The sequence below is a fragment of the Acartia tonsa genome, chromosome 5 (assembly GCF_053477335.1).
Source record: "Acartia tonsa isolate MP-2025a chromosome 5, ASM5347733v1, whole genome shotgun sequence".
In the NCBI taxonomy this organism is placed as follows: Eukaryota; Metazoa; Arthropoda; class Copepoda; order Calanoida; family Acartiidae; genus Acartia; species Acartia tonsa.
The window spans coordinates 46,837,434-46,909,522 of NC_137264.1; the positions used below are offsets into that span (position 1 = coordinate 46,837,434).

Here is a 72,089-nt window from a genome sequence, read left to right on the forward strand (position 1 = left end):
TAAATACCCTAAACTGTAAATATAAATCAACCAACTAACTGAATTATAATTATAAGGAACTTGAATGTACCATCATTTTTTTTAAGCAAAGCTTTTTTTACCATTAGGGTCAGTCTGACCGTCCATCTGAAAATTGTATCTCTTTCGTTTATACATTTAATAGCGGCTTCGCCCCTAGCCTCTAGGGGCTTTGCCCCAAGAGGTGATAAAAAAAATTATGGCGAAAATCGTAAAGGACCATGGAAATCTCCTTCAAAAAAAAAAAAAATTGGGGGGGGATTTTTTGGTTTTTGGGGGGGTTGGGGGTGTCCCACCCCCCAAGAAAATAGCTTAAAACCACCACAGGACCAATAGGTAGATACCCTGAAGAGTAGAATCCGATCGGTTCAGTGGTTACAGAGATCTTAAGGGACAGACAGACAGACGGACAGACAGACATCGTTCTACTTTGTATTATAGATATTCTCCTTATTCCGTTTCACCACTCTACATTCGTTAATGTTTGGCCTACCCTTTTATAAAAGTTGTCATCCTTGTTATAGTTTAAAATTAACCGAAGCTTCAGACTGTATCTTTTTTAATTTATCATTTGATTTGTCCAAATGTTGAATGTTGAGTTCTCCATTTTGCAGGGAGAGGAAGGCCAACATAAAAGTATCTAGTATGACGTCATAAAATACGTTTATTATCCATCTCATCCTTCCTCTGTATCGTATTCTTATGGCGTCACACTAGACACTATGCGCATTTCCAAGGTCAACAACTTTACGATACGTGCCTCCAAAACATAGCCATCTATCACATTGTATTATAAACAGCTTTCTCAGATATTAGAATGACAATTTATCAGATTAAAAAAAGCTTTTTTAGCCCCGAGGGAAAGACATGTGCCAACATAATTTGTATTAACTTTATGATTTGAAAATAGTCTATACTTCGATACCATACATGATTTTTCAGTATGACTGAGTACCGGTTATAATCCAGCGGATAACAATCGGGTTCAAAGACATACTGGAACACTTTTTCTCGTATTCATTCGAATCCGGTGGATAGGAACCGGTTTTCATCCATACGAAAAAACTATGTCTAGCATCGTATTATATCCAGCTTTCTACGAATATAAAAATGTAAAATCATAAGATTAAAACCTGTTTTTTTAGCCCGTGCCTTCGGCATCTTGGGGCTTAAAACTGGTTTTAATCTTATAATTGTACATTTTATATCCGCGGAAAGCCGTTTATAATACGATGCGAGAAATAACTGTTATTTTTCTCAGCGTCTTTGAAAAATGAAGATAAATGTAGTTTATTTCTGTAAATTACAAATTAATATATTTCTGTAAATTACAAATTAATATATTTCTGTAAATTACAGATTTTTTTATAAAGAGGATATAGCAAGGATCTAAAAGGATAAATCAATGGCCGATAAATTGATGCACATTCAAAATGATAATACACAAAATTACCTCTATAGTGGTTGTAACGTTGGGACACGCAACTTAATGAACCAACCAATAAAAAATCAACAAAAAGTTCCCAAAGATGTTAAGCCAACAATAAGAAAACGTTATTAAAAACGTTAGGGACTAGTGTAATAAACAGACCAATGTCCCCTCCCTCCCTGTACAGAAAGAGTGTGTGAGAGAGTGAGGGAGAGAGAGAGATGAACTTGCCAGTATTGTGAACCACTTTTAAACATCAACAACATGAAATTTTCACTCCAACTTGGGGTAAGTTTTATTTATGTATAAAAAAGTATTTTGCTTTTTATATCAATTCTAGCTTATTAAGTGCAGTGCTACGGATACGCACATAGAGGCCTCTAGATATACTTAGGGGGGGGGGGAAGGGTCCAATATCCCTCCATTTTTAATCTTAGTTAAAAAAAAATAAACAAAATTTCAAATCAGTTCAGCGGTTAGCGAGATTCTTTGGTATGACAGATTTTATTATTAGAGCTGGATCTTTAAATCTTTTTAGTGGTGAGCCAGATCGGGGTGAGCCGAATTTCAGCCAATCACAGCGCGGCATTTCATAAAATGCTGTGCTCTCATTGAAAAGTTGGCTCATCCCGATCTGGCTCACCGCTAAAATGATTTAAAGATCAAGCTTAGGATTAAAGCTTAATAAATAAAATTGATAATTGGTATTTATATCGCATCGCATTATAGACATATTTCAGTGGATATTAAAATGAAAAATTGAAACCCTTTGAGACTAACAAAACTCTTTTTAATCTTATGATTTCTATTGTATTATTCGTGGAAAAGAGTCTGTAAAATGATGCTTTACATGATTTTTCAGTATATCTTAGAACCGGTTCTAATCCAGCGGGTATTAGTCGGTTTTGAAGCCATACTGGAATGTTTATCAACTTACAGACGGAAAAGCGCGCTCTACTACGTGCGCGGAACTATATTAAACTGTAAATTACATAACAATTTTAACGTATTTATGTAAAATTTGAAATCCTTGCTTTCAAAAATGTTATCTAAGATTTTAATCTCCATAACATGTATAAAAAATGGATATATTCGTTTTCCAGTATGGCTTCTAAACCGATTAATATCTGCTGGATAAGAACCGGTTATTAAATATGTGTAGGATGCTACTATATCCAGTTTTCCACGAATATAGATTTGTACATTTTTATATCCGCGGAAAGCTGATATAAAGTGATTTGATAAAAACCTGATTATGGCTTCGAAACGGCTGGATATCCGCTGGATTAGAACTGGTTTTCAGCCATACTGAAAAATTATGCATAGCATTGTATTACAGACAATTTCGCAAAAATATTAAAATGCAAAGCGCAAAACTAACACGAACTGACGCATATGAACACTAAACACATAAGTGTTAGTCTTATATTTTTTAATTGTTCAATGTTCATGCATTATTTTTGTTTTTAGATGTTTTCATTCTTGTATTTGCAAATGATTTTACTTAAAATACATGTCGAAATTTAATAAATATAACTAAATTATAATAAGGGAAAGCATAAAAATAAGAAATAAGAAAGGAAAATAAATGCTCAATTTGTTTTTTGAAAAAATATTAATTTGATAGATATTCTTTTTTGTTGATAATTTGAAAAGAATCTGTATATTTACTAAAATCAAAACTTGGCCCTGAAAGTACACAATCCACATTTTTATAATAAGGTTGAGGAGGGGGAGGGAGTGGTTAGGAGAAAAGAAAATTAACCAGAATAAAAAGGACCATCGCCCCTTTAATTAAACAATTTTCAAAAAGTAATGTTTTCTATTCAATTTCAGATTGTGTTTATGCAGTTGGCAGCTCTTGTGAATGCGGGAACTCTGCAACTTGTAGAGCAGCGTCACTCCACTCAAAAGAGAGAACCCCAAAGGTAGATAGATAGATAGACATTCAACAACCATGACAACTTTCAAAAGTAGATAAGGACTACAAAATTTTTGGAAAAACAAACTGATATATTTATATGACAGACAGGCGGACTAAGTAAAATTTAAACTGGATGTTCATTGGTATAAGGTATCATTATAAAAGCAGTTGATTGATTATCTTTTCCCCTTAATGGATTCTTACGGATGGACAAACAGACATTTTAAATTAGAGAGTAGCTTTTTTCAAAAATATAGAAAATGTGTCCATTATCCTTATACTAAAGTAACAGGATGTCTTTTTGTCTGTGTGTTTGTACCAAAGGATCTCGCTAACTACTGAACCGATTGGGTTCTCCTTAACAGGGTGGCTAATAGGTCCGGGAAGGTTTATAACTATTTCGGGGAGGATACCACCACCCTCCAAAGAGAAATCCCCCCCCCAAAATTTTTTTTTAAAACTTTTTTAAACTAAAATAAAAAATGGGGAGGGGGACAACCTCCTTCCCCCTCAGAAAAAAATATTCCCCCCCCCAAAATAAATTTGTTTTTACTTTTTCTTTTAAAATCTACAATAATAAATTGGGTTATAAAATTCGACTCTCCTCCTATAGACGTAGCCACAAGTCCTATAATAAAGTAAATAATGTTTGTTTGTTTGTCTGTCTGTCTGTTTGTACTGAAGGATCTCGCTAACCGGTGAACTAATGGGGTCCTCCTTAACAGGGTGGCTTCTCATAGGTCCCAGGAAGGTTTATAACGTTTTTGGAAAAGGATACCACCAACCTCCCAAGAGAAATCACCCCTAAAAAAATTACGCCTCCCTCAATTTTTTTAACTAAAATAAAAAAAAAACGGAGATTGGTCAACTCACCCCCCCCCCCCAAAAAAAAAACAACTTTTGTTTACTTTTTTTTATAAAAATCTTAATTTAAAAAAATGGATTTTGGTAATCAAATCCCCCCTCCACAAATTCCCCTAGGCGCGTAGCAGCTAGCTAAATATATAGTGATTCATGCATATAATATGTAGATTGAACCTCACCACTGCCCCCGATCCGCCCACCAACCTCAGCATTACTATGGATAATTGGGACATGGCGGCCACTGTTAACTGGGACCCACCTCCAATAGGTCAACACACTGCATTTAGACTGAAGCTTAATTCATTAAGTGAAACTGGTAAAACTGTCTGGAATATTGTTATCAAAGATACCTCAAGCATCCTCCGTGACCTGACACCTGGAGCTACATATGAAGTACAGCTCTACAGTATTTTTGAGAACAAAGAATCACAGACATATATATCTACTAACTTTACAACAAAACCGAACCCTCCTGGAATGATTATCATTTGGTTCAGAAATGAGACAACTCTGTTACCGTTTTGGCAGCCTCCTTTTCCTGCAGGTGTCTACACAGATTATAAGGTATCTATTGACCCTGAAGATGCCAAACAGTCCTGTATGTATGTCAAGAGTGAGGATAACCCCGATAGCCCCTCTCAGGCCTTGTTCAATGGCCTTGTTCCTGGCAAAGCATATAATATCAGCGTTCAAACCATATCTGAGGACCGTGTATCTGAGCCAAGAACAAGCCAATACCGGACAGTACCGCTACGTCCACACAACGTAACCTTCAACCCAAACAAGATTGGTCCATACAGCTTTGAGGTTGAGTGGGAGGGTCCAGACGGTGAGTCTGAATTTGATAGGTATACAGTGGCTATTGGCACCAGAAGAAAAACCCCACAGACTATAGATCGCGGACAGCCTTTGGTAGCTCATTTTACTAAAAATCTACACCCTGGTCAAACATATAAGGTTGTAGTAAAGTCTCACATTAAAGACGTTGCCTCATGGCCTGCATCAGGGAATGTAACAACAAGACCTCTACCTGTTACAAATATCCAAAAGTCAACAGATAACAACACAGGTGATATTACACTGACTTGGAAGCCAAGTCCTGATTCTTTACAAGATACATATAAGGTTGAATATCAAGAGATGGAAACTCTTAATGGAGATTCTGGTAGTGTTATAGTTGATATGCCAGCTTACACAATGTCAAACCTGCAATCTGGTAGGAACTACAGCTTCACTATCAAGGCAATCAGTAATGGCTTGGAGTCTCTGGGCATGACAGTATCCCAGGATACAAGACCATCCTTGCCATTTATTAGAGATTTTAGACCAACAACAAAGAGCAGTGTTGCTGTGGATAGTGAGCAACTTCTTCTGGAAATTCTCAGCAGCGTTAAGGTATTTTTTTATCTTTAGCATGTTTGTTTTGGAGGATTAAATAGAAGGAGTAGATGTCAACTAGAGTTATAGTATTTATTTAAATAACTTACCTTGTGCTGATAATCAAATTAATTTCCTGGAATCGGAATTTCAATCTTCCCTATTTTTTTTAGAAAAGATACTTTTTTAGAGCTTTTAATTGGAAACCTCTAGTTGGAACAACCAATTATGGTTTAATAGGAGCCCCAAAGTGATTAATCTAGCTTGTTCATAAATTTTTGGTTGCAGGTTTAATTTACCATGCGTGGTCCTATTCCTCTGTGTTTAATGCATATTTATTTTTTTACTAAAAAACCTTTTTTTTTCAGCCTGAAGATGTGGATCATTTGCTCGCTATGCCTCCAAGACCGGTACCTGATGACTTTAGGTTTGACTCAGTACAGAAGGAACAACCAACCAGTCTGCTGCCACAGTTTAACTTTAACTATGACTATACGATTGTACAGGAAGAACTACCTGCTCATTTTCTCCCTATTGACTATAAGATTGTACAGGAAGAACTACCTGCTCATTTTCTCCCTATTGACTATAAGATTGTACAGGAAGAACTACCTGCTCATTTTCTCCCTATTGACTATAAGATTGTACAGGAAGAACTACCTGCTCATTTTCTCCCTATTGACTATAAGATTGTACAGGAAGAACTACCTGCTCATTTTCTCCCTATTGACTATAAGATTGTACAGGAAGAACTACCTGCTCATTTGCTCCCTATTGACTTTGAAATTGAACCGGAAGAGATGCTTGCTAATATGCCACCTAACAATTTTAAGTTGATTAAAGAAGAAATGCCAGTCTCTTTATTACTTAAAATCTATGGATCCCTGGAAGACATACCTGTAAGCCTTTTGCCCATGGAACACAGAAACTATATTATCCATAAGAACTTGGCCACAACTCTGCCACCTGAAGACTTTAAAATTGACCCAGTACAGGAGGAACAGTCGGCCAGTCTTCTGCCAAAGTTTGTAGCTAGTGAGGAATCTATGGCTCAAAATCCTGTAACTGAGATATTGGTATAGTAGTTAGATAGCCAGTTAAATACCAAAAAAAGTATAGATAGATAATTTTTGTTACATATATAAAAGTAATGAAAAATAATGTTTTGTTTTAATGCATTTTTGAAAAGAAAACTCTAACTTTGGCTATATTAGGGCTAGGAGATTGGTTCTAACAGTTTTTGATTCTGACCAAACCCAATAAATCTAGGGCCCTATGTAAATCTACATCCTGTCTGTTTGTAAGTCCATTCGTCTAAGTAAGTTAACAAAAGCATTACTTTTGGCCATAGATGGGCTAGAAGAAGGGTCATTCTAGTCTTCAGTGACATTAAACACCTTTTTTGGTTAGTTTGTATTAAATTTTGGCCATTGTAGAACAATAAAGCTACATATTGATGTTTTAGAATATAAATTCAATATGTTAATGGTTTGAATGTATTTACATCAAAGAACAGTAGTCTTCTTTCAAATGCGCCAGTTTTCTTAAAAACTAATCTTGTTCAGTTTGTGTTGGATGCCAAGAACATCACCTTGAAATGGCCCAGACCTGAGGGAAGAATAGGTTAGTAAAGTTCATTAATCTTTCATTGGTTGACACTTTCTTATTATTTCATTAAAACAGCAAAAACAATTAAACCCTTTTGTAAAACTAAATAATGAATATTTACTTAAACCTAATATTTTTTTTTGCAATTACAATCCAAGGTATTAACTAATTGGGTGATGGCTCATAAATAGATATTATGAATATTTAATCACACCAAATATCACGTATATGAAATGAAATGTTTTTATGAAGGTTGTCAGATAATTAAGTTTGTTTAGAATTTTACTACGTGACCTGGTACCCGCTAACCTATCCCAAGGAGTTGCGACACAAAGAAATACAGGCAAATACTGATACTCAGGGGGTCATGGAGGCTGTCCATATTGATAAACTAAGGTATTCCAAGACTGGGCTATTATCATAATTGGTAGTTGGGTTTGTTTAACTTGGGGTTGGGGTTTAATAAAAACTATCAAACTGTCCAGTGTCCACATTTGAAAAAACTGACTTTGTTACTTTTAGTTTTGTAAATATATTTCCAGTATGGCTTTGAAACTGATAAATCTCCGCCTTATCAAAAAATCATGTATAACATCGTATTATAGACAATTGTCTACAAATAAAAAAATCAAAACTGATATTAATCTGAACATTTGTCAGTTTTATATCTGCGGAAAGCTGTCTATAATACGATTTGATAAAAAAACTATTATATATATATATATATACAGAGTATTTTTTTTTATGAGAACTTTTTTGAAAGCAATTTTACCCCACTTATAGTTATCAGAATTTAATGATTATTGGCTTATTTTCTTCGTTTTTTAAGGCAATTAATAGAACAACCAAAAAATATTTCAGTTTTTATTTAAAAAGTACAGTAAAATCTAAATTTCAAAACTTAGGTGTCAACATATAAAAATGGTTTTAGCGCATTTTTCTTTAAAAAATGGATTTTCTGTAGTCGACTTTGGGGGGCCAGTACTCCCTCCCTGGTTGAGATATGATCTAGTACATGTCCCTACTAGTATCTGTATACATTTTTAGCTCTATATCTCAACTTTGAAGTGTTTAGCAGCCATTCTTGCAAAAGGTTGATTATTTGAGCATAAGAAAAATGCGCTAAAACCATTTTTAGGTGTTGACACCTAAGTTTTGAATTTTAGATTTTACTGTACTTTTTAAATAAAAACGAAGAAAATAAGCCATTAATCATTAAATTCTGATAACTATAAGTGGGGTAAAATTGCTTTCAAAAAGTTCTCATAAAAAAAAACACACTGTATATATATTTAGACCTGGAGTAGAGTACCAGTTTAGCCTAAGAACACAGTCCAATAATTTGTTGAGTAAAGCAAAACAAATCAACATAAGAACTCAGCCACTATGTACCAGTGAACTTATAATTATTAATAAACAAGAGGTATTTATCTATTTGGTTTTTGTTATTTTTTTATTAAATGTAGAATAGAACACTATGATGGCAATACATATTAGACAATTTGAATGATATACTAATAATCAACATGACTTTTATCAAAACTGAAAAGAAACTGTCTATGCTCAGTTATTGGAAACTCTTTAATTTTTCCAATAATATTTTTTTCTCTTAATTTCGTGATTTTCAACCTTTTTTTCTTATTCTAAACTTTGCCCTAGTAATCTCAAAACGTGTAAGTAAGCAATTAACATTTTTTTTGGCTTACTTAAATGTGCCATTGTGCCATTTTTGTGGTAAATTACTGATAAGCCATAAAGAATACTAATTGCTTACTTATATCAGCATTCTACAACAATTTGGTCTTACTTGTGAGATAAAAGAGGGTGAAGTAAATAAATACTCAGTCATTTACAGTAAAAGTGGCTTATATAAGTTGAAGTGAAGAAAAAGAAGGAGGAGTAATAATTAATCCCTTCCTTCCTGTAAGCAGTTTATGAAAAAAAGAGAAGATTTGGCTGATATAAGCAAAATAAGCAACAAATGTGATTGATTGCTTATAAGTAATTTATCCAAAAATTGCATGATTTGGTATATAAGGCAAATAAGCATTTATTGTGATTGATTGCTTGTAAGTAATTTATCAACAAATTGGATGATTTAGTATATAAGCCAAATAAGCATTTATTGTGATTGATTGCTTATAAGTAATCTATCAAAAAATTGTATGATTTGGTATATAAGCCAAATAAGCAATAAATGTGATTGATTGCTTATAAGTAATCTATCAAAAAATTGCATGATTTGGTATATAAGCCAAATAAGCATTTATTGTGATTGATTGCTTATAAGTAATCTATCAAAAAATTGCATGATTTGGTATATAAGCCAAATAAGCATTTATTGTGATTGATTGCTTATAAGTAATCTATCAAAAAATTGCATGATTTGGTATATAAGCCAAATAAGCATTTATTGTGATTGATTACTTATAAGTAATTTGCATTTTCATTGATTGCTTTTAAGTAATATATCAAAAAATTGTATGATTTGGTATATAAGCCAAATAAGCATTTATTGTGATTGATTGCTTGTAAGTGATTTATGAAAAAATAGCATGATTTGGTATATAAGCCAATAAGCATTTATTGTAATTGATTGCTTGTAAGTAATTTTTCAAAAAATTGCATGATTAGGTATATAAGCCAAATAAGCACTAAATGTGATTGATTGCTTATAAGTAATCTATCAAAAAATTGCATAATTTGGTATACAAGCCAAATAAAGATTTATTGTGATTGATTGCTTATAAGTAATCTATCAATAAATTGCATGATTTGGTATACAAGCCAAATAAGCATTTATTGTGAATAATTACTTATAAGTAATTTATCAAAAAATTGGATGATTTTGTATATAAGCAAAATAAGCATTTATTGTCATTGACTGCTTGTAAGTAATTTATGAAAAAATAGCATGATTTGGTATATAAGCCAAATAAGCAATCATTTTCATTGATTGCTTATAAGTGATTTATGAAAAAATAGCATGATTTGGTATATAAGCCAAATAAGCAATCATTTTCATTGATTGCTTATAAGTAATTTATGAAAAAATAGCATGATTTGGTATATAAGCCAAATAAGCAATGATTTTCATTGATTGCTTGTAAGTAATTTATGAAAAAATAGCATGATTTGGTATATAAGCCAAATAAGCATTTATTGTGATTGATTGCTTATAAGATATTTATAAAGAAATTGGATGATTTGGTATATAAGCCAAATAAGCATTTATTGTGATTGATTGCTTATAAGATATTTATAAAGAAATTTGATGATTTGGTATATAAGCCAAATAAGCAATAAATGTAATAAATTACTTTTAAGTAATTAATCAAATAAATGCTTATTTAGCTTATATACCAAATCTTGCATTTTTAAAATGAATAACCTATAAGCAATCAACTACAATAAATGCTTATTTGGTTATGTATCAAATCATCCAAATTTTTGATAAATTACTTATAAGTAATCAATGAAAATTATTGCTTATTTGGCTTATGTACCAAATCATGCTATTTTTTCATATATCACTTACAAGCAATCAATCACAATAAATGCTTATTTGGCTTATATACCAAAGCATGCAATTTTTTGATAAATTACTTACAAGCAATCAATCACATTTATTGCTTATTTGGCTCATATACCAAATCATGCAATTTTGTTATAAATTACTTATAAGTAATCAATGAAAATTATTGCTTATTTGGCTTACATACCAAATCCTGCATTTTTTGATAAATATCTTATAAGCTATCAATCACAATGAATACTTATTTGGCTTATAAACCAAATCATGCAATTTCTTGATAAATTACTTACAAGCAATCAATCACATTTATTGCTTATTTGGCTTATATATCAAATCATGCAATTTTTTAACAAACTACTTATAAGTAATCAATGAAATTTTTTTATTATTTGGCTTATATACCAAATCATGCATTTTTTTGATAAATTACTTATAAGCAATCAATCACATTTATTGCTTATTTGGCTTATATACCAAATCATCCAATATATTAATAAATTACTTATAAGCAATCAATCACATTTATTGCTTATTTGGCTTATATACCAAATCATGCTATTTTTCATAGATCACTTACAAGCAATCAATCACAATAAATGCTTATTTGGCTTATATACCAAATCATGCTATTTTTTGATAAACTACTTGTAAGTAATTAATGAAAATTATGGCTCATTTGGCTTATATACCAAATCATGCAATTTTTTGATTAATAACTTATAAGCAATCAATCACATTTATTGCTTATTTGGCTTATATCAGCCAAATCTTTTCTTTTTTTCATAAACTGCTTACAGGAAGGAAATAATTGACACCTTTATTTTATATAAATATCTACTACTTGACGATAATTTAGTATTTTGGAAACATAAAATTATAAATTAAAAATATTAATTTTTGGTGGATTTATGCCATTTTTAAAAAGGGTAGTGAAAAACTTCTTGTCAGTTTTCATGATTTTCCAGATTTTTTTACCCACTTTTTTTAAAGCATTAAAAAATACATTAAATGCAATAATAATATTAATATGCAACATGTATTGTGTATAAAACAGTTTTCACTATGTGCGCCCTCCCAGCTGTTTTTGAGTTAATAAGCTTTTTATTTTGCATGACTTGAACAATTTTGTTCTTATTAACTTAAAATTATCCCCATTAGAGGGGGAAGGAGTCATTTTAGAGCCCAAAGCCATCTCTGCAATATTTTTGAGGTGGATCTTTCTTTATTTCTGCATCAGTTGCCTCTGGTGAACCGTTTTGCTGTTATTTGCTGCCAATAGCGTGATTTTTAACTAATTTTGCCGCTCCTACGGTTTTAATGGACATTTAAGGAATAAAGAAGTTGTTAGATAAACATGACCTATAAATCTTTTATTTTAGCAATTAAATTTGCTAAATTTCATGTTTTCATTTTGTTCCAGCAGAAATTCAATTTGGGGGATTTTTATAATACTTGCAAAACCTAATATATGCGTGAGAGAGAGAGAGCAATATATGTTTTCAGAGAGAAAATAATATAAGTAATTATGTGTATATTCTTATACAAACTTTAAATGAACATAATTACACTTAGAAATAAGGTATTAGTACAAAATCAATAGTGTTTTGAAAATTATGTTATTGTTGGTTATATCTGTAAAAAAAAATATTTGAAAACATGCCTTACAAGTCTCCTATTTTACTTATTCTGGACCTACCTAGAAATGCCAGGACTCAAACTGGGTGCACCTGGCGCTATATTCTTGTTCACAAACATTGTTTGCATTGAAGAAATATTTACATAGACGTTGATTTTGTTAAAATATTCCTATCCTAACTTAACCCATTAGTGACGAACCGGCTTTTAACGCCTGGTTCCAGAAAATGCCGAAAAAAACCGGTTCTCAGTTTCAGGATTGCATCATTCTCAGTATGAATCCCCCCTCTACTACCCTGGTTTTCATTTCCCCCTGGAGCAGGTAGTTTTGCTTACTTCCGTTTGCCAGTATAGCTCAACAAAATTTGAAAACCAAGAAAAACGAGGTGATTTTTAAAATACCCCTCCTAACTTTTTTGTTTATGAAGTAAAGTTAGTGATTTTTTTCGTGAAATTTAAAGTTTGTTGGCAAGTACATTCATTTGTGAAATCGTTTTATTCAAATTATTATTTTTTATATGATTTTTTAATCGTTTTTTTACGTTCTATATTGGCCCAGCTCGGCCCAAGTAAAGATACCCGCCATTTTTATTGCCCGGCTCGGCGCGAGTAAAGATACCTGTCCACATATAATATCAAAATTTTAAAACTTCTAGGAAACAGGCTTTTTTAACTGAAAAGGGTGGCTCCTATAGCTAAAACACTAAATGTGATATAAATCGTTTTGTATCTTACTTGTAGCTCTATCAATTACATGAGGTTATGAAGTTTTCAATTGCGGATCGTATCGTAGTATTAGCTACTCTACAACACACTTTGGACATTCAAAAATTACATTTTTAATTTTTTGGGCCAAATAACCGGGTATTTAGGACAAAACCGGGCTTGAATGCCGGGGAAAGCACCAAAAAATGCCAAAAACGGTTACCTATGCCGAATGGTTTCTTTACTCACGCCGAACCGGGTTTTATTGCAACTTTCCTGTGCATGCCACTAGAGCAAAACAAAAAAATTTGAATTCCGTTTTTACCATAACAAAGCTTCCCTGAAATTTTCAGCTCGATCGGTCCATAAAAGTGACGCTTGGCACTTATGGGTTAATTTATGAAGGTTTATGGATTTTCTAAAAATAGGGTAGCTTCCCTTGCCCAAAACAGCCAGACATACTTACCAAATGCAAATTAAGTTAACAGGAGCAAAATTTAAGTTATTTCCAAGTTAAAGCAAAAGAAATTACATCATTACTTCAAAAACAAGCCTATTTATTGAAGTTTACTTTTGTCTACTCTTAATGTCCAAGTATTTGTCATTTGATCCCACTGTGAACTTTCATTGATTGCTCATAAGTAATATATCAAAAATAGCATGATTTGGTATATATGCCAAATAAGCAAAATCTTTCATTGATTCCTTATATTTTATCTGTTGCATATTCAAAGGTTTAATGTGATAATAAATGTAGGATGTCTAAATCCCCAATCACTTAATTTGAGGAATAGGAATAAAATGTAGACACAATCATACCACAATAAAAATTAAATTGAGAGTAATCAAATTGCCAGGTATTTTTACAATATTTCATTAATACAACTTTGAATATTGGAATTTAGCTAAAGATTAAGGTTGTTTAGGGACATTATGATGTCTAAAATCTACTTTTTATGGGATTGATTATCTAGTAGTAGTAAATCTTTTTTTGTATCAAGTTTGTATTATTCAATTATCGCACTGATTACAACAGATTTCTGCAAATATAAATGTGCAATTATAAGATTAAAGGCATGGGCTAAATCTTAATTATAGCAAACCTGGATATTAAACAATGCCTTACATAATTATTCAGGATAGCTGAGAGCTGGTTCCAATCAACAGGATATTTGTTGGTTTCAAAGCAATACTTATGTATTAAATTAATCCTCCTCTCTCTTTCTCTCTCTCTCTCTTTCAAAACACTTCTTCCTAAAGGCAAAAGTGTTATCACCAAAATATTTATATTTTTTTTGTATTAGAGATAATTATGGTAAAATTCTATGTTTTCTGTGCCTAAAAAGAATGCCTTATCCAAATGATTTGTTTTTAGAAATTGTACATTTAGGCGGGTTGATTTTCCCCGTTTTTCTTTTTCACAATTTTTTGTTGGCCAAGCTTTAAATATGTATTTCAAAAGTTCTTTCTCTTGAAAATCAGTTTTACTCAAACAGCATTTTTCACGCAGCTACTCTAAAATTTGGTGTTTTAGTATGAAAGCTTAAAATCATAACTTTATTGTTTATTTTAAACCACAATAATGGCAAACCTATCAAAATGCTCGTAAATTTAATCACAAATGTGAATATCTAAAAAAATCTAAAAAATAGAAAAATCTAAAAAGATACAATGCAACATTTTTTTCTCAACTATATGAATTTTTAGTTTTCCTTTTAAAACTTAAACTTTACTATCTATCTATTGAAGTAACTGCAATTGTGGCTCAACACATAGCACTTCTGCTTTCCACTGGGGAGGTGATAGGTTTGAATCTCAGGCCAACATAACTATAGACATTTAAAATGGTTCCTACAGCTGCTGTCAGGTGTAGAACATAAATAGTAAAAGCAGGGAGAATGCCTTGGCTCATAAACAGGTGCAACAAACTACCACGCACAGTTAGGAATTCTCAGACAACGGCGTGCAATTAAAGTGTTGGTTGTCTGATGGATGTTACTTAACCCATTAGTGCCGAACCGGGCATCAAAACCCGGTTCCGAAAAATGGAAAAAAAAACGGTTTCCGGCTTCATAATTGCATCATTCTCAGAATGAATCCCCCCTCTACTACCCTGACTTTCATTTCCCCCTGGAGCAGGCAGTTTAGCTTACTTCCGTTTGCTGGTATAGCTCAACAAAATTTGAAAATCATGAAAATTCAAAATACCCCTTCTAACTTTTTTGTTTTTATAGTAAAGTCGCTGATTTTTTTTGTGAAATCTAATGTTTATTGACAAGTACATCTATTTGTGAATTCGTTTTATTCAAATTATAATTTTTTATATGATTTTTTTATCGTTTTTTTACGCCCTATTATGACCCGGTTCGGCTTGGCCATAAATACCCGAAAATTTTAAAACCCGGCTCGGTTTCGGTTTTTATTACCCGGTTTTAACTTTTCAACCAATAAGAATAACAGTTTACGTCATTAGTAAGGGTTTGAGCCACCCTAATAACCCTAGTAATCTCTATAGGTGTCACCCAATAGTTTTATGCTCGTTTTCTGATATGTAACACCCAAATTTTATATGTTCTTTTTTTTGTAGTGTGTGTCTTTTAAAACTTCAAGCAACGGTTTTTTTTACCCGAAAACGGCGGCACCTATAGCCGAAACACTAAATTTGAAATAAATCGCTTCGTATTATACTTGTAGCTCTTTAGATTACATGAGGTTGTGTAGTTTTCAATTACGGATCGTATCAAAGTTCTAAAAAGTGTTCATCTCACTTTTGGCGTTCAAAAATTACATTTTTCGATTTTTGGTCAAAATAACCGGGTTTATACAGGTCAACCGGGTTTTAAAACTGGGGGAAAGCACCAAAAACGGGTGTTAATGCCTGGTTGGTATTTATGGCCAAGCCGAACCGGGTTTTTTTGCAACTTTCCTGTGAACGCCACTAGAGCAAAACAAAAAAATACGAATTCCGTTTTGACCATTATAAAGCTTCCCTGAAACTTACAGCTCGATCGGCCCATAAAAGTGGCGCTCGGCACTAATGGGTTAACCTAATATTCTTTAGTGTTAGAGTATCGCATCCCATAACATGTGGATGATGCTCTATTTTCTCTAAATAATCCCTCAAATTAAAGGGGAATCCCGCCCCTATGAGGTAATGGTAATGGTAATCTATATATTGAAAGTAACAATTCATATATTTGTTTCTTCTTTTTAAAAGTAACAGGATGTCTATATAAGAGTGTCAGTTTGTCTGTTAATACAAAGAAACCTCTCTAACCGCTGAAGCAATATGGTTTACCCCTTCCCCATTAAAGGTTTCTAGGGGAGTAGCTGCTAGTATAAAACAAAAAACAGGGAGGGAAAGGAACCACGGGCTTTTTAAAACTCTACTCCCCAAAGTTTTATAATAACGTTTCCTTGTTTGTTGGCATGCCAACTTTTGGGATATTTATTGTATCTTTATTGGTTGGTTCATAAAGTTAAGTGTTCAATCATTTCAACCACTTATTTCATTCTACAGATGGGTTAATTTTGTGTATCATCATTGGGGATATACAGCAACAATTTATCGGCCCTTGTCTTATCATTTTAGATCCCTGAACAAAATAGCATTATATGAAATGATCCAAGGGGATAAGACAATGACCAATAAATATATGTACATAACCAATGATGGCACACAAAATTACCACTTCTGTAGATTAAAATTAGTGGTTGAAACACTCAACCAATCTTAATATTTTAAAAGTCCCCAAAGTTGTTAAACCAATGAATGAGAAAATGTTATAATAAATCTTTGGGGCCAGTGTAATTAACAGCCCAATGTGTCGTCTGAAAAGGGTTAAACTTATAAAAAAAATCAATTGAAATATTAAAATTTATGCATTTTATGTCTAAATAATCAATTTTGTGTAATGTTAATAATATATAAAAAAATTGAGTATAAGTTAAATCTATTTTTTGTGTACAGCAAATATTAAGAAAAACCAGTTCTATTTGTAAATATTAATGCCAGTAAGGTATAAAAGTGCAAGCTGTACACATTATCTTTGCATTTTAGTGATATATAGGCAAAATTTTATCAGGTACTTTCATTTAAATCATTTTATTTCATTTATTAAGTTTTTCTTTTCTTTTCTAATTTAAGTAATTTTTTCTACAATTCAAGTTTATAGGGCTTTTTATGCAAATTATCTTTTTATTTGTTTTGTAGTAATTTTATGTATTTATTAGAATTTCCGTTGTATGATCCTGTTTTGTGTGGTGTCCACATTTGTGTCCAACCACTTTTGAAAGATAAACATCCCTGGATAAAGTTGGAAGGTCCAAGTGTTGGTCATTTTGTATCCTTTGATGAAATCTCTACTGTTCAAGTATGTATTTTTTACAGTTATTATCAATAAACATGTGAAAATGTCATTTGAGTTATTTATTTTTGGCAGTGTGATCATATGTCACGGTTTTGTACTGATCTTTTTGTAATAAAATGCCGTTAATTCCACACAATGTCCCCTCCCTCCCTGACAAAATTAAATGAGCTGGATTTTTTAATTATTTTAGTGGTGAGCCAGATTGGGGTGCGCCAAAGGTGATTGGAGGTTAGCCACTGCTAAAAAACATTGATCTTTAAAAGATTTTTGGCTCGATGTTGCCAGATTGCTGGTGACACTCAATAAAATATTGATCTTTAAATACTTTTTTTTGACTCACCCCCAAAAAAACAAAATCTCCAAATGATCAATAAACTAAACTCTGGGTACCAATAAAAAACTTTGGGTACCAGACTAAAATTTTGGGTACCAGTATAAAACTTTGGGTACCAGTATAAAACTTTTGGTACCAGTATAAAACTTTTGGTACCAGTATAAAACTTTGAGTACCAGTATAAAACTTTGGGTACCAGTATAAAACTTTGGGTACCAGTATAAAACTTTGGGTAACAGTATAAAATTTTGGTACCAGTATAAAACTTTGGGTACCAGTCTAAAACTTTAGGTACAAGAATAAAGTTTGGGTACCAGTATAAAACTTTGGGTACTAGTATAAAAATTTGGATATCAGAATAAAAATTTGGGTACCAGTATAAAACTAATTGAAAAAATATCAATTTATCAAATACGGCTCACCCTGATCCGGCTCAGTGGCTATACCAAACGAGTGTAACCGGTGCACCAGAGGTGATCCACGTGCTAAGCAAGATTGCTAACACCATTTTGATTTAAAGATCAATATTGGGTGCACCAATCTGGATCACCTCTAGTGCACCCTGATCTGGCTCACCACTAAATGATTTAAAGATCCTGCTCGGTTGAGTCATCTGCTGTCGGGGTTATCATTGTTTTAGTCCATGAGGCCAGCCTCGCTAATGTGGTTACATCAAAGTAGGGAATGGGTACCTAAAGTTTTATAACCAGAGAGAGGGGACAATGGGCTAATTATTACACTGGTCTCCAAAGTTTTATAATAACGTTGCCTCATTCATAGTTTAACAACTTTGGGGACTTTTGACTACCCTATTTTTATTTTAGATTGAAGAAAATTAAGAAAAAATTTGGGGTTGGTAATTTATCTTGGAAGAGTGGTGGTACCCTCCCCCAAAATAGTTATAAACCTTACTTGGAAAAAAAGCTACCCTGTAAAGAAGAATCATATTAGTTCAGAAATTAATCAGACTCTTAGGTACAAACAGACTGACAAACATCCTGTTACTTTATCTTAAGGATTTTAGTTTCTAAGAGATGAAATAAATTTTGGAGGGTGGGATATTTTTTTCTTGGATTGTGAAGGTAACATCTTTTAGAATATTTATAACCCTTCCTAAACCTTTGATAATATTCATTGAAAAGGATAACCACATTGGTGCAAATGCTCTGACACACAGTCACAGAAAGACACACAGACCTCCTGGTAATTTTGTTTGTTTGGCTTATATACCAAATAATATTGTTTATTGATAAATTACTAATAATCATCATTTCAAATTAATGTTTGTTTGACTTATTTACCAAATCCTATTTTTTTATAGGTATATCATATATAGACAATCTATATAAATTATTGCTTGTTTGGCTTATAAACCAAATAATACTTTTTCTTTATTTCTTCTGAAATGAGCAACTTTTACTATAAATGTCTCAGGATAGGTCAGACAATATTGTTGTAGAATGCTGACACAAGTAAGCATTTTATATTTATATGGCTGATCAGTAATTTACCTAGAAAATGGCACAATTAGGTGAACAATTTAATTTTTCATGTGTAAATCAGGGGGAGAGATTACTAGGGAAAGATTTTACATAGATTAATTTAGAAGCGCATTAATAATTTGGTTGCCTTTTACTTTAAAATATATAAATTTTCAATAAACAAAAATATTGTTCAACAGGTATATATAAATATACAATATGATCATATAGTGCTGAAATAAAGTAAATGCTCAAATAAGGTCCCAAACCAATGAATATAAATAAATCTTTTTATTTTTTATACTACATATTACATACGTTTACAAATATGATGATCATTTACTAATTCGGTGAACTAGATGCTCAAATTGACCTTCATTAGCATCTACACATAAATGAGCTCATGTTCTTGTATGGCAAGCCATTTGCTGAATACTAAAGACCACTTTTAGGGGTTGAAAAGGTACAAACTTTGTTTTTGCCGCCGAAAATCGCTGCCATTGCTGTGATGGTGCGTGCTAGGCAAATGCCACCAAAGTCAACTTTGGTCAGGCCTGGCATGTTCTACAATAAAGTATTTAATTACAAAAGCTGTAAAATGGCTCTTTCAATGAGATTTGCTACTACAACAAAATTACATACCCACTTTCAGTTTAAGAATTCTTGTAAATGTTTGATGCTAGGATAAAGGTTGCAACAACTAACCATATGGGCGGTACGGGACGGGACGGTCAGTGCGTGCGTGCGTGCGTTGCGGTCAGTCAGTTTAGTGTTGTTTGGTTTGTGTAAGGAGAAAGAGTGTATTCACTTCGTTAGTCTAAATACAAGTAAAGTTATTTATGTGAGATAATAAGTTATATATAATCTAAATGTAATCTGTGCTTTTCATTAAAGATAAATAATCAATGAAATAAATTTTAATTATTTATCTTTCTTTAGAGGCAAAGTTTATAAATGCTCATATACTTCGAAACAAAGCAAATGTATTATAGTGAAATATGAAATAGTATCCAAAAATCAGAAATTTCCCCCTTTCCAACATAACAGGATTGAATTTGTGTGAATTGAAAGGTAATTCTTATCTTATGTAAGCATGTACTTTCTATATACTTATTGTTCGTAGCGAAGCTACTCTATAATTTGCAATGTCCGTCTGTCTTAGTTTGGGGGAAACATGATTTTCTCGGCTCCTATAAAAGATAAAAGGCTGAAACTTTTTGACAACATTCCCATTATTAAGGAGCACATTTAACTATAAAACATCAACGGCGGTCGGACCGCTTTTTAGCAGGTTTTAGGCTATTTTTGCATTTTTCACATTTTTCACCATATCTTTGGTGTTTATGGTCCAATTTCCAAAATTTTTTCAGTAATAGATATCAAAATAAAATTTCCTGTCATTGCAAGAAACAACTTTGACGGTCAGACTGCCTTTAAGCAGGTTTTAGGCTATTTTTGTATTTTTACATTTTTATCCATACCTTTGGTGTTTATGGTCCGATTTCCAAAATTTTTTCAGTTATAGATATCAAAATTAAATTTCCTGTCTTTTCAAGAAAACATCAATGGCGGTCCAACTGCCTTTTTGGAGGTTTTTGGCTATTTTTCACACTTTTTATCATATCTTTAGTGTTTATGGTCCGATTTCAAATTTTTTTTTGTTAAAAATATCAAAAAAAAATTTCACTCTGTTTTGAGCATTAAGTATGTAATTTACTTTGAACGTCAGTCTGTTAGTCTTAGTACTGATATATAAGTATTAAATAATTGAAAACAAATGTTGAAAAGGTTTCGTGATTTTTCCCCCAATATACATGTTTTTGACAACTAATCTTTAAATTCTTATACATAATTTTTGTGCTTTGCTACTTATGGATGTTGTCATCCTTGTTTATATTATATTCAGGGATCTAAACGAATGAGAAAAGTATGTTATATTTATATACAAAGTACTTCCCCAATAATCTTTAACAACATTATCTCTTCTTTATATTAGGATTATTGGTTGAAAAGTGTCGACACTACTGGTTTGGTAACAACCAATCCAGACATACGGACGGACGGACATGCATCTGCTTACTCCAACTTTGCTTGCAAAACTTAAGAACCGTGTATGTTTGTTAAAGCTTTTGTTATTCAGCATTGCTTTTAAGCGAAGCTTTTCTATAATTAGGGTCGGTCCGTCCGTACGTCCATCACGGATAGCTTTTTTCGTTAATTTGGACATGTTAGAATTGTCCTATCGATTTCAAATTTTGCATGGTGATTCCTTTAGTAGTTAGGTACGAATTAGAAAGCGTAGCAACTCTATAATCATTACCAAAATGTCCGTACATTCATTTTAAACATGTTGATTTTTTTATTTTTCTAAATAGCTTTTTTCGTTAATTTGGGCATGTTAGAATTGTCCTATCGATTTCAAATTTTGCATGGTGATTCCTGTAATAGTTAGGTACGAGTTAAAAAGCGTAGCAACTCTATAATCATTACCAGAATGTCCGTACGTCCATTTTAAACATGTTGATTTTTTTTACATTTTTAACAACAAATTTGTATGTGACCTAATTATCCGATTGGTCTGATTTTTGGTATACTGATTCCTGGGACAACAAAGTACAATATTTTAAGCAAAGCAACTCTATAATCAAGTCTAAAATATGTAAGTATGTCCATAATTATTATCCTGTATCAAGCAGTTTATCAACAAATTTACTTACAATTTTGCTTTGACTCTTATACATTCGCATTCTGATTATTCAGTTCTGACATTATACAAGTGTCCGTTTGTCCTACCGTTTCAGAGCTTCGCTTTTATGGATGTTGTCATCCTTGTTAAAACATGTTTGACATCCATAAAGCTAAAGCTCTAAAAGCAAATGGTAAATCAAAAAACATATCAAAGCTTAATAAGCAGGATCTTAATTAAAAGTGTATATGAACTGTTGCAAAGTTGCATAAATACAGGATTATGTTAAAGGACTTACTTTAATTTCTAGAACTTGATCTTAAATTTGCTTTAAACAAGATGTTATGCCTTGTTATCTAAAAATCAGATTGAAAGGGTAATGTAATTAAACAAACAAAATTGTCAAAAATAAAAAATCAACATATTTTATTTTGACGTACAAACTTCCTGTTCATTGAGTTGCTACGCTTCTTAAATAATACCTTATTGTTACAGGAATCACCACCTACAGTTTGAAATTGATAGGACAATTCTAAATCAACGTAATGTACAAACAGACGGACGCACAGACCCTTATCATAAACAAACTTTGCCTTTAAAAAGATTATTGAAAGTACATCACCAGGCCGGGGTTTGACTAATTAATTATTGCATCGTATTTTAAACAACTTTCATTGTAAAGTAAAATAAACAAGGATGACAACATCCATAAAAGCGAAGCTCTGAAACGGTAGGACAAACGGACATTAACACTTGTAAAATGTCAGAACTGAATAATCAGAATGCGAATGTATAAGAGTCAAAGCAAAATTGTAAGTAAATTTGTTGCTTCGCTTATAATATTGTACTTTGTTGTCCCAGGAATCAGTATACCAAAATCAGACCAATCGGATAATTAGGTCACATACAAATTTGTTGTTAAAAATGTAAAAAAATCAACATGTTTAAAATGGACGTACGGACATTCTGGTAATGATTATAGAGTTGCTACGCTTTCTAACTCGTACCTAACTATTTCAGGAATCACCATGAAAAATTTGAAATCGGTAGGACAATTCTAACATGCCTAAATTAACGAAAAAAGATATTTAAAAAAGTAAAAAATCAACATGTTTAAAATTGACCAATCGGATAATTAGGTCACATACAAATTTGTTGTTAAAAATGTAAAAAAATCAACATGTTTAAAATGGACGTACGGACTTTCTGGTAATGATTATAGAGTTGCTACGCTTTCTAAATCGTACCTAACTACTAAAGGAATCATCATGCAAAATTTGAAATCGATAGGACAATTCTAACATGTCTAAATTAACGAAAATAGCTATCCGTGACGGACGGACGGACCGACCCTAATTATAGAAAAGCTTCGCTTTTAAAAATGTAGAAATAAAAACATAACTGGAAGGTATTAATTTTATGATTTTATTTTATTATTCATGAAAAAATGTCTGTAATTTGATGCTAAACATGATTCAGTATAGCCGATAATTTGGTGTACATCCTTAATGATGAAACACAAAATTACCCTATTGTATATTAAGATTAGTGGTTGAAACGTTTGAACACTCTACTTAGTGAATCAACCAATCAAAAGTCAATAAAGTCCCCAAAGTTGTTTAGCCAAAGAATAAGAAAAGTTATTATAAAACTTTAGGGACTATTGTAATAAACAGCCCATTGTCTTATCTCTCTGCTGAGAACTGGTCCTAATCCAGCGGTTAATCGGTTTCGAAGCCATACTGGAAAATGGATTGTAGAGTTTTAAAAGAAAACCTTTCTATAATCAGGTTCGCTCTGTCCATCTGTACGTCAGTACTGGTTAGTTTTTTTCGTTAATTTAGACATGTTAGAATTGTCCTATCAATTTTAAACACACTACATTATAACAAGTAAGTACGATTTAGAAAGTGTAGCAACTCTATAATTGTTACAAGATCTTAATCATATTTGGAATACTGATTCCTATTACAACATGGGCCAATGTTTTAAGCAAAGCATCTCTTTAATGAAGTCCCATAAATTTATATCCTTATACAGTATCATGACCGATATATTCTATTTATAATACACAAATTTTCGACTTCTGTAGATTACAATTAGTTGTTGAAAAGTTTGGACACTCATCTTAATAAACCAACCAATCAAAATTTAATAAAAGTTCCGCATGTTGTTAAGCCAACGAATAAGAAAACTTTGGGGTATGGTGACATAAACAGCCTGATCTCGCCTCCCTTCCTGGATATTTATATTGTCCTTTTCTTATCTGTCCCATTTTATTATAGGAATTTAATTCATAACATTTTCATTCATTGTTCCATCCCTGTAGCCATATGCCCAGGGAGGAAGGTAACATTGGACTCTAAATTACGATTATAAAAAAATGGATAGTTGGTTTCGAATCAATTCAATAAGTATTTTTAATCCAAAACAAGGGTAATTTTATTTATCATCATTGCCTAATCCCTGAAGATCCCTGAATTATGTCTTACCTCGTATTCTCCTTCAATTTTTAAGTGATCATCTAGAGAATCTAAAACATCATCCGCTTGTAATGAGTTGCGATACTCTTAAGTTAAGTAACAGAAAACCAATGGGGGGGGGGGGGGTTGCAATTTTTGTCTGAGAAGACCCAACAGTGCATCGTAATAAGTTTTGCCTTTTTATGGGTCACGGTATTCCCCCTTCTCTAACTATTTACGCGCGCACTTTTAACATCTTAAGTGATAACACGATGTCAGGTCGAGATTCAAACCTATCACCTCCCAGACAATGAGCGGATGCGCTACGTGTTGAGCCATGATTGCGAGTTTCCCTGAATTGTACACAATATTTAATAACTATATTATCTTATTTGTTGGCCCAGAAGCTTTCGGTACTTATATTGAAGTTTTATTATCGCAGGAACCGAAAGGGATATGACAATGGCCGTTTAATTAATTTACATCCCAAATGATGGTAAACAAAATTAATAGATTACAATTAGAAAAAAAACGTTTAGAAACTATAGTTTATAAACAAACCAATCAAAATTTAATTTAAGTGCTAAAAGTTGTTTTCCCAAAAAATAAGAGAATTATTTTTATAAACTTTGTGGACTTGTTTCACAAGGAGCCCAATGTACCACCCCTCCCTAAAAACGCTCGCTCATTGATCAGTTTTTTGATCGTCCATTGTCTTATTCCTTACGATTCTTGTTAAAAACGAAAATTAAGTTTGAAGTAAATAAGAAAAAAATCATCTATTAAAGCAATGCTTTAAAATAAAAATATTGGCGCTTTCACTTGAAGTACATTGTTGAGCACTGAAACCTTGAATTTTGGTAAGGTTGGGTTAGGTAGTATAAGAAGCAGGGAGAGGGGGGGGGGATGGCATTTTACTTAAATGTTTTATTTATATGATGCATATCTTTGAGCCGACTCTTATGTATCCTGAAAAATATGCATTATTATGTAGACAATGTCCTAGTTAAAACGAAATTTCTAGTATGGCTTTGAAACCGATTAATATCCACTGGATTGGAACCAGTTCTTAGCCACACTGAAAAATTATGTATTTGATCGTATTACAGACAGTTTTCCACGTAAATTAAAATAAAAATCATAAACCTAAAACAAATTTTCCTGGCCTGGGCCACGCGGGGTTAAGAAAACGGGTTTTAATCTTACAATTTTTCATTTTGATATCCATTAGAAATTAGATTGGATTAGTTTTTTTATTGTATCGTATTAAAGACCGCTTTCTGTGGATATTAATATAAAAAATATGAGAATAGAAACAAAACTGGTATTAATTAATTATGGTTGAGAAACGGTTCTAATCCAGCGGATTTTAATCAGTTTTCCTACTGGAATATTAATTTATAGCGTTGCATTATTGTCAGCTTTCCGCGGATATCTTAATGAAAAATAATAAGATTAAAGCTGGTTCAAATTTTATGATTTTTTTAATTTTCGTGGAAAATGGTCTGTAATATGATTCTATCCTTATTTTTCAGTATAGTTGAGAACCGGTTCTAATCCAGCGGATTTTAGTCCGTTTTGAAGCCATACTGGAATAGTTATTTCTCGCATCGTATTATAAACGGCTTTCCGCGGATATAGAATGTACAATTAAAAGATTAAACTAGTTTTTTTAGCCCCGAGGTGCCGAAGGCACGGGCTAAAACACTGGTTTTAATCTTATGATTGTACATTTCTATATTCGTAGAAAGCTGGATATAATACGATGCTAGACATAGTTTTTTCGTATGGATGAGAACCGGTTCCTATCCACCGGATTCGAATGAATACGAGAATAGTTATTTCTCGTATCGTATTATAAACGGCTTTCCGCGGATATAGAATGTACAATTATAAGATTAAAACTAGTTTTTTTAGCCCCGTGGTGCCGAAGGCACCGGCTAAAAAAACTGGTTTTAATCTTATGATTGTAATGTACATTTCTATATTCGTAGAAAACTGGATATAATACGATGCTAGACATAGTTTTTTCGTATGGATGAGAACCGGTTCCTATCCACCAGATTCGAATAAATACGAGAAAATCAATTATACATTTCAAAAGCAAAGCTTCTCTATACTTCGTGTCGGTACGTCCGTTTGTACCCTCATATCGATTAAAAAGTTTGCCTTATAACGAGGTAGCAGAATTTTCGTACATCTATATTGAATTTTAAACCTTTTTGACAAAAAAAAATATATCTTATTAATTTTATTATAGAATACTAATATTTATTAAAACGAGGTACAATGTTATAAGCATCTTTATAAATATGTCTTAACAATGTAAGATGTCCTGGAGCAGTATCATGCTTATTCAGTTATGCCACTCTTATACAATTGTTAATGTTCATTTCAGAGCTTCGATTTTATGGATGTTGACATCCTTGTTTCTCTGATATTTATCAGGGATCTAAATGGATAAGACAATTGCCGATAAATTTAAATACATCCACATTGATGGTAAACATAATTACCCATTCTGTAGATTACAATTAGGGTTGGAAACGTTTGAACACTAAAGATAATAATGATAGATTATTGAATTTTGATTAGTTAAGTTTTCAAACTTGTTTGTAAAAAGGGAATTTTCATCAAAATATCGTCCATTGTCTTAGTCTTTAAGATTCCTAGTTAAAACGAAAATTTAGTTTAAAGTAAAAACAAGAAATATAAATCCATAACTACAATGCTCTAAAACAAAATATTGGCGCTTTCACTCGAAGTACCTTGATGAGCACTGAAACCTTCAATTTTGGGTCAGGTTAGGATAGGTTGTAAGGAGAAGGGGGGTGGCATTTATCTTGAAACGTTTTTAATTTGAGGCACAACTTTGAGCAAATAAAATGAAGTTTTCAACGCATTATTCTAAAAATATTTTTACTCTTACAATTATACATTTTAAAATCCACGAAAAGCTGTTTGGTGTATATAATATGATGCTATAAATAACTATTTTAGTGTGGCTACGAATCTAAGTTTTCCCTCTTGATTTGATAGGTTTTGAGTCAAAATGAAAAAAAGAATATTATATTGTAGAAAAACAGAAATTTACTTCCGCGATAACTGTTTACAATATGCACAATTACAATTATAAAACCACTTTTGTAGATTAAAATAATTGGTGTAAAAGTTTGAACACTGCCTTTTTGTAGACACACCATACCCAGGGATGTAGGGATCATTGAGCAGTAATTTACATTTTTACCCAAGGGGGGAGGGTACATTGGACTATATTTTCAAAGGTACCCAAAGTTTTATTACCATCCTCGCCTATATTTAGCATAAAAACTTTGGGTACTTTTATTTAATTTTGATTGGTTGGTTCCAGACAAGTATTGCCCAATCAATGATTTTAATCTACAATAGGGGTTATTTTATTTTCAGTATGGCTTTGAAAACTATTTATATCCGCAGGTTTAGAACTGGTTCAAAGCCATACTAGACAATTTTATATGAATATTAAAATGAAAAAAAACATAACATCAATACCAGATTTGTAAGCTAAGGACTTCGGCCCCTCAGGGTTAACAAAACCGTAATTAATCTTTTAAATTTACTATCCGCGGAATGCTGTCTATAATACGATGCAATAAATAACTATTATCATCATTGGGGATGTATTTCAATTAAACATTCATTGTCTTATCCCAATTAAAATTGTAACTTTCACTCAGGATACCTTGTTGAGCACTAAATCCTAAAACCTTTGAAATTTAAAGGACAACTCTAACATGCCTAAATTAACGAAAAGGTATTGACAGACATACAGACGTAAACAGATGGACAGACAGACGGAGAGACAGATAGACAAATGGGCAGATTGACGGAAAGACAGACAGACAAACTGACTGACAGACAGACGGACATATACTTTAAAGAATATTAAATTAAAATTATGCATTAAATTAAATTAAAATTGGCACGTCAGAATTTTTCTATCAATTTCAAAATTTGTATGGTGATTCTTGTGGTAGATAGGTAGACTTCAGAAATCGTAGGAACTCTATAATTGTTACCTGAATGTCCGTACGTCCATTGTAAACAGCTAATTTTTGTGTTATATAATTTTTTGATTGATCTGAATTTTTGAAATACTGATTCCTAGGACAACAAAGTATAATTTTGTAAGCGTAGCATCTATAAAAATGTAAGTATGTCCTTAAACATTATTCTGTATCTAAGCAGTTTTTCAACAAATTTACTCAAAATTTGGTTTCATCTTTTAAAAATTTATATTCTGATTATTTAGTTCTGACACTCTAAAAGTGTTAATGTTCATTTATCACACCTTTTCAGAGCTTCGCTTTTATGGATGTTGTCATCCTTGTTTAACTATTTTAACCCCACCTTTTAAATTTTTTTATGAGCAAATCATTTTGATATTTAAATTTCCTTGTTTTAAATTAGTAAATGGCTTAATGTTTGGCTTTATTTCTTAAAACGTTTTTAAGATGCATTTGTTTGAGCAAACAAGGAGGGAGGTTTGTGACATTAATAGTTTGAGTATGGGGAATGTCTTGGTTTAAAACAGGTGTGTTACCTTTGGTGTTACCTTACTTAATACCCTTGGGCGATTGAGCGCGTTACATTGCAATTTAGACACAGAGTAGGTTCAAGGTGGGGTGGAGAGGACTTTTACCCAAAGCGTCACCGAGCCCCTAGAGGTAATACTGGTATAAGGACAAGAATGTTCATAAGAAGAACAGCATTATTTTACTATACTGAATTTAACATGGACAAGCATAAATATAAGTAGAGCAGCAATATTATACAATAGTGATGTTTAAGTAATGTTGAAGTATATTCATAAATAGCGCGGCAAAATTATATTATGCTGTCCCTAGTAATCTCTCCTCGTGGAGTAAGCATGAAAAAAAGTAAATTGCTTACTTAATTGTGCCATTTTTGTGGTAAATTACTGATTTTAACAAGTGCATTCATATCCACAAGTTTGTCAGCAACATTATGATAATCTAAATTTAACCCTTACAGATCGGGCCCCAATTCCCACCTTAATAGATTGGGGGGGGGGGGGGGGGAGTTCATATTGACCCCCCCTCTATCTCGGCCCCTGTTACAGTTAGAGACATAAAAATTTTTTCTGGTGGTTCATGTGTATTTTTAGAGAAAATTACTTTTTCTAGTCATAGCGGTCAGACCGCTCCTTAGCTGCTTATTAGCGGCCAGCCGCTAAATATTAAAACAGCTGTAGAGCAGCCAATTTTGCAGCTAGGATGACCAAATTTTAGGACAAACTTTTAATTTTTCATAACAAAAAAAATACTTTTTTTGATCATTGCCGAAAAATGGCAAATAACGGAAACCGCCATCTTCGGCAGTTACGGCGGTAAAACGGCGGTTGGCTACGCCAATTAATGTTTTTATCTGTATATTGTTGCTCAAGGATTTACCAAAAAAATTTATAGGTCTCTAGCTGTAATATAAGCCACAATATTCATGATATATGTCTGTAGTAAAAGCCGGACAAAAAATGGTCATAAAGTCAGTCAGGGAGCGGTCAAACGGTCATAACACCACTTTTCTCAGAAGGTCATTGATATCTAAGTATTCACCAAAAAAATTTTAGGTTTTCCTTATACACAAAAGTCATAATGTAGAAATTAAGATTTATTTAAATTTTTTTCTAAATTTGGTGCCACCTAACCGACTTTGACCGGACGCCACGACCGACACAGACCAGATATCCTTATAAGATCAACTCTTGCCAACGTATAATTACAAAACTTAAATAGTCATGAAGTCACAACTCTCTATCTTACCTACAAAAAAAATTACATTGAAATAACTAGAGGGGGGATCAATATGACTCCCCCCCCCCCCCCCAATCTGTAAGGGTTGACAAGGACATTAGTAACGCAACATTATTCCTTCTAATGTTAACAAGGACAGTTATATACATATGTAAAACAACAACATTATACTATACTAATTTAAAACAAGGATAAGGATATACATAAGTAGGGCAGAAACATTAAACTATTTAACAAAGTATCCTCATTCCTCTCCCCCTCTGTTTTTAAAAAACTTTCTGAATATAATTGGTTCTTACACAAATAATTTTTTTGTTATTACTCCCTTATCATTTCTATGGCATTGGGGTACCCAAAAATATAGGTACCCTAAAGTTTTTCTGTGTGTGTGTTTTTGTTATGCAGCAAATGCTACAATAATATTTATAATTCAGTACCAAATTTTGCCCTGGATTGTTGGGCTTGTTTTTATAGCTTGTAAGCTCATTTATTTGATTGGATCCACCTGTAAAACTATATAAATTGAATTTTGGGACTTTTCTTCTAGGGGCTAGTGGAACAAAAGATCCCTCAAAACACTAAAAATGTAAGTTCTGAGCTTATTTTTAAAGATATCAATCTGATTTTTTTAGAGAAAACTTTTTTAACATAACTTAACTAATTAACCATTACAGATTTCATTTCGGGACTTCCTTTCTAGAGGCTAGTGGAGCAAAAGACCCCCTCTAAAACTATAAATATGAGTTCTGAGCTTATTTTTAGTTGCAAAGCTATTATATAATTAGTAGTGAAGCTACTCTATTATTTGAAATGTCTATCTGTCTGTCTGTCCATCTGTCCATCTGTCAGAGACAGAAAGGGTGAAACATGATTTTTTCAACTCCTATAAAAGATACAGAGATGAAATTTTTAAGGATAATTATGGTAATAATCTTCATATTTTCACCAAGTTTCATTAAGTTTGCCAATTGTTTGGGGTGCTAGATCAATTCTTACATTTTTAAGGATTTTCAAGGACTTCCAAGCTTTTTTTTGAAAGGAATGGTTATTTCCATTTCAGGTTGTAAATCTTTTTTATTCCCAAAACTTTTAACCTTGGAACTAAAATTTGTGGGTATAAATAATCCCAATAATAGAAAAATGCGTTGAACTTTAAAAACTTAATTTTTTCATCACAATGTGTATAATAAAGGATGAATTCTGACATTTATTTAGCCCCCTTTTCGACATATCTCTTTAGATCTCTGGTAAATTATGCTTTTGAAAATCAAAACTCATTTTGATGAAATTTTATTTTGTTGATATCTTTTTTGTTAATAAAGTTAGGATCATGAAAATATCAATAACCTTACAAGACTCAAAAAAATGCTTTCAACTTAAAACTTATTTTAACTTTTAACTTAAAACTTATGTAAGTTACTTTTTCAAAATTTAGGCTCTTTCTAAAATTTTTTCTTGTGTGGAAATGTTAAGAGATCAAGAACATATGCTACTTTTTTTGATACACTAAGTAATATGGTCTGTAAACCCTAAAAAAATACTTTTTGTGTGTCATTCTGTATGACATAGAAGCTCCACAATGATGTCTTAGTTCCTAAATGCCAATTTTCATTGGGGGTGGGGGTTATCATACCTGTACATCCCTCCCCCCTTAGACATCAGTGCACTTCATTGCTTGTTTTTATATATAATAGCTTTAAATTTTTTTTTGAATAAAAGTCTAATCCCAAATGACAAATACTATATTAGATATTTTACTATTATTAATTTATTCTAAATGTTAATAATAATTCATGAATATTTATTGTAAATATTAAAGAAACATATGTTAGAAAGAGTAGTTTTGTGTATTTCATATCAATATTAAATATATTTTATTTCTAGTAATTTTTTCTCAGGAGTTTACTTCATTGGAGAACAGAGTTGATAAATCAATCAAAATATCATTAGAGTACATTAGAATCACTTCAAAGGCAGATTGTCTCAGTCTGTGGTTAGAGTGGTTTTACTGGAACTTTATAACACAACTTTAAATCAGAAACAGAAGATTGATTTATGCAGAAAACTAGTGAATTTGATTTAAACATCTAATTTGTATAAATTTAAAACAAACTTTCATCAGTCCTTTTTTAAACATGAAAAGAATATAAATTTTGGAATGTATTGTAATACTGTATAATATCATGTAGTTTTATATAATTTGACTTATAAAGTTTTTTTTTACATTAATTATAGGTTCAATTTTTCCAATTTTCATCATGAAAGTAGGAAATAAATCACAAAAAATGGCTTGTTTAAGTAAGGATTTTGTAGCAAAAATGGAAGATTTAAGTAAGGAATTAATCTCAAAAATGGCTTGTTTAAGTAAGAATTTTGTAACAAAAATGGAATATATAAGTGGGAGATTAATTACAAAAATGGCTTGTTTGAGTACGAATTTGTAGCCAAAATGGAAGATATAAGTAGGAATTTAATCACAAAAATAGCTTGTTTAAGTAAGGATTTTGTAACAAAAATGGACGATATAAGTAGGAAGTTAATTACAAAAATGGCTTATTTAAGTAAGGATTTTGCAACCAAAATGGATTATTTAAGTAAGTAATCAACCCCAAAAATGGCTTATTTAAGTAAGGGTTTTGCAACAAAAATAGATGATTAAAGTAAGCAATCAACCCCAAAAATGGCTTAATTAAGTAAGGATTTTGCAACAAAAATGGATGATTTAAGTAAGTACTCAACCCCAAAAATGGCTTATTTAAGTAAGGATTTTGTAGCAAAAATGGATGATTTAAGTAAGCAATCAACCCCAAAAATGGCTTATTTAAGTAAGGATTTTGCAACAAAAATGGATGATTTAAGTAAGTAATCAACCCCAAAAATGGCTTATTTAAGTAAGGGTTTTTCAACAAAAATGGATGATTTAAGTAAGCAATCAACCCCAAAAATGGCTTAATTAAGTAAGGATTTTGCAACAAAAATGGATGATTTAAGTAAGTACTCAACCCCAAAAATGGCTTATTTAAGTAAGCAATCAACCCCAAAAATGGCTTATTTAAGTAAGGATTTTGCAACAAAAATGGATGATTTAAGTAAGTAATCAACCCCAAAAATGGCTTATTTAAGTAAGGGTTTTGCAACAAAAATGGATGATTTAAGTAAGCAATCAACCCCAAAAATGGCTTAATTAAGTAAGGATTTTGCAACAAAAATGGATGATTTAAGTAAGTAATCAACCCCAAAAATGGCTTATTTAAATAAGGATTTTGTAGCAAAAATGGATGATTTAAGTAAGCAATCAACCCCAAAAATGGCTTAATTAAGTAAGGATTTTGCAACAAAAATGGATGATTTAAGTAAGTACTCAACCCCAAAAATGGCTTATTTAAGTAAGGGTTTTGCAGCAAAAATGGATGATTTAAGTAAGCAATCAACCCCAAAAATGGCTTATTTAAGTAAGGATTTTGCAACAAAAATGGATGTTTAAGTAAGTAATCAACCCCAAAAATGGCTTATTTAAGTAAGGGTTTTGCAGCAAAAATGGAGGATTTAAGTAAGCAATCAACCCCAAAAATGGCTTGTTTAAGTAAGGATTTTGTAGCAAAAATGGAAGATATAAGTAGGACATTAATCACAAAAATGGCTTGTTTAAGTAAGGATTTTGTAGCAAAAATGGAAGATATAAGTAAGCAATCAACTACAAATATAGCCTAAATGGCTGAGAAGGGATTAAATTTTGAGGAAAAATAATCCGGATTAAAATCTTAATCTGTAAGACATTTACCTCAAAAGCGTCCGATTTGGCTGATTCTTATCAGCCACCCTTATTTTTGGGGTTTTTTAGGGGTTTATAGGGCAATAATAGTTCTTCAAGTAAGCAATTAACCTACGAAAATGGCTCGTTAGTCCGACATGTCCGATTTAAGTAAGCCACTTTTGTTGTAAAGTGCGGACTTTCCCGATGTGAGCACGTCCTACTTAAATCTGACAAAAATGCTTATATAAGCACAAAAAAAGGTAAATTGCTGAGACAGAGATTACTAGGGTTGACTATTTTTTAAATTTGTTGCGACGAATTTATATTATAAATCTATTTTATATTTAGACAACAGACTCGTTGGTACAGACAGACAGATAGACAGAAACAATCATTTACTAAGTATATTTGCGATAACTTTTATTTAATGAAATCTTCCAATTTTTAACCTGTACAAAACGGCCTGCTTAATTGCTTCAAGATCCATGTAAGATCTATATAGGAAATAAATGTCTATAAAGGAGCTCAAGTTTTCCAAGGACTATTCGTTGAAAACTCATAGTGCTCCAATAATCCATAATAAACTCTCATTGCCCAGAACGATAAGACCCATTATTTTACTTTATTAAAAACAAATTCATTTTTTTCATTTCATGTTGCTATTTACATTATAATGAAGTATTTAATTTCTAATCATAAAAAAGAAAATTTAAATTTATGATATAATAAATTTAAGAAAACTCTGTTTTAAAAGAATTCGATTGTGGCGACACTTTGTGTGTTCAAATATTGAACTAAAATTGTAATCATATAATAAACCCTTTGGTGATGGTAATGTAAAGAAAAAAATATAATTTAAAAGATCTTTTTAAGATCATTTAAATTATTAAATATTTACTTCCGTTTAAATAGTAATGCCGGGTGAGGAAAATAGATTTATTGAGAAATAGATATGCATATAGAAAAATAGCCAATAGGGAGATAGTTATATCGAGCCAACTCTAGTTCTTATATATAGAGAGAAATTAAATGACTAACCCTATTGCTTAAAGTTTTGAGAAAAGAAATATCTAAAGGAACCCTACAAGAAAAAGGACACCGATCTAACTGCTGAAATACTGCCACACGTGGACCCAATACCCCAAATTTGAAGCCTTCAGCTAATCCAAATTACTTGCAACCTAACTTTTTGCAAAAAAAAAATAAGCTTATAATTTTGTTTCTAGGTAACGTAATTTAACATTGAAATTTCTATCATTATCAATGAAAACTATTAAAATTTTCTTATACCTAAAATGTCATTTTGAAATGCCTATAACTTTTTTGTTGTTGAAGCTAAAGTTTTCAAATTTAATTTGGGCTATTAGGTCTACTTGTGGCAGTTTTTCAGCAGTTAGATTGGTGTATTTCTTGCAGGGGTCCTTTAGATATTCATTTCTCATCATTTGATACCAATCTATTGAATAATAAGGTTCAAACCAGATAAAACATTTCTTTATACTGAAACATATTTTTTCTCATGTTTTTTTCCAGCACAAAAAAAAAGTTTTCTACATAAAATAAATGGTTTTCATGGGTAAAAAAAATTAAATTGTCATAAAATCAAAATAAATTTTATTTCATTTAAGTAGCTATGTTTAGTGCCCTAGGAAAATGGGGATAGATTTAACCGCTTTTGGCTTACCTATTCTATTGACGTCTTAGTAGAGGTAAAGAGAAAGGGAAGGGGGAAAGAAACTCCCTAGAAAAGAGATAGAGAATTTCGTATTTCATGACGCCAATAGAATAGGTAAGCCAAAAGCAGTGACATTTTTTCCCATTTTGCTAGGTCACTATAGACATCTACTTTATTCAATTATGTAATATAGATTCCAGATATCTGATCCAAATATTCCTGACATCCTGACATATACAGAAAAGGCTGCTTCTGATCCAAAAAGAAAGGTAGGCACAGACAAAAATCATTATTTTCCATATATAATTTTCTCCTACTTTTCTTGAATTAAATATAACTGAAATATAATCTATAATACAAAGTAGAACGATGTCTGTCTGTCCGTCTGTCTGTCTGTCCGTCTGTCTGTCCCTTAAGATCTCGGTAACCACTGAACCGATCGGATTCTACTCTTCAGGGTATATACCTATTGATCCTGTGGTGGTTTTAAGCTATTTTCTTGGGGGGTGGGACACCCCCAACCCCCCCCCCTAAAAACCAAAAAATCCCCCCCCACATTTTTTTTTTTTTTTTTTTTTTTTTTTTTTAACGAATTTCGCCTTAATTTTTTTTTATCACCTCTTGGGGCAAAGCCCCTAGAGGCTAGGGGCGAAGCCGCTAGTAATAAATAAATCAATAGCCAAATGCTATATTTATGTAGTGTTTACTAGGTTTTTTTTTGTTGGGGGTCGACCCACCCCCCTTTACCCCATTTTTTATTTTATGTTGGGAGGTAATTTATTCTTGGGTGTGATTTCTTTTAGGAGGGTGGTGGTACCCTCCCCCAAAATAGTTATAAACCTTATAAACTTATAGACCTATGAGAAGCTACCCTATTAAGGTAAACCTGATCGGTTCAGCGGTTAGCGAGATCCTTCGGTACAGACAAACAAAAAAACAGATACAAACAGACATCTTGTTACTTTATTATAAGGGTATAATTGCTTTATCTGCGTAGGTTACCTTCGTTGACCTGGTACCTGGACGCTTGTACAACATTACTATGTGGACAGTTTCTGCAGATGTCGAGTCCAAATCTGAGCACAGACAAGAACGGTTACATCCCCAGCCAATTTCTTATATCAATGCCACTGATATTACTCTAAATGTAAGTTCTAGTTAAGCAATTTTTCATATTTTACAATTGGTACCCCATAAGCCTGCCCCTTTAAGGGATCTTGGACAAAGCAGCCCCAAACAAAGTAGCCTCGGACAAAGTAGTCTCTAGGACAAAGTAGCCTTGTGACATTTACTTAAGAAAAGTAGCTCCTAAGAATTTTGTCGATTTACAAAAAATGGTTGGTAATTCAATTTTTAATATTTTTTTTACAGTTTTTTGGTAAGATTAGGTTAGGTTATATGCTAGGGGGCCGAGCGCCCGTGGCTAGGCAGGCTAGGGGGCCGAGCTCTGCGGCAATGATTATTATTATCAGTTGAGGCTATTTTCCTTTGGAGTCTACTTTGTCCGGAGGCTACTTAGTCCGAGGCTACTTTGTCCTAAAGGCTACTTTGTCCACAGGCTACTTTTTGCGAGGCTACTTTGTCCGGAGGCTAGTTTGTGCAAGGCTACTTTTTCCAAGATCCCCCTTTAAGCATATATATATGAAACAAAAATAGAAATATTTTTATAAAAATATACAGAGGTTAATTTTTTTAGGGTTGTGGGGTCTCATCCCCAACAAAATAGCTTAAAACCACCATAGGACCCAAAGATTAAAGCCCAATTGGTTCAGAGGTTCAGGTTTTTAGCTTTACTCAGATGGACAGACATTGTTCTAATTTGTATTATCATAGTAAATCATTCTCTTTGTATAGGAATTTTTCTGCCCAGATTTGATGATTTATATTTATTTTTTTTTATTTCCAGGAAATTTCTTTAATTTGGGACCCGCCTCACGGAGATTTTGATTCATTTGAAATTCTATATCAAGATGATGAAGACAGGCTTATACAAAAATATACAACTACAAATTCTATAACAGTTGGAGGCCTTACACCTCATTGGTAACATTTAAATTTTTCCTCATTGAATTTTTAATTATTATTTTTCGCATTAGAGACAGCTTTTCATGGATATTGAAATGAAAAATTATAAGATTAAAACCAGTCTTATTAGCAAAATTAGTATCAATTTTATGATCTTTAGTCTAATTTATTTGCGTGGAAATTGCCTGTAATATTTAGATATTATTTAATGTTAATTCTTAAATATTTTAATGATTTTAGGAATTATACCTTCGTTGTGATAACAATATCTGGTGATGAGCTAAATTTGAGAAGACAATCAACAACATTTAGTGCCAATTTTACTACAGAGGTTAAATAACAGATTTATTATATGTTTTAATTGTATAGGTATGCTTGTATATAGGATCAATATATGTTTAAATTATATTTACTATTTTACTTTATTGTCTAGAAATTTATTTTAATAAATAATTGTTGTTTTTAGTAGCGAAGCTACTCTATAATTCACTTTGTCTTTCCGTCCGTCCGTCCGTCAGTCAGTCAGTTCTTAACACTATGGAGAAACGTGATTTTCTCGGCTCCTATGAAAGAAAGACAATAAAAAATTTATGTTTTTGTCCATCTGTCTGTTACCTCGGCCGGGTGCTTGGTCGATTCCTAGATTTTTACATTTTTGTAATTTTCTTGTCTCCTTTTCAAGACAGACGACTGAAACTTTTTTGTGATTGAACAAATTTACACTCTACATATTTCAATCAAGTTTTATTAAGATATGCCCTTTATAAGGTTTTGTGACATACTCTAAAGATTAAATTTTCCAGATGTCTATGCACAATTTTTGAGCTTCGCTACTTATGTATGTTGTCATCCTTGTTAAACTTATAACCAAACAGGTGTAAAAACGTCGTTTATGAAGAGTAAACAAAACAAAAAATTGTAGCACTAAAAAAGAGTCTGTCCATACGTCCGTCCGTCCGGAACGGTTAACTATTTACTAATTTAGTCATGTTAGTATTGTCTTATCGAGTTCAAACTTGGCATAGTTATTCCTATTGTAGTTAGTTTGTAACAACTCTATAATCATTACCAGAATACGTTCATTAAAAACAAGCTGATTTTTAACCTTTTTAACAACTAATTTCTGTATGTTATAATTATCCTATTCTACTGATCTTTAAAATACTGATTCCTTTGACCACAAGGTACATTGTTATAAACTAAGCATCTCTATAATCAAGTCTTACAAGTATGTGAAAAAAAATCGGAAATGATTTATAAAAATTTCCGTAGTTTTAAATCTAATAAATGAGAGAATGTGTTCATAAAGCATGTTTAATTTACATTCTATGTCCTATTCTTTCCTCTATATTTGAAGAAAAATAATTTTAAACTCAAAAATTGTTTTTAAGCCTGGAGATCTGGAGAAACATCAGATTGTAAAGAAAGAACTGCCTGCTCTTCTGCTCCCTATTAACTTTGATATTGAACCAGAAGAGATACTTGCTATGTCCACCAAAGAAGAAAATCAAGGCTCATTATTACTATCCTAGAAAACGTGCCCACAAAATACAGGTCACAAGTAAGTACACATAAAATAGATTGACAGTAACGAAAATTGATCATATCAAGGAGCCGCAGTTCCAAGTACATATATGTAGTAGTCCCTCACCTTTTCTGTAAGATTTGTAGAGTAGCTTCGCTCTCAGTTCAAGTAAATGATTGTTTATCTGTTTACCACCCAAAAAGAGGTGGATCCAAACTTTGTATTGAATTTATTATTCTATTTTGTTGTTTTGAAATAACGGTTTCTAATTTTACTGCTAATGTTGTTATTCACCTTTATGAGGGTGTTATGCTCTTGCCTACCCTGTCCCTCAGGACAGAGATAGACATCTATTAAACTACCGTAATTTACTTATGTTTTGCATATTCTTATAATTTTACCTATGATCTATAATGTATTAGATGTAAGTAGTTAGTTATTTGCCCACCGCTGATCAATATACATTTAACCTGAACTTACTTGGTTTATGATTCCATATATCAGCGTAGCTGATCTATAATTTGTGACTGTACGTCCGTCTCCCCGTGCTTTTTATTCAAAGAACTGGAGCGGCTGTCCATAGGGACAATATTAGACATACATTAATTGCTGTTTAAGAAAGACAGACGAGAAATAGCAAGGAGAGAGATAATAGGAAGATAGGAAAGGGGAGGATGAGAAAAAAGGGAAGGGGATGATAAAATAAAAGGTATTGTAACAAAAAAGACAACATCCTTAAAAGCAAAGCTCTGAAATTGTAGGACAAACAAACATTACCACTAGTATAGTTTCAGAACTGAATAAGCAGAATATGATTCATGAATATAAAGTCGACATAAACTCATTTACATGATACTGTAAGAAAATACTTATATCTTTAAGATTTGATAATAGACACGCTTGATTTATAACAATGTACCTTGTTATACTAGGAATCAGTATTCCAAAAATCAGATAAATAGTATAATTATATAACATAAACATAAATTGCAGTCATGAAGGTTAGATATAAACATGATTTAGGTGGACTTCTGGTAACGATCATAGAACTGCTACACTTCCTAAAATAATAGGACAATTTTAACATTTCTAAATTAGCAAGAAGAGCTGACTGCTACGGACGGACAGCCGGACTTTTTTATTACAATTTCCTTGATCTAATTTTTTTTTGTACAGGTTGACACCCTCTCCCACCTTATATCCAGTGACAAACCTGCAGAAGTTATCATTTCGGTCCAATAAGTTAGAATTTTGTGATATTAACAAAACCTTATGAAAAAGTTGTTAAAATATTGTAAAACTAGTGGCTACACCCCTAAAGACCTCTAGTGACACTTTAAATGGTTTTTTTTTGTTTTTAAATAATACGATACTTTTAATATTACGATACCTATCTATGTTGCTTTCAAGTCTCTACAATACCTTGCTATGTTGCATTCAAGTCTCTTTAGGTAAAAAAAATTGCCTTTTTGTGATTTATAATGGGAGGGTTTTGGTACCCTCCCCAAAAATAGTTTTAAACCTTTCTGGGACCTATGAGAAGCTACCCTGTTAAGGAGAGCCCGATCGGTTCAGCAGTTAGCGAGATCCTTCGGTACACACAAACAGATAGACAAACAGACATCCTGTTACTTTATTATAAGGATTGTGTTATATTGCTATCCTTCTATATTTGTTAGCAAAATTGTGGGAAATAATCCATGTCAAAATTCCCGCAATGAAGTAATTTGCAAATTGCAAGCAGTCTTTAATTGTTCTTTTTAAAAGCGAAGCTTTTCTATAATTAGGGTAGTAGTAGTAGTAGTAGTAGATTTATTTTCCAATATAAAAAAAGACAATAAAATAATATACGATAAAATAAGCATAAGTATATTTATAATTATAGAATTTCATATTTGTGTTGCTTCTGCAGTTACATTGGCAGCTAAGATGTCGCGTGAGCGGTGTTGTCTCTAGCTGTTGAAAAAAAGGCAACTTCTATGGTTTCTGAAGCAAGAAAAATGTACATATGTACATTTATATCAGGTCCCGTTTTCCCGCGTGCAGCTTTGTAGTTCCCCCCTTTATTAACTTGAATTGTGTATTTTTAAAAAAGAAAAAAATTTAGTACTGAAGACCTTTCAGTCGAAAGAAAAAAATTAAAAATGAAGAAAAAAATAAAAAAACATTAAATTTTTAAAGGTTTAGATGGCATACAGGGCAGAGTAGTCTTGAACATTCAATATTAATAGAATCAATTAGATGTACTTTAAGTTTTTTTTTAAATTGAATTTTACTGGCTAAATTTTTGATAATTTGGCAATCAAAATCATTCCAAATTATAGGAAAATTACAGTATGGCAATCTTTTTAAAAGCCCAATTCTAAATCTAGAAATTCTAAAATCAAGATTGTTTCTTAATTGATAATTATCATTAAATTCTTCATTAGTTTCCCAAGTGTTCAAAAAAGATCTTGGTAAATTATTCATTTTGTAACTATGCATAAATTGTAATTGAAAATATTTGACAAGCAAATCAAATGGTAAAATATTTAGTCTTTTAAACAAAGGAGAAGTGTGAGCATTATACTTAGAGTTCATGATACATCTAATGGCCATCTTTTGCTTATTTATAATTGGTTTTAAGTTGGCAGAGGCAGCAGTAGAATATATAAGAATTCCATATACAAGATGGCTATGAAAAAGTGAGTGATATAAAGAAATCATTGATGTTTTATCAAGTATTTTTTTTGATCTTCTAAGAATAAATAATGCTTTTGAGAGCTTTAGACTCAATTGTTCAATGTGATATTTAAAATTTAAATTAGGATCAAAGTAAATACCAAGAAATTTAATGGCAGGAATATCACTAGAATTATTAACATAATCAAGTTTTTTAACTAGAGCATCATTGTAATTTGAACAATTAGGATCATTTTCATCTATAACTAGGTTGATATCGTCCCAGGGTATATTTTGTCCCTGGGTGTGAAAAATAGTAAATTTAGTTTTAACTGGATGTAAAGACATTCCATTAGCCCGAAACCATTGAGAAATTTTTCGAAGTTCAATATTTACAAAATTGACAAGATCATTAAGATTTTTTCCTGAAGCTAGGATAGTTGTGTCATCACAGAATAATAACATAGATAGTAAAGTTGATCTTGGAAGATCATTAAAGAAGATCAAGAATAATATGGGGCCTAAAATACTTCCTTGCGGTACACCACTATCTACTATGAGTAAGGAAGATTTGTCTTGGCCTATTTGAACAAATTGTTGACGTTCAGTCAAGTAGTTTTTGAACCATGTTAAAATGTTTCCATTAATACCTATTTTGCTTAATTTATTTAATAACAATCTTATTGGAACCATGTCAAATGCTTTGGTTAAATCACAAAATATTCCAATGGTAAACTCCTTATTATTAATAGCCTCAGTGATTTTATTAAGTAAATGAATCATGGGATGGATTGTTGAGTGTTTTTTTTGAAATCCAAATTGGTTTTTGTCTATTATGTTATTAGACAATAAAAAACTACTGAGATGATTACATACAATTTTTTCTAGTAATTTACCAAAGAGAGAAATTAAAGAGATAGGCCTATAATTATTTGTTTCATCTAGAGAGCCACTTTTAAAGACAGGGTGTACCTTAGAAATTTTTAATTTTTGGGGTACTATTCCTGTCGCTAGAGATCTATTAAAAATATGACAAAGAGGAAAAGAGATTAATTCTATGATGTTTTTCATGAAATGGGATGAAAGATCCATATAATCACAACTTTTTTTATCTTTTAAATCCTTAAATGCTTCAATGACTTGATTAGGGGTAATTCGGGGTATTTGAAAGTTTAAATTTAATGGCTCAATGTAATCATCTGGAGGCTTATCTGTAGGAGTTATAGTTTCTTTAATTTTATCAGCTATTGAAGAAAAATGCTTATTAAACTCTTCTGCTATGAGTTTATTATCTTTTACAATGTTACCATTGATATTTAGATTGGAAGGTAAACTAGAAGTTTTAGTTTTAATACCTGCAGCTTCTCTAATAGTCTGCCAAACATTTTTTAAATCACCTTGGTGTTTTTGAATTTCTTGCTGATAATATAATTTTTTCATTTTTTTCAAGAGTTTGTTATATAAATTTTTATAAGTTTTGTAAATATTATGATCTTCAATGGTTCGGCTTTTAGAATAAATTTTAGACAATTCATCTTTTCTTAATCTTGAAGTTAAAAGACCAAGAGACATCCAAGGTTCAATTTTGTGTACATTACGATTAAACCTTTTTTCTTTCTCTTCAAAAACAATGTTAAAAAGATCAAAGAATTTGTTATGAAACAAATCATAACTTAAATTTGCATCATTTTCTTGAATAACATCAGCAAAGCTTAATTGAGAGAGTAAAGATTTAAAGGAATTTATATTAGCTTCAGAGTAATCTCTATATTTAAAAGTTTTTGGAATTGGGCGTTTTTTCTTAGAAGATAAAATATGAAAAATAGGAAAATGATCACTTAAATACATTGTTAATATTCCTGATTTGTATTCATTACTTATATAGTTTGTCCAACAATGATCTATAAGTGTTGCTCTATTTTGTGATATTCTAGTTGGATGGTTTATAAGTTGGATAAATCCACATGCAAATAATTTATCTATGAACTCTAAGGTTTTAGGATGGTCCTTAAATCGAATTAAATCACAATTAAAGTCACCAACCAGGTAGACTTTTTGATTAAGTGTTGATAATTGATCTAAAATGTTACTTAAAATGTCTAAAAATGAATTAAATTGCTCTGAAGGAGTTGATCCATTAGTTGTGGAGGGTGAACGATAAATATTTCCTAGTATAAAACTATTTTTTTCCGTCCGTCCGAGATAGTTAGCTTTTATTCGTTAATTTAGGCATGTTAGAATTGTCCTATCGATTTCAAACTTTGTATGGTGATTCCTGTAGTAGTTAGGTACGATTTAGAAAGCGCAGCAACTCTATAATCGTTACCAGAATGTCCGTACGTCCATTTTAAACATGTTGTTTTTTTTACTTTTTAAATAACAATTTTTTATGTGTTGAAATTATCCGATTGATCTGATTTTTTGATTACTGATTCCTATTACAATAAGGTTCAATATTCTTAGCAAAGCATCTCTATAATCAAGTATTAAAAATGTCAGTATTTCCTTAAACAGAATTCTGTATTTAAGAAGTTTTGCAACAAATTTACGTATAATTTTGTCAAACCTTATATTTTCATGTTTTCTATATTCAGTTCTGACACTCAACAAAAGTTAATGTTTGTCTGTAATATCGTTTCAGAGCTTCGCTTTTATGGATGTTGTCATCCTTGTTACGATAATGAATCCAAGGAACATTTTACCATGAACTGCCCCAGATCCTATCTTTAAAATTAGGTATGATAGGGGTTCACCCATTCATATATTCATACAAAATATAGATTTAAATTTTTGCCTTCTTAGACTTTGGGTACTACAAGTTTTAAAAGAAAATAGTAGTTTTTTATCAAAATTATATTTTTAGGTTCAAAATCAAAATTTACACTGTTTTAACCTATTTTTAAATGGGGGGTCAAAATTATACTAGGTCAACTGTAGAATCAGACTGCATAGCCTAAATTTTAATTCAGCCCCCGATTAACTTTTTTGGGGGAAGTAAAAAATTAATTTTCACTGTTGCTTGGGACATTTTTGTCTAGAGCAAAAGGGTCTTTTGGTTTGGGGTTAAATTGTTGCTTACAGAAAAATTTTATATAACTCACTTTTATATTAATACAAAAAAAAACATTACTCTGTTCAATGGAAATATTGTTTTTCCTAAAACAATTAATAGCATTGAAAAATCTATCATAATACAATAAAACACATAATGCTAAGAACCAACCAATAAGAAATCTTGTTTTCTTTACATTTCAGAAAGACTGTTTTCACAAAGTGACTTATTTCCTATGTAGTTAAATAATTTTTATTTAATTAAAATGAAAATAAAAGTTTTTAAAAAATAAGTTTTAATAATCTTAATATATATCATATTTGTATATATATGACAAAAATAAATTTGTTGTATTGTATAATACATTTATTATCATCTTACAAATTTAACCCTTTACTGCCAATTTTTATTTGTTTTAGATAAGTGATAGAACACAAACACGTTAATGTTAATTCATTGATATATTGTAAAGAATAAATTTTTTAATGAATTTTGATAGATGAATCAAAAGGCGTAATTTTACTCTATACCAGAATACAAAATTTATGAAACAAAACACTCTTAAAGCTATGAATCTTACCCCAATAAAAAAAGACCTTTTGCTCTGAACAAAAATGTCCAAAGCAACAGTAAAAATTAATTTTTAAATTCCCCCAAAAAGGTAATCTGTGGCTTAATTCAAATTCAGGCTCTGCAGTCTGATTCTACTGGTGTCATAGTATACTTTTGATAGGAGTGGGGACAAAACACCTAATTTAAAAATACCTAACTTAAAAATGCCTAATTTTATAAATGTCTAATGTGACAAAACACCTAATTTATAAATACCTAATTTAAAAATGTCTAATTTAAAAATACCTAATTTTAAAAATGCCTAATGTGACAAAACACCTAATTTTAAAAATGCCTAATTTTATAAACAACTAACTATAAATACCTAAGTTTAAAAATACCTAATTTTAAAATACCTAATTTAAAAAAAAGCCTAATTTTAAGCATATCTTAAAACTGTTGTTGAATATATTAAACCGGCGGCTACTCCCCCTTGAGTCTGCTAGGGGCAATTGCAGTGCAGAGGGGAATTCAATTAGTCTGGAGGGGGGGGGGGGGGGAGGGGTTACGACCCCCATTCAAAATTTCAATATATAGTTTGAAATAGAAAACTGGATGGATGGACCGACCCTAATTATAGAAAAAGCTTCGCTTTTCAAAATAAAATTTTATGATAAGTTTGTGGCACCTCACATGAGAAATAGATTAATTAGTAAAATCAAAGGTTGAAGGACAAAGAAAATGAATTTTATTTTTAATAAAGTAGCCATATCGTCGCTTTCTTGGGGTATGATAATTGACCATCCCCCATTTTAGTTCTAGTTTTATAAAGAAATATTGAAGAAATATAAAAAAAACAGGGGGAGGGGGGGGGGATTTTTCAAAGTGCGATTTCTCATTGGAAGGTGTTGGTAACCTCCCCAAAAGCGTTGTAAACCTTCCCATGACCTACGGGAAGCTTCATTGTAAAGATGAACCATATTGGTTCAATGATTAGCGAGATCCTTCAGCAAGATCAATCAGCCAATTGGATTAATGTTATCAAATTTTTAAGTATTTTAGTGAAAAAAATAGATATTTTAGAATTAGGCATTGTTAAATTAGGCGTTTAGATAGTTTAGAATTAGGTATTTTTAAATTAGGCGTTTTTAAAATTAGACATTTTTAAAATTAGGTATTTTTAGTTAGGCATTTTTAGTTAGGCGTTTTTAAATTAGGCATTTATAAATTAGGTATTTATAAATTAGGTGTTTTTAATGTAGGTTTTTTTAACATTAGGTATTTTTAAACTTAGGTGTTTTTAGTTAGGCATTTTTAGTTAGGCATTTTTAAATTAGGTGTTTTGTTCCCACTCCCTTTTGATATACCTTTTAAAAATAGGTTAAAAACAGTTTAATGCGATATTGATTTTTTATTTCTTTAAAACTAAATTCATGTACTTACAATCTGAAAACAAAAACACTGTTCAATTATTTATTGAAAAAGACAAAGGGATAACATAATTTAGGGTAATATACATATACATTGCAATTATATCAAATATTTTTCAATGCTTTAGTAAAATGAAGTAGCATATTCTTCAACAAACTATAATAGTAACACATCCAAACCAGGTACAAACCTCATTTTTGCACTCAACACTGACACCCCATCCTGCAACCTTAGCGCTGACCCCACCAACCCCAAACTCCACTCCCGTGTCAACATTCAAACCTATGTTGGCCCCTACGTTAACGTTTTTGCCCAGATCAACATTTCCATTGACAGCATCGACTCCTGCTTCAAACCCAGCTTTTACTCCACCAGCCCCTGCTCCAACCCCTCCTTCAAGTCTTCCGTGACCAACATTGACCTCAACTTTATCATTGTCATAATTGTAACCTGTGGCATCCACACCTGCCTCTATTATGACACCTCCAGGTCCAGCCTGAGCCTCTGCTTTAGCTGATGCTCTTCCAGCCTCATGATTGCCCTTCTTGTGAGCTGCAGCTCCTGCCTCAGCTCCAGCACTGTATACTCCATTGTTGTGGTTAGAGGCTTGAGCTCCTGCCCAGGCTCTTTCATCCTTGGTCTTGGTTTCAGTCTTCTCTGTTTTCTTATTTTCATCTCCCTCAACTGCCTCATGAATACTAAAGAAAGTAGATATATGTAAATGAAGTCTTAAATTTAATTTTATTATGAGCTTTGACCTTTTGTTAAAACAAGAATAGTACATTAAGCTATCAAAATTATTGATTGTTATAAATGCCTTTACTTCCTTTACTACATTTAAACAATTAACCATATTAATAATTTATATGAAGTTTTAAAACAAACAATTCATAGTCCTGAAAATATTAGTATCCCCAGCATAAAACAGTATTCAATTAAATATATTCCTTAAGATTTATATTACAAAGATGTAATTAAAAATTTTTAGCTGAAATTTTCTTAAAGATGTTCACATATATTTCCTGTTCAGGGATTTAATCCCATTCGATGATCCTCTGGTAAGCCGAGCGTTCTCGGCCCACAGGGTAACGAGTTCGGATTCAACGAGCCCTAGCCTTTAGTTATTCTACCAAAACAAACAAGCAGGATTCAATCATACAGAAATTATATATTTAAACTGAATAATATTTACAGAGAATGTTTACTATATATATACAACAGATTATAACAATGGTTAGGTTTGAAGGGGGTGTGGGACGCTAGGGCTTAGCTCCCGGCGGTAGACAGGCTGTGGGGGCGGCGGTGGCAAAAGGGGAGGCAGCGCCTCCCGGTTGTATAATCGCGTGAATAGCGCGTGATCACTGCATGTTTGAGTCCCCTCCCCACATTTAGGCAGGCCAGTTTGACCGCTGGGTTGCGGGGTCAACAGCGGTCATGAGATAGATGGTGATATAATAAGATTAGTGCAGGGGGTTTGTTATCATAAGTCACAGCGAAGCAACTCTGTAAACTGCCTGTCCGTCTGGTTGTCGTATTACCACAACCTCCCCTTCAAGGGTTGCGTGGCTCTCGAGCCACCAGGCCTTGAACCTGGGGATACGACAACCTATGCCTGCGCAGGACAGGCTCTTCTTGAGGCACAGCTCGATGGAGGACAGCTCGGGCTACACAGGCTCCCCGGGACACTCGTTGCTCGGTCTGACTGTGGTTGGATATCAGCATTGTCAGCTCCTGGTTGGCTTCTAGGCATGGGTTGGCGACGGCCAAGCCCCGCCGCTGGAAATTTTGCCTCGTCTGCAGGATTAGCTCTGCCTCAGGTGGTAACTGGACACGGAGGCCTAGGCTGACTCTGGTGGTTCCTAAGGGGGGAACGACGATGGCAGAGGGCGCATAGAACTCCATGGGGGCGCCTGCTTGATTCAGGTTGCTTGGTCTCCTAGCTCCTACCCGGATGGGGATGGCTGTCATCAACAGGGGGCACATGGCTTCAGCTTCGTCTTCTGGGGCGGCCTCTTCCATCGCAGTGGCTGGTTCTTCTCCTACAGGCTCGCTGCTGGCTGGCAGGTTCTCCATGTCCGCGTCAGGATTCCAGATGGCATCTCTGGGTGGCTCTGGAGCGGGCAGCGGCGGCGGTGGTTCGTTGGGCTGCTCCTGCAGGTTCTCCTCTACTGGGTCACGATCCTGGCCGCTAGGCTGTGGGGCGGCTGCGGCTGGCTGGTGCACTGGGAGCTGTCCTGGGTCGCTAGCTGCGGGCGCCGCCGCTCCAACTGGCAGCTCGGTGGCATCCTCGTCGCCGTCCATATCAACTTGGATGTCTGCTGGGATCTGGTGGGCAGTCACATCTCCAGTGTATTTGCGCAGTCGGCCTACATGCGCGGTAACTTCTGAGATCCTGGCTACTGGAGAGGCAGGTTTGATGACATAATGTACTTCTGTAGCTTGCCTCACTACTTTCCAGGGGCCAGTCCATCTCTTGGTAATCTTGGCTGCCTTCCCTGGCACCAGGCGGGGGGCCAGGTACCAGACCAAGTCTCCAACCTCATACTTGGCCGTGCCTTCGTAAGCTGCCGCGCTCCTCCGGATGGCTCCCTCCTCCTTCTGCTGGATGGCATCATACACTGCATAGTAGCGCTGCAAGAGAGCTTGGACGTTGGCTGGAACTGAAGCATATTCGGTCTCTGGCAGCCGTAGTACCATGTCCACCGGAAGTTTGGCCTCTCTCCCAAAGAAGGCCAGGAACGGGGTCACGCCAGTGGATCTGCAGGCCTTGGTGTTGTAGGCGAAGGCAATGGCAGGCAGGTGGGGCTCCCAGTTGTTATCGTCTCTGTCTAGGAACAGGCGCATGCCTGTGTTGAGCGTCCTATGAAACCTCTCCACTCGGTTGGACTGCGGGTTGTAGGGTGGTGGATGTGTCAGGCCAATCTCAAGCCTGGAGGCCAGTTCCTGGAATACCTGGCCGGTAAACTCCATTCCATTGTCGGAATGGATCTTCAGGGGGCATCCGAACGTGGCCAGGTGGCGGTGCAGCAGGGTCTCAGCCACCGTGAGGGTGCCCTTGTTGGGGATGGCGTAGAGGCTGACAAACCGGCTGAACCCATCTTGGCAGGTGAGGATATAGCGGTTCCCGGCTGGGGTCTCTGGCAGTGGCCCCACCAGGTCGATAAATAGGACTTGCTGTGGATACCCCTGGCGGGAGGGCACGTGTATCCCTTGCTTCAGTCTCTCCTTGGTAACCTTCTGGACACACTCAGGGCAAGTCTGAACCATCAGACGGACGTCACGGGCCAGGTTGGGCCACCAGAAGTGCATGGCCACGCGGGCGATAGTCGCGTCCATCCCAAAGTGCCCAGCCATGGGGGTCCCATGGGCTAGAAAGAACGCGTCCTGCTGGAGGGCCGAAGGCAGCAGGTATCTTGTCCTCTCCCCTGTCAGGGTCTGGTCAGTGGTGGTGAGGCAGCCATGCTCGTCAAGCCCCAAGGCTGGGAAGCGGCTGGCGTACTGCTGCTCGTCTCGTTCCTTGCCACGCAGCTCAGCCTTAGTTGGGGCTTTACCATCAGCCACCCATTGGCGGACACGGAGCAGGAGGGGGTCCTGTGTCTGGGCCTCCAATACTCTAGCTGGATCCAGTCGGGCGGCAGGGGGCCGGCTAGCTGCGGACTCCCCTAGCTGGCAAAGGTTGTGGATATACTCAGCCTGCTCTGCTAATTCTTCGGCGCTAGCCGTTGGCATGTTGGCGTCTTCCCGGCGGCTGAGGGCGTCGGTGTTGGTATTCTGGGTGCCAGGCCGGTGGCAGACAGTAAAATCTAAGGCCGCTAGCTCCTCCTGCCAGCGGGCCACCATCCCTGTGGATGTGTTCAGTGATTTCATTTGCAGCAAGGCTGAGGAATCAGTGTTGATCTGGAAGCTGCGGTAGGACAAGATGCCGTGGAATTTTCGGATCCCATACATAATGGCGGCCATCTCTCCCTTCCAGGACGGGTAGCGCGTTTCAGGGTCGGTTGTCTTGCGCCCCACGGCGGCAATCAGCCTCTCCTTGCCATCCTGGCATTGACTCAGTATGGCAGAGATGGCGCGGCTGCTGAAGTCTGTGGTGAGCTGGAACACCGCTGGCAAATCAAACCTGGGCGGCGCTCGGATGGGGGCCTTGCGGAACTTGTCCTTGAGTTGCAGCAGCTGGGCTTCCATCTCAGGCGTCCAGGTTAGGGTCTTGGCCGTCTTCTGCCGATTCATCTCGTAGGTGAGGTCTGCATACTCTGGGATGAACAGGCGGTAGTATCCAAAGAACCCCAGCAGCGCCAGCAAATCCTTGGGGGTGCTGGGGGCCGGCCAGTCCAGGATACGGTCAATATAGTCCTCCTGCATGGCTATCCCCTCACGGCTGAGGGTGTGGCCCAGATAATCCACCTTGGATCGAAACAGCTTGGTCTTGGCTGGCTTGAGGCGGATTCCTCCCCTGCGGTGGGCTTCCAAGACCTCTCGGAGCCTGGCCAGGTGGGCCCAGGTATCCTGGTGGAAGGTCAGGACGTCGTCAAGGTATGACTGGAGGTTGGCTGTGCCTAGTGGGTTTAGGACCCCTGCAATAAACCTGGAATAGACAGACGGTGCCGTAGCCAGGCCAAAGGGCATCCTTTTCCATTGATACAAGCCCCTGGGGGTGGTGAAGGCGGTGCAGGGCCGGCTGTCCTCGGACACACGGATGGTGTAGTATGCGGCCACCGCGTCTAGGGCACTGTAGACACGGTGCCCTCCAGCTCGTTCTACCAACTGCTGGATCCTAGGCAGGGGGTAGCTGTCCAGTTCCAGGCACTTGTTGAGGGCTCTGTAGTCGACGGCCCAGCGGGTGCTCCCGTCCTTCTTCTTGATGGGCACCAGGGGGCTGCTCCAGGCGGAGTCTGACGGCTCTATAACTCCCTCCTGTAGCCAGGTGTCCAGCTGTTTCTCCAGTTCAGCCTCTTGCCGCGGGTTCAGATCCCTAAATCTCTGGCGGATCGGCTGGGTCCCTGGCTTGAGGCGCAGCTGCAGCTCGACCACATCTGTGCAGCCGGGGGTAGAATTGGAGAAGACATCTCTGTATTCTGATAACATAGTCCAGACCTCCTTCTTGAGCAAGGGGTCCTTGCGCAGGAACTCGTTGTCTTCCATTTCCAGGGCCTCCCACAACTCCTGCATTTCTGGGGGCTCAGCAGGCTCTTGGAACGAGTGGAGGCGCGGGGGAGGCGTATCAGAAACCTCTAGTATGTCAGGCTTGACCAGCTCCCCAGCCACTGGGAGGCCGGCGTCCAGCAGGAGGGGCACCTCCCCCTCATTTACCACCAATACTCGAAACACAGTGGCGGAGCCAGGCCTGTGGGCATACAGGCCTTCTGGGATGACAAGATCCTCCCCAAACCTCTGTTCTGGGGCAGCTAGTTGGATGGCATCCTTGGTGCGATGGCCTACTAGCTCAACAGGGACTGCCATGACCCCACGGCCAGGCAGGACCACCCGCTTGGCTGTGCGGAGCTGGGGTGGCTGGCCATCAGTTGGAGTGACAGCGCTTTGGCTCCGGGACCCACCGGCCGCGACTTGACGGGCTCGGCTTCTGGAGGGGCTGACGTGTCGGAGCCAGGGGTGGCTCCGAGGGCGTCCGGCCACGACTTGACGGGCTCGGTACTGGGAGAGGCCGAGGTGCTGGGTCCAGCCTTGGCTCCGTGGGCGTCCGGCCGCGACTTGACGGGCTCGGCGCCGGGAGAGGCTGATGCCTGGGAGTTGAGTGTGGCTCCGGGTGCCTCAGACCGCGACTTGACGGGTCTGGGCTCAGGCTGGGCTGGCTGACTGGCCGGGGGCCCCAGGTAGAGGGGGCCAGGTGGACACGGCTGGCCGTTGATGAAAGTGTCGGCGGAGAAGATGGGCTCTGGAGGGCTGGCAATCTCAGGGAACGTTGTTGGCAGGCTCTCCCTTGGCACCTTGGGCACTGGGGGCAACCCCATGGCTAGCAGGTTGGCCCCCTTGTGTGCGTTGAGCTCAGTATCCACCCAGTGTGTGCCTCTCTCAACCACACGTGGCTGCTCTGGCAGGGGGCCTGGCAGAGGCCCCTCATAACTTAGCTCTCTCTCGGCTGTCTCCCGGTCAATGGGGACGCCACGGAGTGGGATAAACTCCCCACGCACCCACAAGCAAGGTGGTTGCATGTCGAAACAGAGCCTAGTTCCGAACTCCTTGAGAAAATACCCTCCTAGGTTCAGAGGGTGTGAGAGGTTCCGGACCACAGTCACGTGGTATAGATGGAGTATAAGGGTGTGTGAGACTGCCATATATAACTCTTTTAATTTTCCTATTACCTGGAGGGGCTGGCCTTCCTCGTTAGCAGTCAGGATTTGGGTGTTGTCCGGAATCAACATGCGTTGCACGCCCATCGCGTGCATGAGGTGTTCAGAAATTACAGCAGACCCTGGTACATGGTTGCCAGAATCGATCATGGCATCAACCTGTACATGCTGGGCAGGGTCAGGAGTAGGAAACCTTACCCTGACATGGCAGGGGAAGTGGAGGTCCTGCCCTTGAGACAAGGGGGCCTCTCGTTCGGCTGGGGTTGGCAGAAACTTCGGTGGTGGCCGAACCGCAGCTATGGTGGTATCGCTTACCATGGTGGCTTAGACTGTAGCTTCGAATCACTAGAGCTTATTAATTATCACTGGGTCAACAATTTTATATTTATTTTTATCACTTGGTTGACATTTATACACACTTATGTGTTGTTATCACTAGGAGCTCTAGGTGTGATTCTGGAAGCACTGGCAGCAGGGAATGTCCGTCCTGCAAGGTTCAGAGGGGTGACGGCGGTAGGGAATGACCCGTCCTACAGCGCCGCTGTTTCGAATCCCGAAAATGGCGGCAGGGAATGGCCCGTCCTGCAGCGCCTCGGGTTCGAATCCTGGGAGGCAGCGGCAGGGAATGTCCCGTCCTGCCGTGCCTGTGGCTCAAAATCTGCTATCCGTCGCAGTGGTAGGGCTTACTTGTGTGCTGAAGCTTCGCAGCCACACATTGCCTTCTTAAGGAGACCAGCACCCAGCTGTCTGTCTCGTAGGTTTGGCCTGGGTGTCCTGGGGCTTGTCCCAGCTACACTTGCCAATTTAGACTCAGTTTTGTAGCCGTCTGAGCTAAATTATCCAATTGCCGTGGCTGCGCACCTAGCGCTACTCCTACACGGCACGGAAAAAGCGTCTTAACTGGCGCTTTTAGCAGGCTAAATCTGCTTGCCGTAGGCCAGAGGCCCACATATTGCGTTCAAAATGATGGAAATTCGACCTAAAAAGGCCGTCTCACGGGTCAGTTGGCTTCTCAGTTGGCGGCTGATTGTCCCCTTACTTGCCAAAGGGTCCAATCAGAGGTAGAATAGGCTAGTTTCTGTAAGGCTCGATTGAAACACGCTGACACCAAGTTCTGGTAAGCCGAGCGTTCTCGGCCCACAGGGTAACGAGTTCGGATTCAACGAGCCCTAGCCTTTAGTTATTCTACCAAAACAAACAAGCAGGATTCAATCATACAGAAATTATATATTTAAACTGAATAATATTTACAGAGAATGTTTACTATATATATACAACAGATTATAACAATGGTTAGGTTTGAAGGGGGTGTGGGACGCTAGGGCTTAGCTCCCGGCGGTAGACAGGCTGTGGGGGCGGCGGTGGCAAAAGGGGAGGCAGCGCCTCCCGGTTGTATAATCGCGTGAATAGCGCGTGATCACTGCATGTTTGAGTCCCCTCCCCACATTTAGGCAGGCCAGTTTGACCGCTGGGTTGCGGGGTCAACAGCGGTCATGAGATAGATGGTGATATAATAAGATTAGTGCAGGGGGTTTGTTATCATAAGTCACAGCGAAGCAACTCTGTAAACTACCTGTCCGTCTGGTTGTCGTATTACCACAATCCTCTTTGAGACTTGTCCTCGCTCCCTTTAGCCTAAAAAAGAAGTTTGAGTAAAGAACAAAGAAATAAAAAAATAAATTACAATGTGGATAATATTTTGGCCAAATAATGGTAATTTAATTAGTAACCGCCACATTTTTACTTTTAGTTTATACATATATATTAAAATAAGTAAATTTAGCTCTGTTTAATAATTTATTAGAACTGACTTTATAGATTTCTGTGTCTGTATGCAATATATCAATAAAGTTTTTAAATTTAAGTTCTGCCCTTCAAGGCGATTACAAGAAAATATCAGATTTTTCCTTATAAAATAGCATTTTCAGTAAATAATTTGTCACCAGAAAATGGTAGATGTTTGAATTAAGTGTTTTAAAGAATATGTATTAAAACTAACCTTATTAAAAGTATTCTTGGTAACTTCAGCAACCTAGAAAAAAGTTATGTTGTTAGATATGTGACATTGTTAGTGGATTTAGCAACTTAAAGGATGAGCAAAAAATTGTGGTCCTTAAAATTCAAATTGCCCAGCCTGTGATAATAGTAGAAAAATTGTATACATGCCATTGGAACTGCTATAATCTCTAGTTTTTGGTGCACTAGTGGTAAAATGTCCTTTTTTAACCTTTCCTACAGTTTTCAATGAAGCTTCTAAGTTCTAAACTACAAATAGCACAAAGATAACACTTATATTTCCAAAAACTAGAATTTATGGCGGTTCTAACTTGATGCATATAATTTTTCTAACTTAAAAACAAGCCGCACAATTTTAATTTTTAAGAGGTCCACATTTTTTGCACACCATTTATGTATTAAAAATGTATCTTGAAATATTTTCAAAATAATTACCTTCGAAAATGGTTTCTTGAAAATTTATTATAAGTATTTTCTATTATACAGCTTTTAATTTATTAATGTTTGAAGTTTGATCGAGAGTTTACGTTGATTTTAGATGTTTTAGGTTTAAAAATACTATTTTATGTAAAACTAACCTTATTTGCAGTCTCCCTAACCCATTACCAAAAAGGAGCTCTCTTCTCCCTCGAGAGGCTGCTAGAGTTGCTAGAGTCGTTGGGACGAGCTAAGGTCAACCCAAGACAAAAAAATAAAACCTGAAACAAATAGTTTTGCATAAAAAAAATATTAATAAATGCTGTGAAGAACCACCAACTATATAAGGTCTAAAAAAGTATTTGTCTGTGTTGGGGTGTTGGGTTTGTTTGTGAACCTTATGGCTGTTGGTTTAAAAGTTAATAAATTTTAAAAAATCATAAGTGTGGTATGATCTTAATCTTTTAAGTTTTTTTACTTTGAAATGAAGAGCTTAAAATATTACCAGAATTTTGAATTGCATGATGAATAGGTTGTTTTTAATTCTTGTATTATGAAGTTGAACAGTTGAACTATGCCATTTGTAACACCCAGACATGCTTTTCTAAACTTTGACACATGTCATAGCATAATTAAATCATTTTAAAAATGGGGTTAATGATGTTACTTTGCCAATATCTAAAATTAATGTCAGTTGTTGAGACCTATATAATATTCATATTGTTTTTTTTTCTATTTAATTACTAATAGGTACATTCTAAACTCAAAAACTCTCATTTGCGATGCACCAGCTTTTCCTTTCAGCTAGTCCTTTCTGTACTTTAATGTGTTTCTACTTTCAACTTGAGTTTCCGATAACATCCATAAACACAAAGCTCTGAAACGGTAGGACAAACAAATATTATCACTAGTAGAGTGTTAGAACTTAATAATCAGAGTATAAATGTACAACAGCCGAAACAAAATTATAGGTACATTTGTTGAAAAACTGCTTAAATACAGGATAATGTTTAAGGACATACTTACATTTTTCGGACTTAATTTTAGAGATGCGTCGCTTATAACATTGTACTTTGCTGTTCTGGGAATCAGTATTAAAAAATCAGATCAATCGGATTATTAAAAATTTGTTGTTAAAAAAGTTAAAAATCAATATGTTTAAAATGGACGTACGGACATTCTAATAAAGGTTATGGAGTTGCTAAACTTCAAATTGTACCTAACTACTACAGAATCACATGCAATGTTTGAGTTCTATATAGCAATTCTAACATACCTAAATTGAAGAAAAAAGTTATCCGTTACAGATGGAAGGACGTACGGACCTACCCTAATTATATACCGATTTCATTACGGAGGTAAATTTGACAAAAAAAATTTAAATCTACGTAATTTCGCCAATTATACATTATATGTAAATCGTAAATCGCACAATGCGAAAAAAAACTCTATTTTGAAAGATATTAATGGTTTTATTTATACAATATAAGTATACATACAGGAATCTAAAGGGATAAGACAATTTTCTGTAGATTTCAATCAATAGTTTAAACGTTGGGATACTAAACTTTAATAAACCGACCAATCAAAATTCAATAAAAAGTGTTCAAAGTTTTTTAAGCCAACGAATAAGAAAACGTTATTATAAGACTTTGGTGACTAGAGTAATCATCAGCCCAATGTCTGTCCCCTACCACCCTAGCATCCTTATAATAAAGTAACAGGATGTATGTCTGTCTGTTTGTCTGTGTGTATATTTATACCAAAGTAACTTGCTAACCGCTGGACCGATCGGGTTCTCCTTTTCAGAGTAGCCTCTCATATGTCCTGGGAAGGTTTATAACTATTTTTGGGGAGGATACCACCATCCTGCCAGAGAAATCGCCCCAAGATAAAAGTACCCACCTCCAATTTTTTTATTAAAATTGAACTCCCCCTTCCTCAAGTGCCCCTAGAGGCCTATAGGGGGCGTAGCCGCTAGTACATACATAAATTTGGTAAACTTTTAGAATCAAACATATGTGGAATTTACATTAATTGGTTAATGTTATTAACACAATCCAATTGATTAAAATAAAACAATAGTTTGTGATTTAATACAATAAATTAGTTCGTGACATTTAAAAAAAAACCTGACATTGTTGTCTAACTATTCCACTATGTTAGACTATAGTTAACACGAACTAGTGTGGACACTCTATACTTGACAACATCCATGTTTTGTCTGCTTGAATGAAGTTTCTATCTATCTATCTGTCTGTATATGTCTGTCTTTCTGATATAATGTCTGTCTCAGTCTGTAATGTGTGTTTGTCAATTTGTCTACTTCTCCGTCTACACATCTTATTATCTTCCTGTCTTTCAGACAATGGTCGATAAATTGATGTACATCCCGATGACGATAAAAAAAATTACCCCTTCAGTAGATTGAAATTAGTGGTTGAATCGTTTGAACACTAAACTTAGTTAATTAACCCATCAAAATTCATCCAAAGTTGTTAGGCTAACGAATAAGAAATTTTTATTATAGAACTTTTGGAACTAGTGTAATAAACAGCCCATTGTCCCCTCTCTCTCTCTCTCTCTCTCTCTCTCTCTTTGCTTTCTGTCTGTTTTTTTTAAAGCGAAGCTTTTCTATAATTAGGGTCGGTCCGTCCGTCCGTCCGTACGTCCGTCCTTCCGTACGTCCGTCCGTCCGTACGTCCGTCACAAACGATTTTTGTCCTATCGATTTCAAACTTTCCATGGTGATTCCTTTAGTAGTTAGGTACAATTTAAAAAGCGTAGCAACTCTATAATCATTACGAGAATGTCCGTACGTTCATTTTAAACATGTTGATTTTTAACTTTTTTTAACAACTATTTTTTGTGATCTAATCATCCGATTGATCTGATTTTTCGTATGTTTATTCCTGGGACAACAAAGTATAATGTTTCAAGCGAAGCAACTCTATAATCAAGTCCTAAAAATGTAAGTATGTCCATAAACATTATCCTGTATCAAGCAGTTTTTCAACAAATTTACACTTACAATTTTGCTTCAACTGTTATACATTCATATTCTGAGTATTCAGTTTTGACACTATATAAGTGTTAATGTCTGTTTGTCCTACAGTTTCAGTGCTTCGCTTTTATGGATGTTGTCATCCTTGTTTGTACACATCTCGTGTTTTCAACTTCTAGGTGTAATAAAGAAAAGACTCGACTGATTTCACTAGATTTGCAAACAATAATTAATATCAGAGATATGGTAAAAGCCTTAGGTGTCATCCTTGTTTTTAAATACCTGCACATTTAACAATACCTTTTGTTTTCCAAAATGCCATTGTCTATATTTTTTCTTGTGTCTATGCATAATTGGGAGCTGATTCTTTCAAGAATATTTATTTTTGTCAAGGGGACATTGAACGATTAATTGCACAATTATGTGTAACCACGTTATCTTGGCTGTATTGTACATTGTACAGGGTCATTCAAGCCGATTTAAAAAAAATATAATTATATAAAATGCTTTATATATTTGGAAAACCTGTTATGGGACATTTATGTTTTAAATATTTTAAAATAATAATTCAGCAAATTATGTCTTAAAAACCGGTTTTTCCATAGGTTTTACTTTTGAAAATTTCTGCATTTGAAGGTTGTGCAAAAATGCGCATATTTTAAAATTAAAATTGCACGGCTTGTGTTAATAGTAGAAAATGCTTTGCATACCGTTAGATTCTTCATAATCTCTAGTTTTTGGATATATAAGAAACATTCCTGTGCTACGTATATTAAAAGAGATACGTTGTAAAATGTTCCAACTTACTTAAAACTGTTCAACCTTTTTCAAATTCCTAAATTGTATTATAAATAAACATTTTCTGAAGAAAAACTTTTCATCTAGCTTCAAAAATATGAAAACTACAGCTATTTCAAATATAAAAAGTAGGGATTTTTGAGGTATAACATAAAAGATTATATTGCTGGATATCAGGCCCAACCCTAGTTTATTAGCCAACTTATCCCTTTGGGAGTTTCAATATCCAGTATCCGGCCAGATATTTAAAATTGCCAGATATCCGGCCGGATATCCAGCTAAACCGAATATCACTTTGCGATATCTTTCAAATATTTACCAATCTTAAGCCACAATATGAAATATATTTTATGTAAAACTGGTTGATCTATTAAAAAAATAAATTTATGGTAGTAATAATAATGGCTCCCCTACCCATACACAACAAGGAAGCTCTGAAACGGTAGGACAAACAAACATTAACTCTTGTAGAGTGTCACTGCCAGAACTGAATAATCAGAACAAAAATGTATAACAGTCGAAACAAACTAGTAAGTAAATTTGTTGAAAAACTGATTAGATACAGGATAATGTATAGGCAAATACCTACATTTTTACGACTTGATTATAGAGGTGCTTTGCTTATTATTACATTGTCAGATCAATCGGAGAATTATATCAGATAAAAAAATTTTGTTAAAAAAGTTAAAAATCAACATGTTTAAAATGTTAACATTGAATATATGCTACTTCATCCATGTTTTTGTACTTCATTACTCATAGTTATCGTAATCCTTATTAGTAGCGTAGTTACACTATAATAAGGGTTGGTCTGTCCGTCCGTCCGTCCGTAATGTTTAGGTAGCATTTAGCTCATTTCTTTAGACATGTTATGGTTGTCCTATCCATTTTAAACTTTGTTAGATAAATCATGTAACAGTTTACAGCCTAGCAACTCTATAGTCGTTGCAAGAATGTCCGTACATAGAAATATTTGAAATAAAAAAATAAAGTACCTCTAGAGGCGTAGTCACTAGTAAGCATATAAAGCAACTCGTAATTTAGCAATTTTGTGATATATTTAGTAGACTTTTTTTCAGACCTTCTGAATAACACCCATCTAGCTGATATGTTTTAAGTCATATATGTCGTTGATTTATCCTTGTCAAAAGCGAAGCTTTTCTAGATTTACGGTCTAATCTATAATCCGTATGTCCATTTTAAAAACAATAATTAACATATGATATAATAATCCTATTCACTTGATCTCTGGATCCCTATAACTATTAGGTATAATGTTATAAGCAAAACATCTCTATAATCAAGTCTTAAATGCAAGTATGTCCGTCCACATTAAGTATCAAGATACATTTTTGTTCAAACTTCTAAACAATGTTGAATTTAAAATAATGCTTTGTTATTCTAAATTTGGTCCATTTGTCTCATTTTCAAATTTTTTAGCTTCGCTGTTTTGGTCATAAAAATTCAGATGATGGAAGCAGCATTCACTAGAGTGCCGGGAAACTCCCGTGGAGCACTGTCCATCCCCCTACCCTGTCACCTTTCATTTCATATCTCCAAAAGAAATGTATAAGCTAGACTATCTGCTATACAGTGCTAGATTGCATATTGATCAAGAAATTTGAAGCGGTTAAAAATAAAATATCCATAACAAGTGGCAATGTTCATTTTTCCTACTGTTTCAAAGATTCGCTTTTATGGATGTTGTTAACCATGTTTTCTCTAGAAATACTCATGTAAAAATAAGTTTATACATATACAATTTGTTCAGACTAAAAAATTCAATAATCCGTGAATCTTCTTAGAGCAGTAACATCTATAATATACAGTAATAAGTTTATTTTTGTCTCAAGCCAAATATCTCGTAAATTGCTAGGTCGAATAGGTTGTAGTTTTCATGGAGGCTTTGTAAATGTATGGGGGTGGTTTTAGGTTATTTTCCGAAGTTTTAAAATTTATTCTTGTCATATTGTGGTATGCGGCACCTCTGGACCATGCAGAAACCAAGACATTATAGTGATGCTACGCACCCAGCTAAATCCTGTTATTCTACAATTGTAAAGCCACCTGAAAATATGTCAGATAACGGTATTGGTTTTCATCTCTCAGTTGTCCTGCAAATGGAGGGAGGGGTGTTACCCCTCCCTCTCCCATCTTAAGCACCGGAACCTTCCCCTTCAACCACCAAGTTATCAGCACCACCTCAACCCTGAGGATAAAGGATCTAAGCCTTCCCTCACCTGATAGAATCACCCCCACACAGACTGTTGTTGTCACAAGTAATCATCAAACCTTCCCTCTTTAGTACCCAGACCTACCACTCAACCCCTCTATGCTTATCTACCTATTGTGCTGTTCCATGGGCTATCCTGCCTGCCCCAGACAGGGATAGCCATCTACCTAACCATTGCAATTATCTATGTTTTACTGTATGATTTATCTTTAACCATCTTTATTCCTAATCCATATGTATTTATATTATGTTGTACAAGTTTAGTTATCCTTAGACCAGCAATAAAGAAACAACTGAATAGACTATGTTTATTATTTAGTGATTGCTAGAGAAGCGTAGCTTCTCTATAGTATAGGTGTCCACGTCTGTTCACACTGCCGTAGTCTTTATTCGAACTCTGGTGTTTGCCATTTACCCTAGGCGGATACCACAATATCACTCTTTATTATTTAATCCATGAATACTTTGATGTTGCACTAGATTTTCATTTATTCTGATGAAGTGACACTTTCAGCTGGGTAAAATATCCACCCCCTTTAAACCATCTCCTCCTCTCCTACTGGATTAATAACTGACCAATAAATGAGGTCTATATCAGCAAGCTAAATTTACGACAAATTTTCCCCTGTCAATATATTTCCACGTATTCTGTATCCATTTCTTAATTAGGAATTACATACGACGACATTTTATTTCTTAACGCCTATATTAGCAATAATTATCAAATGCTTTGCTAAATTTTAAGTAACACATTCATTAAAATACGTTTATGGCTTCAACCCACCAAATCATCAATCTTTCTCATTTTTAAATTATGGTATCAGTTACGTGAGTATTAAATCTTGATAAAAAATGGGAAGGTTCTAATTCAATTTAGGGAAAGCATGTTCTGAACTTACCATAAGGTCCCAGTACCAAAATATGGTTGATTTGTGCAAAAATATGACCCATGCTAATTATTTTTTCTGTAATGCAAAAATAATCCGGGACTGTGTAATAATTATATTATAACCTAACAAAACTGGTAAGTAAATAACTGCAATTAATATTATCAAAATACTAGAGGCGTTGCCCCCTTTTTTTTTGGGGGGGGGGATGAGAGTAATTTTTTTCTCGGGGCAATTTCTCTAGGCAGGATGGTGGTACCTTCCACCAAAATAGTTATTAACCATTCCAGGACCTATGGGAAGCTACCCTTTAAAGTCTTTCTAATCCTGCTAAATCCTTCACAACACTTTTAGCAAGTCCCTAAGGTTTGAGACCCCTAAAATATTAAAAATTCTATCCAATCTAACATCCCTAGATCCCTGCAATTTGAACAATTGTTGAGAGGAGTAGTCATTTTTGAATCCCCCCCCCCTCCCCCTCCCACGCTTCCTCCAATCGAGTAGAGCTACTTGTATGACGTCTAACTTCTCATATAATACCTTGTATATTTTTTAGTAGCAAAGCTACTCTATAATTTGAAAAAACGAAATTGATAATAAACACCCACTTTTTGTCCAAAACACAATGGCTGTATTTTTGTTAGTGTTAAAAGTGGCTGCACCCCGTATGTCCGTCTGTCCGTAAGAAAAGTTATGGGGGAAAAGTGATTTTCTCAGCTCCTATAAAGAAAGACGGCTGAAACTTCTTGTCAACATTCCTATCAATATGGAGCATAATTGAAAACTTAACATCCAAGGCGGTCGGTCTGCTTTTAGACAGGTTTTGAGCTATTTTTATTTTTTTTATATATTTCCTCCTATCTTTGTTTTCTCAGCTCCTATAAAGGTTGACAGCTGAAAGTTGTGGTTGATATTCCGAGAAATATGAAGCACAATAAAGTATAAACATCTATGGCAATCGGCCTACTTTTAGGCAGGTTTTTTGCTATTTTTCTATTTTTCACATATTTCCCCAAATCTTTGGTGTTTTTGGTCCGATTAGCAAATTTTTTGACAATAATAATATCAAAATTAAATTTCCCGTTGTTTTGAGCATCCAGTATGTAATTTACTTTGACCGTCAGACTGTCAGCAATAGTACTGAAATATAGATATTAAGAAATTTAAAATAAATGTTAAAAAGTGCATTTTTTATAATATTTTTGTTTCTCACAATTAATCTTTAAATTCTTATATATATTTTATGTGCTTTGCTACTTATGGATGTTGTCATCTTGTTTCTCTCATTAAAATCTATAAAAAGGTAAAAAATTTCCATATTCTATTGTGGTATCCGCCTAGGTTAAATGGCAGACACCAGAGTTCAAATGACTACGGCAGTGCGAACAGACGTGGACACCTATACTATAGAGAAGCTACGCTTCTCTAGCAATCACTAAATAATAAACAGAGTCTATTCAGTTGTTCCTTTATTCAGGGTCTAAGGTTTAATGAAGTTATATACAACAAACAATAAATACACAGATAGGAATAAGTAATCATAAACAAAATCAATATAATACATATACAATAGTCAGTTTGGGCAATAATGATCCCCCATCCCTGGAAAGGGTGGGGGGAATTAACAATACAGCCTAACCATAATAAGGCTGTCAGAATCTATCATTAATTTTAGGCATAGGGAGGGGGTCGGCAGACCCCTTCCCCAGGACTCGGGGGAGGGCTCTCGGCCCTTCCCTGAACCCAGGTCAGGGTTGCCATAGGCATGGCTCATGGTTGCCGAATACCACAACTCTCCCCTCGGAAGGCTGGGAGGGGGTTTCCCCGCCAGACTTCCGACAGTGGTTGAGGCCTTCGGCCCGATCCTTAGGGCTAATTTATATACAAGCGATAATGATTCAATGGAATCCTAGTGGTGATTTTCAGGGCTGATGGGCCCCCAACGTGGGATAGAAGGTAGAGGCTGGCTTTTGCTGGACACGTAGCTCGGCGCCAGCAGGTGTCAGGTTGGCGTGGGGCACAGCTGCTGCAGGGCCGGTCAGAAACGGGGCATTCTGGTTGTTGTTGGCAGCGGCTGGGGCACTTGCTACCAGGTTGACCGTCTGAGCGACAGCCTGGCCTCCCGAGGGGCCGCGGGGCTTTCCAGAGTGTGGCCCAGGCCTGCCTGGGCGGTCATTCCCACTATCGGCTGATTGCATGGATACCATTTCCTCGGCTGCTTCCCGGCCGATAGGAATGGCATCCCAGTCTACTGAAAAGTCCCGGGACTTGGCATGGGTGAGCCTGGCTCTGGCCAAGGCCTTGCGATACAAGGTTGGGTGGTACAGGAATACTTGTGACATCGCGTTCATGGCGGCCCGTACACCTCCTTGTGCGGCTGCCAGGGAAATGATGGTTAAGTCTCCCAACAGCTTGAGGATCAACAACAGCAAACACAGTATGGCTGCGCCATCTCCCCACTCGTGAATAGCCTGTCTGAACCCAGCCCAGACATCCAGGGTTGCTTCTCCTTCCTCCGCAAGTCGGTCAATATCGTAGGACACGATCCCATGGTCTCCGGTGGCTGAACAGCTACCTTGCTGAACGCATGAGCCATACGACAGGCCGGTCAGCATGGCGGCCTTATACGCTGGGAACGCCAGCAGCTGCTGCCAGTCGTTCAGCTCAGCCTGCGAATACAAGCCTCCCGAACTGAAGTCATCCAAGGGCTCTGTCAGCAGCTGCTTGGGTGTATCCAGCGGGGGTGGCCTCTTCTTAGGTGCGGGGGTTAGCTCTATCCATCCTTCCTCAGCGTGTACAGTTAGGGGGTAGGTGGAGGAGCAGGGAATTTTGGTGGCGTGGCCGCTATACACCTTTGTCATGGCATCTACAAATCCTGTGGGCTCCACCGGCACCTTGTCCCAACATTCATTGCTCTCCCTGACAACATATTTATTGCGTTGGCAGGTAAGCTGGAGCAATACATCTCCCCTCAACACAGAGAACGTGCTCCCCTGGACACGCACCGGATGGGCCGGGTCTAGTTGCTGGAGCTTCCAGCAATTGGTCGCTACTTCTTCTGCTGCGGTGCTTCTCATTCGAGTTTCCAGGGTAAATCCGATGTAACCTGCATGTATCTGGGCCTGCAGGGGGACATCCACGTCCCTGGCCGATACTCTGGGCAGCGCTGCCGCGGCCGGGTCGGCTGCCACGAACAATGCTGGGTGGTTGGTGGCATGGGCCTCAAAGTCGCAGTTCACTATTGAGGTGGGGGTAGTCATGTTGATGAAGAATTGGGCTTGATGGTCAACCAGAAACGCATCCATCACCAGGCTAGGCTGGAGGCTGCGGATCAGCCTCAAGGGGCAATCTCTCCCCAGGTGGTCCCACACGTAGGTGGCCTCTCCAGTGATGCAGGACAGCTCGGAATGGGGACACTCTAGGGTCAGGTGGTCAGACTGGGACTCCACCCGTCCATTCTCAACCTCATAGGTCTCTTCCTTGACCAGCAGCCGTCGCTCCTGGAGCACTAATTCATTGCGGTACAGCTGGCCCTCGAAATGGACGTCCTCCCCTTCACAACCCACCCCCTTGGGGCTGTTGACCAAGGCGCCCACCATATCGAGGGTGAAGAACAGGGGATGGTTCAGCTGAAACGTCAATGGCTCGGTCTTGCCTGGCAGAGTGTAGACTCGGTTCCTGGCCAGGTCTCGGCACGTTTCTGGATCAATCTTGGTTGGCCGCATGAGGGTGGGGACCGAGGTCACCTTGAGGTGGCCCCATACTCCACACCTAAATGTCCACTGGGACACGGTGAGTTGACAGCTATATCCCGTTGTTTCCCTAATCTTGACTTGCTGCAGGACATGTATCTCATGGCCCAAGGGCACCTCCTGGTGTAGCGGCTCCGTGCTGCACATCTTCTCCTTGTTGTAGGCTGTGACATGGGTGGGGTTGGCACAGTCCCACCCTACCAGGACATAGCTAGTTGTAGGCCACACGGCTGCGAGCAGTAGGCCCCACAGAACCATCCACCAGTGTGAGAATCTACCAGACAGCCATCGACCTCGCGCACGCATCTGGGGATCCTCGGCTCGGGCCACGGCTGCTTCTTGGGGCTGGACACTGCTAGGCTGCTCCTGGCTAGATATAAATTTCCATTGAGCGTTATCTTTGGGTGCCCGGGGCTTCCCGATACCCTCCCCAATGACAGACTGACAGGCGACTGGCGCCTGCCTGGGTGTCGGCTCCCCTAGCCCCACGGGGTCCCTTCCCTTGTCCATGGCATGCCCAGTGGCATGGGGCTGGAGTGCGTGTGGCACAGGCTCGCCCTGTATTACATCCCTCCCCTGCCCTAGGAACTCAGGTGCATGTGGCACAGGCAAGTCCTTATAATCCCAAATTTCAATCTCCCCAGCCTCTGGTGTGGGAGGCACAGGCAAGGCTGGAGGGTTACAATACTTTGGATACAATACATTTGTCAAATTTAACTTATCCTGGCTCAGTTGGGAATGGTGGGCAGCTGGGTTCCCTCGGCTGGCAGGGGGCGCTGGATGGTGTATGGCTGGGCTCTCCCTGCGGGCTGGTGGCGCTGGCTGATGGATAGTTGGACCCTCCCTGTTGGCTGGTGGCGCTGGCTGACTGGGGGTGACGGATGTCACCCCTCCCTCTGGGGCTGCTGGCTCGTTCCAGGATCCAGGTATCTCGGTGGCGGCGACGGTTGTCGCCCCAGGCACCAGGGTGGGGGCGCTGGATGGCCCCATACACCGTCTCAGTGGCGCTGGGTAGCGCCCCTCCACTCTTGCTGGGTAGACTCGGTCTGGCAGGCCCCATCATGTTGAGGCTGAAGGGTTGAGGCCTCAGGACTTCTGGCTCTGCAATGTTGGTGGGCTGCACGAACTCCGGTCCCAAGTGGTTGAGGCTGAAGCCCAGGCCAACAGGTTGGGTTCAGCCGCTCCTCCCAGCACGTTGATCCTAGCTGGGATGGTTCCAAACTGCGGCATTCCTTCGGCTTGGCCCGCTGCGTTGGGGGCGGCTGCTTGCTGGAGTGTTGCTGGGGGCGCGCTCCCTTCCATGTTGGCTACTCTGCTGGGCTTTCCTGAGGGAGCGCCCTTGTCAGCGACGCGTCTCCGGCCGGCTACCTGGTCCCAGTCAGCCTTGCACTCGGCCGCCGTATGGCCTGCGTAATGGCAACGGTCACATTTGGCAGGACGGTCACGGCGTGGCTGGGTGCGTCTCTCTTCTAGGCTGACCTCCATAGGCGTAGGACAGTCTCGGACTCGGTGGCCTTTCCCATGGCAGCGATAGCAGCGGCCTGGAATCTTGTCATCTGGGGCGACCTTCCCCATCTGGTGGAGACCCGGAGCCAAGGCGCCAATCTCCATTGGGGCAACTGAACGCTGGCTGATCCCGTGAGCCCGTCGGTGGCGTCCACTAGGCACACACCCTCCTTCAGCTGCTTGGTGATCATGGTGACGGTAAACATGGCTCACCTCGTGTACTCAGGTACCGAGGCGATCTCATGACCCATCATTTCACGTTTCACATTAGCGTTACGAATGCCACGATTTAATTCGTCTATCAATAACTCAATGTCCTCGTGGCTATAGGCCTCCCTATACACATTCTTAAACAGCAGTACAGAGAGGTTTTGTTTCAAAGTGTTGCATTTCAGACATACAGAGATATAAATTATATCTGGTGATAATTAGTGAAACTCATAAATGAAAGATAAGGATGACAACGTCCATAAGTAGTGAAGTTCTTAAATGCAAAAGTAAGAACAGCTAAGCAAAGAGAAGAAAGATCGTCAGACAGTGTAATTTATATAGAATACATGAATTGATCAGTAAAATTTTCACCAAAAAAGAAAAGTCTTCTATCTAAAATAGCAGGAGAGAAAGACACTACACTACTAAAATTTAAGTCATCTTGAGGATTAAAGACAGTCTGACATACAAAATGAGTTATAAAGTAGAAATTTTGATCTGGAAAATCTCTTAATTCATAACTAAAATAAATTTGCCTTTAGGGTATTTCCGACAAGCTTACGTCCTAATCTAATTATACAGTTGGGGAGTTGAATCCATTTTTATAAAGGCAGAAATATAATATGTGGTTACGGTTTTGACCCTCTAAAAAACATAATCTACCATTCCACTTTCCCCTCTCTTGGTGATGATATCATCAACGCTGATACGATTTTTGAAATGTACCATTCCTCTTTCAACAGAGGCGAAACTGGAATATAGTTCATTTATGTTTACATATCAGCATATTTATAAACATTGATTTCCTTATTCAAATCGACATAATAGTAATGGTATATTCTAGTTATTATTTTTATTTTACATAAAATTTTTTAAATTATAAATAGTATATTATACATTCCTATGATTAACATAATTTGAAAATAGTATGTATGATTTCAATTATGTCGCCGTTAAAAGTGTAAACCACCATTCCAGTTTCGCCTCCCTTGAAAGTGGAATGGTACATTTCAAAAATCGTATCAGCATTGATGATATCATCACTAAGAGAGGCAAAACTGGAATGGTAGATTACAAAAATCATATCGGCGTTGATGATATCATCACCAAGAGAGGGGAAAGTAGAATGGTAGATTACGTTTTTTAGAGGGTCAAAACCGTAATCATATATTATATTTCTGCCTCTATAAAAATGAATTCAACTCCCCAACTGTTATATATTGGATGCACAAAACTTTGTAGCAATCTATTTTGAAGGGGTAGTTGTTTTTCCCCTATGATAACCCTTGCATGGGGCCCTAACCCTGATGGCTTTTACCTGAAGTCCCCTATCCCCTTGATCTCCTTGATGAAAAATAATCATAAATTAAAGAATATCTAAGAAATTTTGTTTATACAAGTGTATACAGTTAAGCTAAAAAACATAAAAATATCTAAAGTTCTGTGAGATGGACAATAACATGTGATTTAAAGATTATATGTTAAATAGACGTTAAAAACTTTATAATGCAATTTGGACAAATATCTTTGATATCAGATGTGAAAAAAAATCTCCCACCATAGCATAATGTTCGAATCAAATCATTTTATCATGTTTTGACAGACTGACATTGTTTATTATAGATAAAATGCCTATGAGTCAACAAAATCAACACGGAAATAAATCATCCCTCCATTTTAAAGTAAATTATATCTATAATACAAAGCAGAATGATGTATGTTTTTTTGTCTGTCTGTCTGACTAAAGCTTAAGACTTCAGTAGCCACTGAACCGATTGTTCTTTACTCTTCAGGGAAACTACCTACTGGCTATTTCAAAAATGTCGCTATTATAGGGGCCATTTTCTACCCAAAAAAGCCCCCCTCCCTAATTTGTTATAAAATTTTTCTTACAAAAAATTGATAAAATCTATTAAGGTGCGAATTGGGGACCGATCTGTAAGGGTTAATACATGTTCTAAACATGTTTAACTACAACAGATGGCAAAACATATGGCATAATTTAATGTGACTATTCTTAAAAGCGAAGCTTTTCTATAATTAGGGTAGGTCTATCTGTCACGGTTAGCTCTTTTTGTTAATTTAGACATGTTAGAATTATCCTGTGCATGGTGATTCCTGTAGTAGTTAGATACATTTTAGAAAGCGTAGCACACTCCATAGTAATTACCAAAATGTCCGTATGTTCATTTTAAACATGTTGATTTTTTTACTTTTTGACATCAAATTTTTGTATGTTTGAATTAACCAATTCATCTGATTTTTGGAATACTGATTCCTATGACAACAAGGTACAATGTTATAAGCGAAGCATCTCTTTAATTAAGTCCTAAAAATGTAAGTATGTCCCTAAATAGTATTATGTATTTATGCAGTTTTGCAACAAATTTACTAATAATTTTGATTATACTTAATTTATGCAATAATAATCAGCTTATTCAGTTCTGACACCCTACAAGTGTTAATGTTCGTTTGTCCTTCAATTTCAGAGCTTCGCTTTTATGGATGTTGTCATCCTTTTTGTATTAGAAAATAATATTAATATTACCTCTGATGTATCGTATCCCCATGAGGCTGGCAAAGCCAGTGCCCATTCTAACTCTATTCCTATAGTAAACAAGGATTATATTATAATAATGTAAAAATGTTCATAAGGTGCTGCCATCCATAAGTAGCAAAGCAAAAAATACATGGATTGAATGATATTCTTTTTAGTAGAATTGATTGTTAGAATAGCTACCCCTGGGTTTGACATAAAGAGAATGGCCATAATTAAAACAAAAAAAGAAAGAGATAGAAGGATATAAAAATAAAATTTAATAAGAATGATAAAAATCACCAAAACCAGTCAAAAATAGCTTTATGTCCTTTCTTTAATTTTTAAATAACCCATGGAATGAAAGACAAAGTAAGTTGTAAATATACAGGTTGGTCATTTTAAAATTGCAGCAGGAAAAAATTGAAAAATATTTGAAAAAAACGGCAGAAAATTTATTTTTTGGTACTTATACCAACAAAAAAAAAAATTTAACTCACACCAAAAACATCAGAGATATGAAAGATCAGTAACACTCAATAAAGCAGGCTAAACTGAAAAGCTGCTTCAAAATAGTTGAACTGCTATAAATGGTATAACCCCAAAATATGCCCTATAATAATAAAAGGTCTAGGTCTAGGTTGAATAAGTTAAATAAATCTCATTTCCCACATAGCGTTACGGACGAAATGATAGACAGACCGACAAAGTGTATCATAGAGTAGTTTTGTTACTAAAAGATAGATATAAGTACGTTAACCCTTTACAGTCGGGCCCCTTGCCGCACCTTAATCGTTCGGGGGGGGGTGGAGGGCGTTCAACGCCCCCCCTTATTATCTCAGTTCCTAAAAGAGCTAGAGGGCTAATTTTTTTTGTGCAAGTCCCCTGTATGATAATGAGTTTCTGATCTTTTATAAGTCTAAGTCAATTTTCGCTTCATTCACCCTTTTATTTAACAACCCTTGTTTTTAGGTCTATTTTTACTGAAAAATTTCAAACTGCTGTAATTTTCTTATTTTTGAAGCTAGAAGAACAATTTTTTTCCAGAAAATGTTAATCTTTATATAAATTTTATTTTAGAAATATCAAAATATATATTTCAGCGGCCGCAGCTGTACTTGGCAGCTGCAATCCGCCGCAGTAGGCGGAAAAATGGCGGCGGATCTTCTTAAAATTTTAATATGTTATGTTACATGTAGACATGTAAGAAAAGCTTAAGTTTAAAATTTGAAGTCTCTAAGTCAAAAATTGCGGCCACAGGAGCCTTTTAAAGATATCTGGAGACCTGGAGGATCAGGACCTACAGGATCATACCTGGAACCTGAAAGTGACTTGAACACCTGTATTTCATATAAGGATGTACTACTAGAGTATATTTTAGTATTTTGTTATGATAAAATGCTTTGTTTTAGTCAGAAAAATATTTTTGCTCTTTAATTGGATGACCCTGCCAGGTTTGCTGGCATCCTGTGCTAATAAAATTCTTTTATAGATCCAACTACGACA

The 72,089-nt window shown here is 35.7% G+C and overlaps 2 protein-coding genes and 2 long non-coding RNA genes across 4 annotated transcripts in view; 3 read left to right on the forward strand and 1 right to left on the reverse strand.

The window, feature by feature from the left end:
* Window positions 1-1,680: 1,680 nt before the first annotated feature.
* Window positions 1,681-34,473, forward strand: LOC145319656 (tyrosine-protein phosphatase 10D-like). The gene is made up of 8 exons (XM_080161933.1): window positions 1,681-1,735; window positions 3,284-3,375; window positions 4,403-5,630; window positions 5,981-6,688; window positions 7,178-7,235; window positions 7,499-7,616; window positions 8,517-8,643; window positions 34,344-34,473. The coding sequence occupies exons 1-8, from the start codon at window positions 1,712-1,714 to the stop codon at window positions 34,374-34,376; spliced, it is 2,388 nt and encodes a 795-aa protein (XP_080018059.1). The 5' UTR covers window positions 1,681-1,711; the 3' UTR covers window positions 34,377-34,473.
* Window positions 34,474-35,779: 1,306 nt separating this feature from the next.
* Window positions 35,780-38,103, forward strand: LOC145319657 (tyrosine-protein phosphatase 10D-like). Its single transcript, XM_080161934.1, has 4 exons — window positions 35,780-35,939; window positions 36,668-36,817; window positions 37,577-37,713; window positions 37,936-38,103. The coding sequence occupies exons 2-4, from the start codon at window positions 36,713-36,715 to the stop codon at window positions 38,033-38,035; spliced, it is 342 nt and encodes a 113-aa protein (XP_080018060.1). The 5' UTR covers window positions 35,780-35,939; window positions 36,668-36,712; the 3' UTR covers window positions 38,036-38,103.
* Window positions 38,104-54,797: 16,694 nt separating this feature from the next.
* LOC145319658 (uncharacterized) lies at window positions 54,798-56,332 on the reverse strand. The gene is made up of 4 exons (XR_013879980.1): window positions 56,163-56,332; window positions 55,819-55,938; window positions 55,224-55,256; window positions 54,798-54,859 (listed from the first exon to the last, which is right to left on the reverse strand). It is a non-coding gene; the product is annotated as an uncharacterized LOC145319658 (long non-coding RNA).
* Window positions 56,333-72,079: 15,747 nt separating this feature from the next.
* The window catches only part of LOC145320362 (uncharacterized), a 671-nt gene continuing 661 nt past the window's right edge, over window positions 72,080-72,089 (forward strand). The window contains exon 1 of the long non-coding RNA XR_013880172.1: window positions 72,080-72,089. This exon is cut by the window's right edge and continues 181 nt beyond it. This is a non-coding gene — a long non-coding RNA (uncharacterized LOC145320362).

What these genes read in the sequence shown, in the direction of transcription:
- LOC145319657 (XM_080161934.1), top strand. Translation starts at nt 36,713, where the DNA reads ATGTGGACAGTTTCTGCAGATGTCGAGTCCAAATCTGAGCACAGACAA. An exon ending in CCACTGATATTACTCTAAAT is followed by an intron (nt 36,818 to 37,576) that starts GTAAGTTCTAGT and finishes TTTTATTTCCAG; the next exon opens with GAAATTTCTTTAATTTGGGA. An exon ending in GGAGGCCTTACACCTCATTG is followed by an intron (nt 37,714 to 37,935) that starts GTAACATTTAAA and finishes TAATGATTTTAG; the next exon opens with GAATTATACCTTCGTTGTGA.
- LOC145319656 (XM_080161933.1), top strand. Translation starts at nt 1,712, where the DNA reads ATGAAATTTTCACTCCAACTTGGG. An exon ending in AATTTTCACTCCAACTTGGG is followed by an intron (nt 1,736 to 3,283) that starts GTAAGTTTTATT and finishes ATTCAATTTCAG; the next exon opens with ATTGTGTTTATGCAGTTGGC. An exon ending in CAAAAGAGAGAACCCCAAAG is followed by an intron (nt 3,376 to 4,402) that starts GTAGATAGATAG and finishes TATAATATGTAG; the next exon opens with ATTGAACCTCACCACTGCCC.